The sequence below is a fragment of the Somniosus microcephalus genome, unplaced genomic scaffold, assembly GCF_052327205.1.
Source record: "Somniosus microcephalus isolate GS21.2 unplaced genomic scaffold, FLI_Smic_1.0 unresolved_chr4, whole genome shotgun sequence".
Taxonomy (NCBI): domain Eukaryota; kingdom Metazoa; phylum Chordata; class Chondrichthyes; order Squaliformes; family Somniosidae; genus Somniosus; species Somniosus microcephalus.
This window is the reverse complement of record NW_028225182.1, coordinates 27,633,422-27,705,510: the sequence shown is the minus strand read 5'-3', so window position 1 is coordinate 27,705,510 and position 72,089 is coordinate 27,633,422. Positions and strand designations below refer to the sequence as shown.

Here is a 72,089-nt window from a genome sequence, read left to right as displayed (position 1 = left end):
CGGGGTCGGTGGAGGGTCGGGTCAGGCCGGGGTCGGTGGAGTGTCAGGTGGGGTCAGTGGAGGGCCAGGTGGGGTCGGTGGAGGGTCGGGTGGGGCTGGGGTCCGTGGAGTGTCGGGTGGGGCCAGGGTCGGTGGAGTGTCGGGTGGGGTCAGTGGAGTGTCAGGTGGGGTCGGTGGAGTGTCGGTTGGGGTCGGTGGAGGGTCGAGTGGGGCCGGGGTTGGTGGAGGGTCGGGTGGGGTCGGGGTAGGTGGAGGGTCGGGTGAGGTCACTGGAGGGTCGGGTGGGGCCGGGGTCGGTGGAGGGTCGGGTGGGGTCGGGGTCAGTGGAGGGTCAGGTGGGGTCAGGGTCGGATCAGTGGGGCCGGGGTCAGTGGAGGGTCAGTTGGGGTCGGGGTCAGTGGAGGGTTGGGTGGGGTCGGTGGAGGGTCGGGTGGGGCCGGGGTCGGTGTAGGGCCAGGTGGGGTCGGATCGGGACGGGCCGGGGTCGGTGGAGGGTCGAGTGGGGCCGGGGTCGGGGGATGGTCGGTTGGGGCCGGGGGCGGTGGAGGGTCGGGTGGGGCCAGGGTCGGTGGATTGTCGGGTGGGGCCAGGGTCGGGGGATAGTCGGTTGGGGCCAGGGGCGGTGGAGTGTCAGGTGGGTCGGGGTAGGTGGAGGGTTGGGTGGGACCGGGGTCGGTGGAGGGTCGGGTGGGGTCAGGGTAGGTGGAGTGTCAGGTGAGGTCGGTGGAGTGTCGGGTGGGGCCGGGGTCGGTGGAGGGTCGGGTGGGGTCGGTGGAGGGTCGGGTGGGGTCAGGGTAGGTGGAGGGTCGGGTGGGACCGGGGTCGGTGGAGGGTCGGGTGCGGTCGGGGTAGGTGGAAGGTTGGGTGAGGTCGGTGGAGGGTCGGGTGGGGCCGGGGTAGGTGGAAGGTCGGGTGGGGTCAGGGTAGGTGGAGGGTCGGGTGGGGCCGGGGTCGGTGGAGTGTCGGGTGAGGTTGGTGGAGGGTCGGGTGTGGTCGGGGTCACTGGATGGTCGGGTGGGGTCAGTGGAGGATCGGGTGGGGTCGGGGTCGGTGGAGGGTCGGGTGGGGCCGGGGTCGGTGGAGGGTCAGGTGGGCCCAGCGTTGGTGGAGGGTGGGGTCGGTGGAGTGTCGGGTCAGTCCGAGGTCGGTGGAGGGTCGTGTGGGTTCGGGGGAGGGTCGGTTGGGGCCGGGGGCGGTGGAGGGTCGGGTGGGGCCGGGGTCGGTGGAGTGTCGGGTGGGGTCAGTGGAGGGTCAGGTGGGGTCAGGGTAGGTGGAGGGTTGGGTGGTGCCGGGGTCAGTGGACGGTCAGGCGGGGCCGGGATATGTAGTGGGTCGGGTGGGGTTGTGGTTGGTGGAAGGTTGGGTGGTGTCAGTGGAGGGTCAGGTGGGGATGGGGTCAGTGGTGGGTCAGGTGGGGCCAGGTTCAGAGGAGGGTCAGGTGGGGCCGGGGTCGGTGAAGGGTCGGGTGGGGTCGGTGGAGGGTCGGGTGGGCCGGGGTCGGTGGAGGGTCGGGTGGGGTCGGGGTCGGTGGAGGGTCGGGTGGGCCGGGGCCGGTGGAGGGTCGGGTGGGTTTGGTGGATGGTCAGGTGGGGTCGGGTCGTGTCGGGTCGGGGTCAGTGGAGGTCCGGGTTGGGTCGGGATCGGCGGGGCTGTCGGGTGGGGCCGGGGTCGGGGGAAGGTCAGGTGGTGCCGGTGGAGGGTTGGGTGGGGTCGGTGGATGGTCGGGTAAAGTCACCCATGATAACTGCTGTGCCCTTATTGCACGCATCTCTAATTTCCCATTTAATTCCATCCCCAACCTCCGCATTACTGCTTGGCGAACTGTATACCACTCCCACTAACATTACACGAGGTCAGCCTGCTGGATGGAACCTCAGGTGCCCTGAGCTTGATCTCCAGTCCCGACTGCCCCCTTACATCAGTATCCCCTCACTTTTATACCCTGCAGTGATCCATCTCTGGCACCTGACTCTTCTTTGTCTTCTCTGCTGGGTTTTGGCAGGAAGCGAGGAAAAGACAGCTGGAAGTTCGCTAATCTGTGATTTACAAGGACACATTCCCTGGTTCCCAACAGTTACTTTTCTTCAGTAATGTTCTCATTATCCCTAAACTACCATGTCTGCTGTTAATTATGTTATTTCTTATAGTTTCACAATTATATGTATGAACAGCACACACTATAATTTAATCTATTCTACTACTCACTCTGCTTTGAGCTTATATTGTGGCTAATAACAGACAAACTCTGTTCTTTCCCCTGATCTGATTACAGATTCCAACCAGTCGATTCAGTGAATGGAATGTCTTATCAGTGTTGCCATAGCGACCTGTCTGCAGTGAAACACCTGTTTGAGTTTCTAACTCAGACTAAACTTCTCTTTCCCATAATGCATATTACAGACGACATTTGATGTCAATGAATTTTAGCCTTGTTATGTTAATATCTCTAAAACCTACAAGAAAGAAAGACTTGCATTTATATAGCACCTTTCACCACCTCAGGACGTCGCAATGTGCTTCACAGCCAATGAAGTACTTTGGAAGTTTAGTCACTGACAGTGCTGTATTGTAGGAAACAAGCGGCTCAGATACACAAACCTTTAAAAGTGGAAGGACAAGTTAAGGCTCGCGGTATTAAAGGGAGTGGGGCAGCGTGGATAGGAAGTTTTGTAAAGGACAGAGAGTAGTGGTTAATGGATGTTCAGACTGGAGGGATGTAAACAGTGGTGTCCCCCAGGGTCAGTGTTGGGACCACTGCTCTTCTCAATATAGACAAATGATCTGGGCTTGGGTTTATGGAGCACAAGATCAAAATATCTAGCTGAGACTACAATAGGGAGTGTGGGAAACTGTGAAGAGTGATTTCAATGTGATATACATGGGTTAGTGGATTGAACAGGTAGAGGTCAGATGAAATTTAGTGTAGAGAAATGTAAAGTGATACATTTTTGGAGGAAAAATGAGGGGAAATGAACATTTTAAGTTGAAACATACAAGATTTTGAGGGGTATTGACAGGGTAGATGCTGAGAGGTTGTTTCCCCTGGCTGGAGTGTGTAGAACTAATGGGCATAATCTCAGGATAAGGGGCCGGCCATTTAAGACTGAGATGAGGAGGAATTTCTTCACTCAGAGGGTTGTGAATCTTTGGAATTCTCTGCCCCAGAGGGCTGCGAATGCTGAATCTTTGAGTATATTCAAGGCTGAGATATTTGGAGTCTGGGGGAATCAAGGGATATGGGGATCAGGTGGGAAAGTGGAGTTGAGGTCGATGATCAGTCATGATCTTATTGAATGGTGGAGCAGGCTCGAGGGGCCGTGTGACACACTCCTGCTCCTAATTCTTATGTTCTTATGTAAAACTTTAAAAGGAGTAGAGGAGCAGAATGATTTAAGAGCTCAGGTACAGTGGTGTTCCACAGGGATCGGTGCTGGGATCACTGTTGTTCATAAATGATTTGGACTCGGGAATCAGAAGAACAATTTCAAAGTTTGTCGATAACACCAAAAAAGGTAGGCCTAGAAATTCACTGGCCTTAGCGCCGCTTTTGAGGCGCTAGAGGGCCTAGCGGCGAAGTTATGGCCAGTTTTGAAATTGACAGGGGCCCTAAATCGGCGTTAGGCCGGTAGCGCTGCGCCGGCACCGATGACGTCATCGGTGTGCGCAGCGTCCCGGTTGCCATGGTAACCCGCCCGAACTCGGAAATTGAGTTGCGGCCGCCTCGCCCGTGGCAGCCGCAAGCAACGTTCTGGCAGAGGTGCCTTACAGAACGTTGCGCCGGCGCATTAAAGGCCCCGCGGCGGCCGGCCGCTTTCCCGCCGCCCGCCTGGCCGCAACTCCCTCCCCGGACTTCCCCCCCCCCCCGGAACAGAAGCAAGCCCGGCACTTGTCCGAGGTGCCGGGCTCATTTTTAAAAAGATTATCGCGGGCCGCGGCCGGGTGCAGGCAGCTCCTCCTTAAGGGAAGGAGGAGGCCTGCACTTCCCGAACCTGCCGCACCGCAGCGGGCGCCGCAGCGCCGGAATAGCGCCGAAATTCAGCGCATAGCGCCAGTTTTCAGGCGCTAACAGCTTTCAGCAGCGCCGGCAGCCGTTTGGGCGCAGAAGTAGTGAATTTTTGGCCCGCCCAGCGCGACTTAGCTCCGGCACTAACTTCCGGCACTAAAGCCGTCGCTGCGCCAAAACCCAATTTCTAGGCCACAGAGTTAAAACTGAGGAAGACAAAATGCAAGAAGCCATTAATAAATTTCAGCATGGGGGTGTAATTGGCAAATGAATTTTACTATAGATCAGTGTGAGGTGGTGTTAATGAATTTTACTATGGATCAGTGTGAGGTGGTGTTAATGAATGTCACTATAGATCAGTGTGAGGTGGTGTGTGTGGTAAACCACTGTTATACCTGCCTGTGTGGGTGTTTGTATTCCACTGTGTACATGTCTGTACATGCCTCGGCTGACTCCTCCCATGAGTCCAGGTATAAAGGTTACTGCTCCACAGTCCCTCTGTATTCTGGACTGGTCGACCACTCGAGGCACACCTTCATTCTCTTGTTAATAAAAGCCTGTTAGTTACTCGCTTAACCTCAGTCTTTTGAGTAATTGATAACGCATCAATTTTATTAACAAGATTTTTTATAATGGAGAAGATCCTCACACCAGCATGCCTGGTCTTAGACCATCGGGAGGCGGACGCATCCACCAAGTTTGCTCACTGGCTTAGGTGCTTTGAAAGATTCCTGATCGCCTCCGCTGCAACGGTCAAATCGGATGAGGACAAACTGGATGTCCTGACCTCCAAAGTGAACCACCGAGCGTACTCGGTCATCCAGGACGCGACCTTGTACACGGCTGCTATCAAGCTCCTCAAGGACCAGTACACGCGCCCAGTGAACGAGGTGTACGCCAGGCACCTCCTAGGGAGTCGTAAACAACAACCTGGGGAATCGACCGAGGAATACCTTCAGGCACTGTCTGTGCTTGGCCGGGCCTATGGTTGTAAGGATGTAAAGGCCGCCGTGTACACAGAGGAACTTATCCGGGATGCTTTTGTAGCGGGCCACAGGTCCAATTACACCCGAAAGCGACTGTTGGAGCAGAGTGACCTCGACCTCAACAAGGCCTCTGAACTCGCACTATCATTGGATGCAGCCTACCGGGGCATGGATGCCTACTCCTCTGCACCATGGACGCCGTGGGGAACGACAGCCTGGGACACGGTAGGACCGTCTCATAGCGCTGTGCCACCCCAGCCACATCCCAGCAACGGCCCAACTACCGCAGCAGTGTCCCAAGGCCAGAAATGCTACTTCTGTGGCCAGGCCAAACACCCCAGAGCGCGCTGCCCGGCGAAAAATGCGATCTGCTTGGGCTGCGGGAAGAAGGGACACTACGCCAGCATCTGCAGGGCCAAAGCCACCCCGAACCCCAGCAGCACCGCGTGTGAGCCGTGCGGGCCGCCATCTTGGGCCTCCCCAGCCATGTGCGAACCACCGGAACAGCAGCCATTTTGGACGCCTCCAGCCACATGGGGATCATGGACGCCGCCATCTTGGACGCCAGCCGGGATGCAGCAGGCCCCCAACACCGCCTCATCTGATACCCGCAGCGACACACCAACCCCTACGCTGGCCTCCATTACGCTGGACCAAGCGAGACCACACCAACTGGCCCGGTCCACAATGGACATTAAGGTAAATGGTCATGAAACAACCTGCCTTTTTGACTCTGGGAGCATGGAGAGCTTCATCCACCCCGACACGGTGCGGCGTTGCTCTCTCCCAGTCCTGCCCGCGCAGCAGCGGATTTCTATGGCCTCCAAGTCCCAGTCGGCGGACATTGGCGGCTAGTGCATGGTGACACTCTTAGTAGACAGGACTGTGTATGATAATTTTAAACTTCTGGTCCTGCCCCACCTCTGCGCTGCCATTCTACTGGGGTTAGATTTTCAGTGCCACCTTAAAAGTGTTACGATGGCGTACGGTGGACCCCTCCCCCCACTCACAGTCCGCAGCCAGCAGCTTCCAAATTGCCCACCGCGCACCAGGTGCAACCTCTCCACACTCAGTGTCACCCCCCCCCCACTGTTTGCTAACCTCACCCCCAACTGTAAGCCCATCGCCACAAAGAGCAGGCGATACAGTGCCGGGGACAGGGTTTTCATTAAAACCGAAGTGGAGCGGCTCCTGAAGGAGGGGATTATTGAGGGCAGCACCAGCCCCTGGCGAGCCCAGGTTGTGGTCGTTAAGACCGGTGAGAAGCAGCGCCTGGTCATCGACTACAGCCAGACAATAAATCGCTACACCCTGCTGGATGCTTACCCACTCCCCCGCATAGCTGATATGGTCAACCAGATCGCGCAGTACCGCGTCTTCTCGACCATTGACCTGAAATCAGCATACCACCAGCTCCCTATCCACCCTGAGGACCGCCATTATACTACCTTTGAGGCAAACAGCCGCCTCTATCACTTCCTTAGGGTTCCCTTTGGCGTCACCAACGGGGTCTCCGTCTTCCAAAGGGAGATGGACCGGATGATCGACCAAAATGCATTGCAGGCCACTTTCCCATATCTGGACAATGTGACCATCTGCGGCCATGACTTGCAGGGCCATGACGCAAACCTCGAAAAATTCCTCTGCACCGCCCAACTCCTGAACCTGACGTATAACAAGGAGAAGTGCATATTCCGCACAACCCGCCTCGCCATCCTTGGCTGTGTTGTGGAACACGGAGTCATCAGTCCCGACCCTGACCGGATGAGTCCCCTTATGGAACTCCCACTGCCCCACTGCCTCAAGGCCCTGAAGAGGTGCCTAGGGTTTTTCTCCTATTACGCCCAGTGGGTCCCCTAGTCTGCGGACAAGGCCCGTCCGCTGATCAAGTCCACCTCTTTTCCCTTGATGGCAGAGGCCCGCTTAGCCTTCCACCGTATCAAGGAGGACATTGCCAAAGCCACCATGCATGCAGTGGACGAATCCATTCCCTTCCAGGTGGAAAGCGATGCGTCCGACTTTGCCCTGGCCGCTACCCTTAATCAGGTGGGGAGACCCGTGGCCTTCTTTTCACGAACCCTCCAGGGCCCGGAGACCAGACACTCTGCTGTTGAGAAGGAGGCCCAGGCTATTGTGGAGGCTGTGCGTCATTGGAGGCACGACCTGGCCAGAAAATGATTTACCCTGCTCACTGACCAGCGTTCAGTTGCTTTTATGTTTAACAACAAGCAGAGGGGCAAAATCAAAAACGACAAGATCTTGAGGTGGAGAATCGAACTTTCCACCTACAATTACGAGGTCTTGTACCGGCCCGGGAAGCTCAATGAACCCCTGGATGCTTTATCGCGTGGCACCTGTGCCAGTGCGCAGATCGATAGACTGCGGGCCCTCATGACCTCTGCCACCCGGGGGTCACCAGGTTCTTCCACTTCATCAAGGCCCGCAACCAGCCTTACTCCATTGAGGAGGTCAGGACCATGACCAGGAACTGTCAAGTCTGCGCTGAGTGCAAACCGCAGTTTTATAGACCAGACAGGGCTTACCTGATAAAAGCCACTCACCCCTTCGAGCGTCTGAGCGTTGATTTTAAAGGGCCTCTCCCCTCCTCCGACCGCAATGTGTACTTCCTCAACATTATTGATGAGTACTCCCGTTTCCCATTCGCCATCCCCTGCCCGGACATGACCAGTGCCATGGTCATTAAATGTCTGAACGACCTCTTCACCCCGTCCGGTTTCCCCAGCTATATCCATAGCGACCGGGGCTCATCGTTTATGGGCGACGAACTCCGCCAGTACCTGCTCGCTAGGGGTATTGCCACAAGCAGGACCACCAGTTACATCCCCCGGGGGAACGGACAGGTGGAAAGAGAGAATGCGACAGTTTGGAAGGCCGCCCTGCTAGCCTTAAAATCTAGGGGCCTTCCGACCTCCCGCTGGCAGGATGTGCTCCCCGATGCGCTCCACTCTATTCGGTCACTGCTCTGCACTGCCACTAACGCCACCCCTCATGAGAAAATGTTTGTCTTCCCAAGGAAGTCCACATCGGGGACATTGCTACCGCCATGGCTGACGTCCCCAGGGCCGATCCGACTGAGAAGACACGTGAGGACCCATAAAACAGACCACCTGGTCGAGCGGGTCGACCTCCTCCACGCCAACCCCCAGTATGCTTACATTGCGTACCCGGACGGGCGGGAGGACACAGTCTCCATACGAGACCTCGCACCCTTGGGGGCCCCAGTGACCGACTACCCACTACCACCCCTCCCCACGATCCAATATGCAACCCCAGCAGACGGCACGCCTGGGCCCCGTGACCTGCTCAACACCCACGAGGACTACACACCAGTGCCCCAGCATACGCGGGACTCGACGCCGGAAGCTTCACTACCCCTGCCATCGCCACGTCGATCACAGCGGCAGACAAGACCTCCGGAGAGACTCCAATACACAAACTTTTAATACACTCCACCCTGCCGGACTCATTTTTAAACAAGGGGTGAATGTGGTAAACCACTGTTATACCTGCCTGTGTGGGTGTTTGTATTCCACTGTGTACATGCCTGTACATGCCTCGGCTGACTCCTCCCACGAGTCCAGGTATAAAGGTGACTGCTCCACAGTCCCTCTGTATTCTGGACTGGTCGACCACTTGAGGCACACCTTCATTCTCTTGTTAATAAAAGCCTGTTAGTTACTTGCTTAACCTCAGTCTTTTGAGTAATTGATAGCGCATCAGTGTGCTAATGAATTTCACTGTAGATCAGTGTGAGGTGGTGTGTCAATGAATTTCACTATAGATCAGTGTGAGGTGGTGTGTTTTGGTGGGAAGAATAAGGAGGCCACTCACGTCTTGGACAAGGGGGTGAAATTGGGTTGCTTTGTGCCTCCTGTGATATTCAGCGGGAGGTTAGCGATGGCGGTAGCCGGTAGCGCCCCGCGGCACTGCACCGCCGGCAATGACATCATCGCAATGCGCAGCACCCCAGCTGCAAACTTGGGTATGCGACCCCTGGCCTATCACCGGACAATATGTCCGACAGGGTCAGGGGTTGTTCCTGCAGCCGTGGCGACGCCACTTAAAGGGCAGGTGCTGGGAGGCAACTTTTTATTTTGGCCGACTGCCAGCACCTGCCCCCTTCCCCTTCCTTCTTCAGGGTGCTGGCCGTGATTGCTCAGCCCGGCGCTCCTCTTGACCCGACACCCCACTCCCCGGTGGTCCAGCAGGGCCCTGGTGTGTGCAGTGCTAGGCCCCTCCCCTTTAATCAGGGAGGGAGGTCTGCTATGACGCGGTGCTATGCGCCGACGGGCATGGCGCTGTTACACGAAGCACCGTGAAATTCACTGGTAGCGCCTCAAGAGGGAGGGGAGCGCTTCCAGTAGCACCCCGCCTCCTGCTTGGGGTGCTAACTTTTTCAGGGGGCTAAAATTAGCCCCGGTGACATTTGCGACCCAAAGGGGGCACCACCGAATTTCCCCCTAAGAATCTAAATGGGCTGGAGGAGCAGAGGGATCCAGGGATACAGATACACAAATCACTAAAAGTAGCTGTAGTGTATGTGCCTTTAAGAGCCCCAGGTGTGCTGTAATGCCGGTAATTGCCACTCGGGCTATATAAGCCTGTATATTGTGTATATCCGTTAGAACCCCCCCCCAGACTTTGCTTAGTAAACGTCTATGAACCAACTCCTGTCTTCAGTGTCTTTATCAACACACGGACACTACAGTGGTGACAAAGTGGAAACGGACTTACCTGCAATTCAGCAGCACCTCAAGGACATCGATTCCTCGGGCGTCCAGAAGACTCAAGAAAGTGAGAGAAGCTGTGGTTTCACCAGCTGGCCAAGCTGGTGGCAGGTACTGCGCTAATCCTTCCTGGGCATCAGGCTGGGGCTCCAGCGGCTGGCTCTACAGCTGAGACAGGCAGCAAAATCGGAGGCAAGCAATAACGGACTGGGAGGGAGCACTCGGGAGACGGCCGGCGCGGCAAGCAGATCAGCGTTCAGACCTGGAAAGAAAGTCCGGCGTGAACGAGTCTCCAACAGTAAAAAAAAATTTTAAACGCGGTAAACAGCATTGTCATCGGCAGCAGCGGCGGGAAAGCATGGGAAGCGCCATATCTTTGCTGCAGAAAAGAAAGAAAAGCGCTGGAAGCGCCATATCTTTTCTGAAATGCCTAAGTCTGGCAATATTGATGCTTTTGATAGCGAAATAGAGGATTGGACCACATACGTGGAAAGAGTAGAGGTATATTGCACTGCAAATGGAATAGAAGATGAAAAAAAAGCTTCAGTACTTCTGAACCTAATGGGCGCAAAGGCATACGGGCTGTTATGAAATTTAATCACTCCAGCCAAACCAAAGGACCAGAATTTTAAAGATATTGTTGATACCCTGCAGGAGCACTTAAACCCTACACCACTGCTGATAGCGGAATGATTCAAGTTCTTCAAGAGAAATCAACACAAGAGTGAAAGTAACGCTGATTACCTAACCGAATTAAGAAATCTATCAAAGTACTGCCAATTCAGGGCAGGACTATCAGATTATCTTCGACATAAATTCGTTTGCGGTCTCTTAAGTGAAGGAACACAAAAAAAGCTGCTTTCTGAAAAAGATTTAACATTGGACAAAGCTTTCAGTATGGCTGTATCATATGAAGCAGCAGCAAGAGGAGCTGCAGAGATACAACAAAAGACACAGGACTTCGGGACCCATGAAATGACACAGGGTTTCGAAAGATTTTATCGCTGCGGCAGATCCACCCATAACCAGAGGGACTGCTGGTTCAAGGACAAAGCATGCAGGCAATGCGGAAAAATTGGACACATTGCACGGGTATGCCGATCTGGACAAAATAAATCCACAGACATAAAAAAAAAATCAATAAAGAAAAGTACAGGAAGGTACAAATGATGACGGACAGTAGCTCCGAAGACCAGAAGAGCGATAGCGACTTCGAAAACAAGAGACTAAGCTGTCTCAAATTACATAATGTACTTGCCAAAGAGGATTACCAAACCATTTGGGTTACCCTCACGATAGCAGGGTCCCCAGTTAAAATGGAGCTAGATACAGGATCAGCTCTAACCGCAATAAATCGACGGGATTATGAGAGGCTATTTTCGCATATACCTCTAAAAGACACATCCATTATCTTAAAAACATATACGGGGCAGAAAGTATACCCCAAAGGAAAAATAAGGGTGCCTGTTGTATACAACGGCAAAGAAATACAAAAGTTGTATTTATACATTCTATAAGATGGTGGTCCACTGTTGTTGGGACGTGAATGGATCAGAAAGATACATTTAGACTGGCACTCCATTCAGACACTGACGGTGACCAGTAAGGAAAAAAACAATGATGACATCATACCTGAATGATTAAAAGACATCTTGGCCAACGCCAAAGAAGTGTTTCAAGAGAAACTAGGAACCTTGAAAGGCATCTCCGCCTCAATAAAAGTGGAAGATGCAGCAATTCCCAAATTCTTTAAGGCAAGACCGGTGCCATACGCAATACGTCCAGCAGTCGAGGCAGAGCTGGAGAATTTGGAAAAAGCAGGCGTATTATCCAAAATAGATTGGAGCGAGTGGGCAACACCCATCGTTCCAGTCATGAAAAAAGCATTGAATAATGATAAATCTGAAGAACAGAGAAAAATTCGCATCTGTGGAGACTTCAAGGTGACTGTAAACCCGGTCCTTCACACAGTACAGTATCCTCTTCCGAGGACAGAAGATATTTTCGCCTCACTATCCGGAGGGAAACATTTCACCAAAATTGACTTGGCACAGGCATATCTACAGATGGATGTTGAGGAGGCCTCTAAAAAGTATCTCACGACAAACACACACAAAGGCCTGTACCAGTACAATCGACTGGTTTTTGGAGTAGCATCAGCTCCAGCTATCTGGCAAAGAGCTATGGAGCAAGTCCTGCAAGGGATTCCGGGGACTCAATGCTACCTAGACGACATCCTTGTAACAGGAGAAAACGACAATGAGCACCTTGCCAATTTGGAGCAGGTGCTCACTAGGCTGAAAGAACGGGGCCTACGAGCAAATCGCCCCAAGTGCGAATTTTTCCAAAATCAGATATCATATTGTGGCCACATAATTAATAATGAAGGGTTGCATAAGTCACCTGAAAAAATTGAAGTGGTCATAAAAGCCCCAGCACCTGAAAATGTTTCACAATTAAGGTCGTTCCTGGGATTAATAAATTACTATCATAAATTTTTACCGAACTTATCAACTCTTCCACACCCTCTTAATGAACTTCTACAAACAGGAGTGATTTGGAAATGGAACGAAGACTATAAACGTGCCTTCCATAAATGCAAAGACTTAATCACATCCAAAGAAGTTTTGGCTCATTACAACCCATCACTGCCAATCAGATTGGCGTGCGATGCATCCCCTTACAGCATAGGAGCAGTATTATCCCATAAATTCCCTGATGGCTCAGAACGGCCGATAGCTTTTGCGTCACGCTCATTAAACTCAGCTGAGCGTAACTATGCCCAAATCGACAGGGAAGCACTCAGCCTGGTATGGGGAGTGAAGAAATTCACCATTACCTACACGGACAAAAATTTACCTTGTTGACTGACCATCAACCCCTCATCTCCATATTCAACCCTAAAAAGGGTGTTCCCATTATGACAGCACAAAGGCTACAGAGGTGGTCCCTTTTTCTAGGGGCACACCAATACAACATAGAATACAAAGGATCAAAACAGCATGGGAATTCTGATGCTTTATCGCACCTACCATTGCCAACGGTAGAATAGGCACCTACAGTAGACCCAGTAGAGATGTTCCACTCTACCATAGTGGAATGTCTACCAGTAACAAATTCTGCCATTGAAAGGGAGACGAGAAATGACCCGACTCTCTCACGGGTCTACGATTTAACAGTGAAGGGATGGCCAGCACATGGCGAACCACTGTTGCCAGCATTCTCGCAAAGAAGAGAACAGCTGTCAGTGTGCCGAGGAACCTTGATGTGTGGATCCAGAGTGGTAATTCCACCCAAACTCCAGGATAAAGTGCTAAAGAAGCTTCACGAGGGACATCTGGGTGGAGTGAAAATGAAGAACCTAGCTAGGGCATTTCTATGGTGGCCAGGTATCGATGGAGACATCGAAGAAATGACCAAGAGCTGCCTAGGATGCCAGAAGGTCCAAAACGCTCCAGCACAAGCCCCTCTACATCCATGGGAGTGGCCCTCATCTCCCTGGCAAAGGGTGCACATCGACTTTGCTGGTCCATTTATGGACTCAATGTTCTTAATCGCGGTTGATGCACACTCCGAGTGGCTGGAGGTAATAAAGATGTCCTCCACCACCACGGAAAAAACCATCACAGTATTAAGGACCATATTTGCCAGGAATGGGCTGCCAGAACAAATATGTTCTGATAATGGACCGCAATTTGTGTCCGAAGAATTCAGGAAGTTCTTAAAAAACAATGGGGTTAAGCACTACACGTCCGCCCCATACCATCCCGCCACCAATGGATTGGCTGAAAGGTTTGTCCAGACCTTCAAGAAGGCCATAAAGGCCATGGGTAATGAAGACATAAAACTTCAGCACAAGGTGGATAACTTCTTATTCGCATACAGGAATGCAACAGATATGGTTACCAACCAAACTCCCGCCATGATGTTCTTCAATAGAAACCTAAGATGCCGGCTGGATTTGGTCAAGCCCAACATCAGAAGGGACGTGGAGAACCGGCAGTTTCAAGGCATGAATGAAAGGCCAACTAGAACCTTCCAGATAGGTCAACAAGTTTTGGCCCGGGACTACCGTACCGAGAAATGGCAGCCTGGAACTATCTGCACACGACTAGGACCACTGATGTATACCGTGGACATCAGAGAAAGCATAAGGCACGATGCTGGCCAAATCATAAAGTCATCCGAAAAGGGACAACGTACACCACAACTCTATACATCTAACGATGAAGTAGAGATACCCATATCTACCTCCGATCCGGTGATACTGGAACCCGATGAACCCGACACTGGCATTCAAGCCGAATCAGCCTTGCCAGAAGAATCTATGACACCACCAGAAACTACTACACCCCCGAGGCGTTATCCGGACCGAGTCAGGAAGCCTCCTGAGAGACTGACTTATAATTAATTAAGTACGGCAATGCGTATATTATTTTGCTTATAACATGTAATTAATAATTACTTAAAATATGGTGTACTGGTTAGCTAAAAGGGGAGGAATTGTTGTGTATGTGCCTTTAAGAGCCCCAGGTGAGCTGTAATGCCGGTAATTGCCACTCGGGCTATATAAGCCTGTATATTGTGTATATCCGTTAGAACCCCCCCCCCCCAGACTTTGCTTAGTAAACATCTATGAACCAACTCCTGTCTTCAGTGTCTTTATCAACACACGGACACTACAGTAGCAACACAGGTTAATAAGGCCATTAAAAAAAAAGAGCACTGGGGTACATTCCTAAAGGAGCCATCTGTTCCGTGCCTAGGAGCTCTGAACCATGGCAGAGAGCGGCTAGGACACGTTTCTTACACGCCTCGAGATTAACCCGCACGGCAACTTTGCTGTCAGTGAAGAGAGACAAGAAAGACCAAAGTTCCGTTTGCCCCTCTCAGTGTGGCCCTGAAGGACTGTGTCCAGGAAGTTCTGTTCCCGCCGTACGATCCTCCCCCAGATTGTCCTTTCTGAACTCCAGCCAGGTGATGCTAAACACTCAGGTGGGAAAGAAGAAAATCTACAACAATGTGTTTAAAACAAAGTTGATTTATTTGACATATATCCAGAATATTAAACTCCAGCCCAGTTCCCGGAGTTATTAATATCAGCAGAAACAATCCCCACCTGTCAGGTTCAGTCCTGGATGTGATTAACAGCAGCAACAACAGCAGAATCCAACCCCTGCAGTCACTTGTGAACTCGCTGGTGTTTCAGCAGGTGGGATGAGTGGATGAATCCCTTCCCACACACGGAGCAGGTGAAGGGCCTCTCCCCAGTGTGAACCCCCTGGTGTGTCAGCAGGTTGGATGAACGAGTGAATCCCTTCCCACACATGGAGCAGGTGAACGGCCTCTCCCCAGTGTGAGTGCGCTGGTGTGCAGTGATCTCAGATGACTGCCTGAACCCAATCCCGCAGTGAGAGCACCTGAACGGTCTCTCGTCAGTGTGAACACGTTGATGGCGTATCAGTTCCCAGGAAGTTATATAGCACTTCCCACAGTCCGAGCATTTAAAAGGTCTCTCGTCAGAGTGAACTCGCTGGTGATTCAGCAGGCTGGATGATTGAGTGAATCCCTTCCCACACACGGAGCAGGTGAATGGCCTCTCCCCAGTGTGAGTGCGCTGGTGTACAGTGAGCTCAGATGATCGCCTGAACCCAGTCCCGCAGTGAGAGCACCTGAACGGTCTCTCGTCAGTGTGAACACGTTAATGGCATATCAGTTCCCAGGAAGTTATATAGCACTTCCCACAGTCCGAGCATTTAAAAGGTCTCTCGTCAGAGTGAACTCGCTGGTGTGTCAGCAGGTGGGATAACTGAGTGAATCCCTTCCCGCACTCAGAGCAGGTGAACGGTCTCTCCCCAGTGTGAACTCGCTGGTGTCTCAGCAGGTTAGATGGATCAGTGAATCCCTTCCCACACTCAGAGCAGGTGAACGGACTCTCCCCGGTGTGAATGCACTTGTGTTGCGATAGGCCAGAGGATTGGGTGAAGCCTTGTCCACACACAGAACACGTGTACGGTTTCTCCCTTCTGTGAACGGTGCTTTTTGCTTCCATATTCAAAGGCTGATGATATTCAGTTCCTGATGAATCGAGTGACTGTCAGATCTTGACGTGATGTGTGGTTTGAGTTTCCCATCTGCAAATCCTCCCCTTCTAATACCCTGTAAAATGAATTTAAAACAGGGAGCGTGAGAGAGAACCCACTAAAGAGGCAGGTTGTGAAATTGAGCTCAATGAATCTGGTCATTTGTGGGGCTGGCACTAGAAAAAAGTGACCATGAAAGCTGCCGGATTGTCATAAAATCCCACTGGTTCACTAATGTTCCTCAGTGAAGGGAATCTGCCACCTGGTCTGGGCCTCTGGTCTCTATAGGAGGAGAGAGAGAGGTGGGAGTGGGAGAAGGAGATGGACTTTATACATCTGCAACTCACACAGAATCACACAGAAACCCCACAGTGCAGATAGAGGCCATTTCGGCCCATCGAGCCTGCACCGACACATATCCCACCCAATCCCCGTAACCCCTACACCAACACATATCCCACCCTATCCCTGTAACCCCACGTATTTAATCCCCCTAACACTAAGGGTCAATTTATCATAGCCAATCAACCTAACCCACACATCTTTGGACCAGACCAGAACTCGACCAGAACTTTGACAGAACCTCCAAAACCTGCAACCTCCAGCACCTAGAAGGACAAAGGCAGAAGGTGCATGGGAGCACCATCACCTCCAAGTTCTCCCAGTCACACACCATCCTGACTTGGACATATATCGCCGTTGCTACATCATCACTGGGTGAAAATCCTGGAACTCTTTACACAACAGCATTGTGGGAGTACCTTCACCACACGGACTGCAGCGGTTCAATAAGGCGGCCCACCATCACCTTCTCAACGGGCAACTGGGGATTGGCAACATATTCTGGTCTTGCGAGCGACGCCCACATCCCAAGAATGAATTAAAACAAATCTGTAGATGTAAACTGGATTAAAAGCCTCTACAGAAATACTTGTTCCTAAAACAATACTCTTTTACATTGTAGGGACCGTGTCTAACAACCTAATCTCCCCCAGAATCCACCTCCCTTGACAGTCCCACATTGGAAATTGTTGGGTCCTCCTGGGCTCAGAAGTACTGGGGGTTAAACCCAGCAGCTTCTCCTCCATCTCCACTCCAGCTCAAACAGAAACAACAAAAAGACCTACACAGGCGGCCAGGGACCGACTTCTGCATTCAGCGCCCGCCCTGATACAAGCCGGCTCTGGATTGGCGGCTCTGCTGTGTCGATCCAGTTGTGGTTTCTCCTGTCTGGGGGAGGCGCTGCACCCTGGGTTTCCTGGTGCCGGGACCCTGGCTGCACGTCCGCCGGGCCCGGCCGCTCTGATTCTGATTGAGTTTTTTGATGAAGTAACAGAGAGGGTTGATGAGGGCAATGCGGTTAACGTGGTGTACATGGATTTCCAAAAGGCGTTCGACAAAGTGCCACATAATAGGCTTGCCAGCAAAGTTGAAGCCCATGGAATAAAAGGGACAGTGGCAGCATGGATACGAAATTGGCTAAGTGACAGAAAACAGAGAGCAGTGGTGAACGGTTGTGTTTTGGACTGGAGGAAGGTACACAGTGGTGTTCCCCAGGGGTCAGTACTAGGACTACTGCTTTTCTTGATATATATATATATATTAATGACTTGGACTTGTGTGTACAGGGCACAGTTTCAAAATATGCAGATGACAAAAAACTTGGAAGTATAGTGAACAGTGAGGAGGATAGTGATAGACTTCAAGAGGACATAGACAGGCTGGTGGAATGGGCGGACACGTGGGAGATGAAATTTAACGCAGAAAAGTGCGAACTGATACATTTTGGTAGGAAGAACGAGGAGAGGCAGTATAAACTAAAGGGTACAATTCTAAAATGTGTGCATGAACAGAGAGACCTGGGGGTATGTGTACACAAATCGTTGAAGCTGGCAGGGCAGGTTGAGAAAGCGGTTAAAAAAGCATACGGGATCCTGGGCTTTATAAATAGAGTCCAAAAGCAAGGAGGTTATGATGAACCTTTATAAAATACTGGTTCGGCCACAACTGGAGTATTGTGTCCAATTCTGGGCACCGCACTTTATGAAGGATGTGAAGACCTCAGAGAGAGGGTGCAGAAAAGATTTACAAGAATAGTTCCAGGGATAAGGGATGAGGGACTTCAGTTATGTGGATAGACTGGAGAAACTGGGGTGGTTCTCCTCAGAGCAGAGAAGGTTGAGAGGAGATTTGATACAGGTGTTCAAAATCACGAGGGGTCTGGACAGAGTAGATAGAGAGAAACTGTTCCCATTGGCGGAAGGGTCGAGAACCAGAGGACACAGATTTAAGGTGATTGGCAGAGGAACGAAAGGCGACATGAGGAAAAACTTTTTTATGCAGCAAGTGGTGAGGATCTGGAATGCACTGCCTGAAAGGGTGGTGGAGGCAGATTCAATCACCGCTTTCAAAAGGGAATTGGATAAGTATCTGAAGTAAAGAAATGTGCAGGGTTACGGGGAAAGGGCGGGGAGTGGGACTCGCTGAAGTGGTCTTGCAGAGAGCCGGCACGGGCTTGACGGGCCGAATGGCCTCCTTCTGTGCTGTAACCATTCTCTGATTCTATAAAATATTAGAAAGTTTGTTCCACAGAAGCACAAGGTTTATCTGCTTTTATTGATGAATTTAAAAAGTCTCTATTAAAACCTGAGCCAGTGTGTTGTGAGACAAAGAGCCTTGTGTCCAATGCGGGGAATAAAGGCCCACAGCCTCCCCGGGCCCCGGGCCCTGAACAAGGGACTGGAGAAACTCGCTGCCCTGCAGATCAGACAATCAGCCGGCGCTAGTCCCGCCCCTCGGGCTCCCCAATTGGTTGGAGGGCCCGCCAACGGCTCGCTCCTCCAGCCCCGCCCACTGCGTGCCGCTAGCCCCGCCCCTCGGGCTCCCCGATTGCTTGGAGGACCCGCCGCCGGCTCGCTCCTCCAGCCCCGCCCACTGGGTGCCGCTAGTCCCGCCCCTCGGGCTCCCCGATTGGTTGGAGGACTCGCCGCCGGCTCGCTCCTCCAGCCCCGCCCACTGGGTGCCGCTAGTCCCGCCCCTCGGGCTCCCGGATTGTTTGGAGGACCCGCCGCCGGCTCGCTCCTCCAGCACCGCCCCGCTCGCTCCCTATTGGTCGGAAGCTCCCGTCAATCAGACCGTGTGCCCGGATCACGTGCCCCTGATGCGATGACGTCACTGAGGGCCCAGTCACGTGTCTCTGAGGCAGTCTGACACGCTCCGCGAGGCTGAATCCGCTCCGTTCGCTTCCCGGGTCCCGAAATCTCCCAGGTTTGTGTTTGCCGTCATTTATTTCCCCGTCTCTCTCCGCTCGTCCGTCCAGCTGAAAAAACTCGCTTTCCGCCGATAATTCCGACTCGTCAACCGTTAACGACCGTCACCCAGAATGTCGCCCCTGAGTATGCCCACTAGCAGCTGGTCCTGGGACTCTGCCCCTGAGCATGCGCACTAGCAGCTGGTCCTGGGACTCTGCCCCTGAGCATGCGCACTAGCAGCTGGGCCTGGGACTCCGCCCCTGAGCATGCGCACTAGCAGCTGGTCCTGGGACTCTGCCCCTGAGCATGCGCACTAGCAGCTGGTCCTGGGACTCTGCCCCTGAGCATGTGCACTAGCAGCTGGTCCTGGGACTCTGCTACCCGTGAGCATGCCCACTAGCAGCTGGTCCTGGGACTCTGCCCCTGAGCATGCCCACTAGCAGCTGGTCCTGGGACTCTGCTACCCGTGAGCATGCCCACTAGCAGCTGGTCCTGGGACTTTGGGTCCCTGAACATGCGCACTAGCAGCTGGTCCTGGGACTCTGGGCCCCTGAGCATGCCCACTAGCAGCTGGTCCTGGGACTCTGCCCCTGAGCATGCGCACTAGCAGCTGGTCCTGGGACTCTGGGCCCCTGAGCATGCCCACCAGCAGCTGGTCCTGGGACTCTGCCCCTGAGCATGCCCACCAGCAGCTGGTTCTGGGACTCTGCCCCTGAGCATGCCCACTAGCAGCTGGTCCTGGGACTAGGCCCCTGAGCATGCGCACTCGCAGCTGGTCCTGGGACTCCGCTGCCCCTGAGCATGCCCGCTAGCAGCTGGTCCTGGGACACTGCCCCTGAGCATGCCCACTAGCAGCTGGTCCTGGGACTCTGCCCCTGAGCATGCCCACTAGCAGCTGGTCCTAGGACTCCGCTGCCCCTGAGCATGCCCACTAGCAGCTGGTCCTGGGACTCTGCTACCCCTGAGCATGCCCGTTCTAAACCCCAACAAGCATGCGGACGTTGAGGTGCCCAGAGAGGAATCTGTCATTTGCCTTTGATCAATAACCCTCATGGTCTTGAGGACCTCCATCAGGCTGGCCCTCATCCTTCACTGCTTCAGTGGAAAGAAAAGCCCCAAACTTCTCCAATCTCTGTTACTAACTGCTCTTTGGAACAGAGGAGACTGAGGGAGACTTGATTGAGGTGTATAAAATTATGAGGGGCCTGGATAGAGTGGGTAGGAAGGACCTATTTTCCTTAGCAGCGAGGTCAATAACCAGGGGCCATAGATTTAAAGTAATTGGTAGAAGGATTACAGGGGAGTTGAGGAGAACTTTTTTCACTCAGAGCGTGGTCGGGGTATGGAACTTTCTGCCTGAAAGGGTGGTAGAGGCAGAAACCCTCATCTCAGTTAAAAAGTACTTGGATATGCACATGAAGTGCTGTCACCTGCAGGGCTACGGACCAAGAGCTGGAAAGTGAGATTAGGCTGGAGAGCTGTTTTTTGGCCGGCTCAGGCACGATGGGCCGAATGGCCTCCTTCTGTGCCCTAAATTTCTGTGATTCTATGATAACCCCTCCATTGCTCGACAGTCTGGGTCAAAATGGAGTGAAAAAGAAAAACAAAGAACTTAAAGAAAGAAAAGAAAGACTTGCATTTATATAGCGCCTTTCACTTCCATCGCACGTCCCAAAGCGCTTTACAGCCAATGAAGTGGAGTCACTGTTGTAATGTAGGAAAAGCGGCAGCCAATTTGCGCCCAGCAACATCCCACAAACAGCAATTCCAAAATTCTATAGATTATGGAACAGTTCCTGCAGATTGGAGGGTGGCAAATGTAACCCCGCTATTAGCCTAACATCAGTAGTAGGGAAAGTGCTAGACTCGATTATAAAGGATGTGATAACACGACACTTAGAAAATATCAACGGGATTAGACAGCGTCAACATGGATTGATGAAAGGGAAATCGAGTTTGACAAACCGACTGGAGTTTTTTGAGGATGTAACTGGTAGAATAGATAAGGGAGAACCAGTGGATGTGGTGTATTTGGATTTTCAGAAGGCCTTTGATTAAAGTCCCACATCAGAGGTTAGTGTGCAAAATTAAAGCTCATGGGATTGGGGGTAATATACTGGCATGGATTAAAAATTGGTTAACAGACAGGAAACAGAGAATAGGAATAAATGTTTTTTTTTCTGGGTGGCAGGTGGTGACGAGTGGGGTACCGCAGGGATCAGTGCTTGGGCCCCAGCTATTCACAATATATATCAATGATTTGGATGAGAGAACCAAATGTAATATTTCCAAGTTTGCTGACGACACGAAACTAGGTGGGATTGTGAGTTGTGAGGAGGATGCAAAGAGGCTGCAAGGCGATTTAGACAAGTTGAGTGAGCGGGCAAATACATGGCAGATGCAGTATAACGTGGATAAATGTAAAGTTATCCACTTCGGTAGAAAAAACAGAAAGGCAGAGTATTATTTAAATGGTGATAGATTGGGAAATGTTGATGTACAAAGGGACCTGGGTGTCCTTGTGCACCAGTCACTGAAAGCACACATGCAGGTGCAGCAAGCAGTTAGGAAGGCAAATGGTATGCTGGCCATCATTGCAAGAGGATTTGAGTACAGGAGCAAGGATGTCTTACTGCAGTTATACAGGGCTTTGGTGAGACCACACCTGGAGTACTGGGTGCAGTTTTGGTCTCCTTACCTAAGAAAGGATATGCTTGCCATAGAGGGAGTGCAGCGAAGGTTCACCAGACTGATTCCTGGGATGGCAGGGCTGTCGTATGAGGAGAGATTGGGTCGACTAGGCCTGTATTCACTAGAGTTTAGAAGAATGAGAGGGGATCTCATTGAAACGTATAAAATTCTGACAGGGTTAGTCTGGGTGCAGGGAGGATGTTTTCCCTGGCTGGGGGTTTGGAACGAGGGGTCACAGTCTCAGGATATGGGGTCGGCTATTTAGGACTGAGATGAGGAGAAATTTCTTCACTCAGAGGGTGGTGAACCTGTGGAATTCTCTACCACAGAAGGCTGTGGAGGCCAAGTCACTGAATATATTTAAAAAGGTAGATAGATAGATTTCTAGACACAAAAGGCATCAAGGGGTATGGGGAGAGAGCGGGAATATGGTATTGAGATAGAGGATCAGCCATGATCATATTGAATGGTGGAGCAGGCTCGAAGGGCCAAATGGCCTACTCCTGCTCCTATTTTTCTATGTTTCTATGCAACGTAATAATGACTAGATAATCTGTTTTTTTTTAGTAATGTTGATATTGGCCAGGACACCGGGGATAATTCCCCTAATCTTCTTCGAAATAGTGCCCTGGGATCATTTATGTCCACCCGAGAGAGCAGACGAGGCCTCGGTTTAACGTCTGATCTGAAAGACGGCACCTCCGACAGTGCCGCACTCCCTCAGCACTGCACTGGAGTGTCAGCCTGGATTTTTGGGCTCAAGTCTCTGGAGTGGGACTTGAACCCACAACCTCTGACTCAGAGGCGAGGGTGCATTTACTCGCCGCCCTTCACGACCCCAGGATGCCCATAACACTTCAGGGCCAATTCATTGATTTTGAATTGCTGTCGCTGTTGTAATGTAGGGAAAGGTGCCAGCCAATTTATACTCGGGGACCCTCCGTTATTCCTTCCCCTGGCTTCCCTCAGAATCCTCGGATGGAAACCATCATGTCCCTGGGATTTGTTCCCCCTCCATTTGAGGAACGTCTTCAGTCCTGTATCTTGTAGCTTTTAAAAGCTCTTTAGAATAATTTGTCCGTGACTACACTGTTGTGGAGTATTTTAAACCAACACTCGACACAAGGTTTTAGATCGATAGTCAAGTTGTCTTTATTGCAATGGTGGGGAAACAGTCTGCTCTGTCTTAGCCAGACCTTTCCAAATTGGTACAGCAAACACTACATTTTTATACATTACAATACACATGTCAAAATTCATTCCTGCCACCCGATTGGACCTTGGCCCGCATGCACCTTCACTGATTGGTTGCCTATGCTGCGTTACATTAAAGCACCACCTTTATTATCGGCCGTTATCCCACAAGCTGTTGTTGCACCCATGACCTTTGTTTATGCCAGATGGGTCTCATCAACATTGTACTTCTGACTCATTGTCCTCCTTTCCTGCCTCTCTCGGCCTCTTTCATTGGTTTACTTCCCTGCCAGAACAGAACTTACATCCTCTTAGGTCTCTTATGGTTTCCACATCCGACTATGTTATCAACTTAGAAAAAGCTTACTACTGCAAAAGGCCCATTAGATTATTGTCTTTATTACACCATTCAGTGAAACTGCCAGCGATGTCAGTTTAACCCTTTCCCCACTGCAATCCCCCCTTTTGGTACTTGGCCCTTGCCCAAGTTAAACCACATGTAGAAGCATCGCTGTGCCTCCTGCCCCATGCGGTGATCAGGCGCTGGTTCGGGAGGCCCTGCATACCCATCATGTTTAGAGCAATCTTGTGTTTTCCGACTCGCTTTAGCTCTTTGTTTGGTCCGTTTCTTTTTACAAGCGGTGCATGCTGCTATTTCCCATCCTATAGCCATGACTAACTGTACTATCACTAATATATGAGAAATGATGCAGATCCATGGGTGTATGTTGACATTCACTCCCCAATCCCACAGCTTCTCATACCACGGGACGTCCTGTAGCTCTACCTCAATGTCCCTTTTGTCGAAATCTCGACTCTCAGTGGGACTCTGAAACGAGCAGCTCCGGTAGATGTTCTTTTTTAATAAATTTTTACTTGTCGCAAGGAGAGCGTCCCGCTCAGTCAAAGGCTAGCAGAGACTCTCCAGAATTACAGATTAACAGCACATTTATACAGTAAAGTAAACAGGTTATGGTTTCTTCATGTGTCTTTCAAGTCAGACAAAGGGACAAAGAATTCTTCAATCCTTAACTAAGTTTCTACATATTTCTAAAGTCTGGCGTAGCGAAAGACTATTGATAATACAATGGGTAATTATTTATTCTAGACTATTTAATTAAGACGATCAGTATTGAATGGAATGTAGATACTTCATACAGTATGTTTCTTCTGTTATCTGGTAGTCAAGCCTCTGGCCAGGTGGCTTGCGTAAGGTTCCCTTTACTGATGTAAATGGTCTTTGTTTGCAACGCAGATAAGCAACAGTTTACAGTGTTTAGTCAAGGTTAATATGTTTAAGGAAGGAATAGAGGACATTACTGCAGAGGCTTCTGGGAGGACCGGGACTCCATTTTGTTTGTCAAAAAGGGGCACATGTAACTATATTCAGCTTTAAAAGGTACATTTCCACACTTTCTAACTCCCCAAGATCCCTTTGCAGCACTATGTACTGTTTCACCATCTTACTTAAATCCTCTTTCATTTCTTGCAGGTGGGGTATTGGGGCCCTGACTGGATCTTCATAATTAACCAACTCGTCCTTTAGACTATCTGGCACATTTAGTTTTATCTCCTCCCTTGAATGTACATACACCAATCTGGTGTGTCCAATTGTCACAGGGACCTTTGGCGTAAAGCAAAAGTTAGGCTTTGTGATTGCACATACAAGGTTACTATATTGGTACTCAGTCTCTGTGGTGGCTATACAATACTCCCCTTCGCCTCTATATCTCGAGCGGGTGTGATGGTGATCAACATGTGATAATTCCAACACACATCCCTCTGTCTTATTATAGCCGCACTCATCCTTACGGCCTTCTCCTACCGGATGTGGGCATATCGTAAGCGTGCCTTTCCCGTGGCATCCGTTTCGGGAGACTCCTCTCATAGTACCATTCTTCCTGATGGCATAGGTATCAATTGGATAGTATTGGAGACATGTCTCACCCCTCACTATGCCTATGTTTGTTACCTGGTACTGTGGGTATGGAGTCGTGTCTAGTCCCACCACTGGGATCAGGAGTACCATGCCTATCATTGCTGTCACTTCTGCTTTACATTTTTGTATCACTGGATATACTCTGGTCATCCCTTTGAGGGTACAAGCACTCCGGGGGCCTGGATTATGGCTCAGGCCATAGAGCTGTGTGCTGTTAATCCAGTCTGGTACCTCGCCTTGCTGTATCTGTGACAGATTATGTTTAACTGTCCGGTGATCCATTGGCCATAGGCATGACACAAGCCTCTCCCTACCCCGTCTTTTGCCTGTTCCTCATCTCTATGGTTTAGTTTGTTGATAATGCTAGCATGGTCCTCTATAACCTTGATTCGCTCGAGTAATTTCCTTATCGTATGTCCTCCCAACTCTGATCCTTGTCGAACCAAACCAGTTTCCTTCTCTAAAATCTGTTGTATTATCCTTTGTAGTCGTTCCACATGGCTCTGGACTCCTTATATATCTAGGGCATTAATGAATGATGTCCCCGTGTTTATTCCCGTGAGTATATCGGTTCCTAAGCTCCTCTTAATCCTTTGGTGGAATGCAGCATGTCCCCTGAAACTGGAGGCCCCTGTCGGATCATCAGCTTGGTTAATGACATTCTCCATCATATATGCTTACAATTCTCTAGTTTTAGTAAACCTTTCACAATATCCTGGCCATTGTAACATGGTTAAGTTCATTAGTACCGGTACAATTTTGTGTCTCCCGTTACCATACAATTGTTCTCCCTCGGTAAATAATACTAGTCCATTCATGGGTCTAGGTTTCATATCTGGACATTGTAGCATCCTCGGTTCGCTTGTCTCTTCTTTCTGTGTATTGGGAGCCGTGGATGAGACTCCGAATGTGATTGTTCCATTAAAACATGGTGCTTCTTCATCATGTACTTGTCTTGTAACGTGGGATGTCCCTTTGCTTATTTCGTGTCCCAGCAGTAATCCCACCTTCATGATGAAGTTTCCCTGTAAATTAAGCAGAAGCCTGGTCGTCACCAGAGGTTAGTTTATCTCCGGTGTTTATTCCATTGTTCCTGTGGGATTTAAGATCAGATGGGTTATTGCTTTATTGTTTTAATTGGGTCTAATGTTTCCATCTACCCTTTCCCCTCATATCTATACATGCGCACGTATCGCTGGTCATGATAACCTCAAATGGTCCGGTCCATCTGGGTGAGAATCCCGATCTCTCTGGCAATATTTTAACAAATACCTGCTCGCCCACCTTGGGTAGGGGCTCCGAGGCCCCCTGCTTTTGTGTATTTTTATCTCTGATGTCTTGTTGTTCTTGAACTTCTTGTTTGAGCTCCTTCAATTGATTATCCAATGTTTGTACGTATTTCTTAATTTCATCTTTTAAGGGTCCTAGTCCCTCGCGACCAGATGCTACTCCTTCCGGCAGACACATTGCTCGTCCAGTCATGAGTTCATATGGTGTCAGTCCGGTCACCCCGTGATCCTTTTTCCATATTCCATCTCTACCTCTGGCTGCGCCTCTCTTTGTCCACTGCTCCTGCTCCTCCATTTCAGTCTCCTCTTGGATTCTTTTAATGTTCACTTCCTCTGCTGTTATTCTACCTGCTGCTCTTGCTGCCTGATCAGCTGGCATATTTCCTTTTGTTGCTCGCTCACTATCTTGCGGTGTGCCTTTATTTTAATCACTGCTACCTCTTCTGCTCCTTTTACCACTTCTACGAGGTCTCTCACTACCTCCTCATGCTGTATTTGTCCTCCTCCGGAGGTTACATATCCTCTCCTATTCCACGCTATCATATAAACATGCACTACCCCAAACGCATACCCACGATCGGTGTATATATTTACTCGTTTTCCCTTTGCCAATTTCAATGCTTCTGTGAGAGCCACTGGTTCTGCTACTTGAGCTGAGGTTCCCCCTTCAAGCCCTCCCTTTGCGACTGTTTCTCCGTTCTCGGATACTACTGCCCAACCGTGTGTGGCTCCCCATTTATATATCGGCGCGATCCGTCTACATAAAAGGTGTTTTGGGGATTTTCAAGGAGCGATTCTGATACGGTTCCTCTGACCTCTTCTTCGATTACTAACTGACACTCGTGTGCCTCACCCTCTGTTAGCATTCCCTCTGCGGGGTTGACTCTATGTTCCCTTATGATCAGGACTAATCTGTCTTTGGGTATCAATACTGCTTCCCAAGCTGCCCTCCTTCTGTCTGATACAGCCTTCATTTTGCCTGTGTTTAGCAGGTCCACACTGTGTTGTGTGTGTAATATCAGCTGTCCTGACATAGTGACGGGCTCGCATATCCGCACCACCCATGCGGCACAGTCGAGGGCCGCCACGCATCTCGCCATTCCTTTAGCCACGGGGGTTTATTGGGTGGAGTAATAGGCAATTGGCCTCATATCTCCCCCATACTCTTGGGTGACTACAGCATTATAGAAGTTCCCGTCTATACTATAATATATATGGAACGGTTTGACTATATTTGGCAATCCTAGTGCAGGTGCGGATGTCAGGGCTGCTTTTAATTTTACATAAGCCTTGTCATGCTCCGATTCCCATTCTATCTTATCAGTGGCGGGTCTCCCCCTTTAACTAACCGTTAAATCGGCTCTGCTTTTCCTGCAAAGTCTGATATAAAATTCCTGCAGTAGTTAAACAGTCCCAACACTTTCCTTACTCCCCGGACGGTCACTGGCCTTGGCATGTCTTTTATGGCTGCCTTTTGTTCCTGCGGGAGTGCCTTATACCCCTGGCTAATTTCGTGCCCTAGATACTTGACTTTGGACAGTCCAACCTTTGCCTTTTTTTGGGGGGTTCAGTTTAAAGCCAGCTTTCTTAAGTGTCTGGAGGGTGGCTAGTAATGCTCCCATGTATCCTTTGGCATCCTCTGATGCAATCATTATGTCATCAACATATTGGAGTAGGGCTCTCTGGTACTTTGATAGGTCTAACCCGTCTAAGGCTTGACTCAGTACACGGTGGAATATATTTGGACTGTTGTGGAACCCCTGCGGGACCCTGGTCCATGTATACTGTCTATCCCCACACAGGTTCGAATCCCGTTTGTGACGCCAATTGTTGTGGAGTATTTTAAACCAACACTCGACACAAGGTTTTAGATCGATAGTCAAGTTGTCTTTATTGCCCCGGTCGGGAGACAGTCTGCTCTGTCTTAGCCAGGCCTTTCCAAATTGCCACAGCAAACACTACATTTTTATACATTACAATACACATGGCCATCTCATGCACAATTCATTCCTGCCACCCGATTGGACCGTGGCCCGCATGCATCTTCACTGATTGGTTGCCTATGCCGCGTTACATTAAAGTACCGCCTTAATATCGGAAAAGTATATGTCAAGCTGTTGTTGCACCTCTGACCTCTGTTGGTTCCATGTCTGGCTATGTTATCTCCACTGCCAATTCAGCAACTTAGAGAAAGCTTATTACTGCAAAGTATGGTCTTTATTACACCATTCAGTGAAACTGCCAGCGATGTCCGTTTAACTCTTTCCCCACTGCAACACTCCTCCTCCTTGATTGCAATGTCTACATCGTCCCTCTCTTTTGTGAAAACAGACGCAAAGTATTCATTAAGAACCATATTCATGTCTTCCGCTTCCACGCACAGGTTACCTTTATAGTCCCTAATAGGCTCCACTTGTTTTCCTTGCCAATATTTTTTCATGCCCTCTCTTTGCTTTTCTTCTTTCAAATATTGCCATAGGATCTTTGATGTCCACCTGAGAGAGCAGACGGGGCCTTGGTTTAACGTCTACTCCAATAATCGGCACCTCCAACAGTGCCGCACTCCCTCAGCACTGCACTGGAGTGTCAGCCTAGATTTTTGTGCTGAAGTCTCTGGAGTGGGACTTGAACCCACAACTTTCTGACTCCGAGGCAAGAGTGCTACCAACTGAGCCACTGGCTGACACTAAAGAACAAGCAGGTCTGACGGGTCGGAGCGATCATAATATGATCGAATTCTTCATTAAGATGGAGAATGAAGTAGTTGACTCAGAGACTAGGGTCCTGAATTTAAATAAAGGAAACTACGATGGTATGAGGCGCGAGTTGGGTAGGATTGATTGGGGAATGTCACTCAAAGGGTTGACGGTGGATAGGCAATGGCAAACATTCAAAGATTGCATGGATGAACTATCGAATTTGTTCATCCCTGTTTGGCATAAAAATAAAACAAAGAAGGTGACTCAACTGTGGCTAACGAGGGAAATTAGGGATAGCCCTGACAACATTCCGGCAATAGCACTGAAGACTTGTGCTCCAGAACTAGCTGCGCCCCTAGCCAAGCTGTTCCAGTACAGCTACAACACTGGCATCTACCCGGCAATGTGGAAAATTGCCCAACTATGTCCTGTCTACAAAAAGCAGGACAAATCCGACCCGGCCAATTACCGTCCCATCAGTCTACTGTCAATCATCAGCAAAGTGATGGAAGGTGTCGTCGACAGTGCTATCAAGCAGCACTTACTCAGCAATAACCTGCTAACTGACGCCTAGTTTGGGTTCTGCCAGGGCCATTCAGCTCCTGACCTCATTACAGCCTTGGTCTAAACATGGACAAAAGAGCTGAACTCGTGAGGTGAGAGTGACTGCCCTTGACATCAAGGCAGCATTTGATCGAGTGTGGCATCAAGGAGCCCTAGCAAAACTGAAGTCAATGGGAATCAAGGGGAAAACTCTCCATTGGTTGGAATCATACCTAGCACAAAGGAAGTTGGCTGTGGTTGTTGGAGGTCATTCATCTCAATCACATGACATCACTGCAGGAGTTCCCCAGGGCAGTGTCCTAGGCCCAACCATCTTCAGCTGTTTCATCAATGACCTTCCCTCCATCATAAGGTCAGAAGTGGGGATGTTCGCTGATGATTGCACACTGTTCAGCACCATTCGAGACTCATCAGATACTGACGCAGTCCGTGTCCATATGCAGCAAGACCTGGACAACATTCAGACTTGGGCTGACAAGTGGCAAATAACATTCGCACCACACAACTGCCAGGCAATGACCATCTCCAACAAGCGAGACTCTAACCATTTCCCCTTGACATTCAATGGCATTACCATCGCTGAATCCCCCACTATCAACATCCTGGGGATTACCATTGATCAGAAACTGAACTGGACCAGCCATATAAATACTGTGGCTGCAAGAGCAGGCCAGAGGCTGGGAATTCTGCGGTGAGTGTCTCACCTCCTGACTCCCCAAAGCCTTTCCACCATCTACAACGCACAAGTCAGGAGTGTGATGGAATACTCTGCACTTGCCTGGATGAGTGCAGCTCCAACAACACTCAAGAAGCTCGACACCATTCAGGATAAAGCAGCCCGCTTGATTGGCACTCCATCCACCACTGGCGCACTGTGGCTGCAGTGTGTACCATCTACAAGATGCACTGCAGCAACTCACCAAAGCTCCTTCAACAGCACCTTCCAAACCCGCGACCTCTACCACTTAGAAGGACAAGGGCAGCAGACGCATGGGAACATCACCACCTACAAGTTCCCCTCCAAGCCACACACCATCCTGACTTGGACCTGTATCGCCGTTCCTTCTCTGTCACTGGTCCAAAATCCTGGAACTCCCTTCCTAACCGCATTGTGGGTGTACCTACACCATATGGACCGCAGCGGTTCAAGAAGGCGGCTCACCACCATCTTCTCAAGGGCAATTAGGGATGGGCACTAAATGCAGGCCTAGCCAGCGACGCCTACATCCCATCAATGAATTTTTAAAAAGCATAAGATCCAAGGAGAGGACATATAAATTGGCCAGAAAAAGCAGTAAACCTGAGGATTGGGAGCAGTTTAAGATTCAGCAAAGGAGGACAAAGGGATTAATTAAGAGGGGGAAAATAGAGTATGAGAGTAAGCTTTCAGGGAACATAAAAACTGACTGTAAAAGCTTCTATAGCTATGTGAAGAGAAAAAGATTGGTGAAGTCAAGCATAGGTCCCTTGCAGTCAGAATCAGGGGAATTTATAATGGGGAACAAAGAAATGGCAGACCAATTAAATACATACTTTGGTTCTGTCTTCACAAAGGAGGACACAAATAACTTCCCAGAGAGGTCGGGGAACATAGGGTCTAATGAGAGGGAGGAACTGAATGAAATCAGTATTTGTAGGGAAATGGTGTTAGGGAAATTGATGGGATTGAAGGCCGATAAATCCCCAGGGCCTGATAATCTACATACAGGGTACTTAAGGAAGTGGCCCTAGAAATAGTAGATGCATTGCTGGTCATCTTCCAAAATTCAATAGACTCTGGAACAGTACCCATGGATTGGAGGGTAGCTAATGTTACCCCACTATTCAAAAAAGGTGGTAGATAGGAAATGGGGAATTATAGACCAGTAAGCCTGACATCGGTAGTGGGGAAAATGCTAGAGTCCATTACAAAAGATGTAATAGCAAAGCACTTGGAAAACAGTGACAGGATCGGACAAAGTCAACATGGATTTACAAAAGGTAAAACGTGCTTGACTACTGGAATTTTTTGAGGATGTAACTGGTAAAATAGATAAGGGAGAACCAGTGGATGTGGTGTATTTGGATTTTCAGAAGGCTTTCGATAAGGTCCCGCATAAGAGATTAGCATGTAAAGTTAAGGCACATGGGATTGGGTGCAAGGTATTGTCTTGGATAGAGAACTGGTTGGCAGACAGAAAGCAAAGAGTTGGAATAAACGGGTCTTTTTCCAAGTGGCAGGCAGTGACTCATGGGGTACCGCAGGGATCGGTCCTAGGACCCCAGCTATTAACAATATAAATGATCTAGATGAGGGAACTAAATGTAATATCTGCAGGTTTGCAGACGACACGAAGCTGGGTGGGCGTGTGTGCTGTGAGGAGGATGCCGAGAAACTCCAGTATGATTTGGACAGAAGCATGGCAGATGCAATATACTGTGGATAAATGCGACGTTATCCACTTTGGTGTCAAAAACAGGAAGGTAGATTATTATCTGAATGGCAATAGATTGGGAGAAGGGGAAGTGCAACGAGACCTGGGTGTCCTTGTGCACCAGTTGCTGAAGGTAAGCATGCAGGTGCAGCAGGTGGTTAAGGCGGCAAATGGTATGTTGGCCTTCGTAGTGAGAGGGTTCGAGTACAGGAACAAGGATATCTTGCTGCAGTTGTACAGGGCCTTGGTAAGACCACATCTTGAGCAGTGTGTGCAGTTTTGGTCGCCTTATCTGAGGAAGGATGTTCTTGCCATGGAGGGAGTGCAGCGAAGATTCACCAACCTGATACTTGGGATGGCAGGAATGACGTATGAGGAGAGATTGGGTCGATTGGGCTTATACTTGCTGGAGTTTAGAAGAATGAGAGGGGATCTCATTGAAACTTATAAAATTCTAACAGGACTAGACAGACTAGATGCAGGAAGGATGTTCCCGATGGTGGGGGAGTCCAGAACCAGGGGTCACAGTCTAAGGATAAGGGGTAAGCCATTTACGACTGAGATGAGGAGGAATTTCTTCACCCAGAGAGTGCTGAACCTGTGGAATTCTCTACCACAGAAGGCAGTAGAGGCCAATTCATTAAATATATTCAAGAAGTTAGATATATTTCTTAAGGCTAAAGGGATCAAGGGATATGGAGAGAAAGCAGGGACAGGGTAGTGAATTTGGATGATCAGCCATGATCACATTGAATGGCGGAGAAGGCTCGAGGGGCCGAATGGCCTACTCCTGCTCCTATCTTCTATGTTTCTATGTTTATGACGAAGGGTGATCGACCTGAAACATTAACTCTGTTTCTGTCTCCACAGATGCTGCCTGACCTGCTGAGTATTTCCAGCAGTTTCTGTTTTTATTAAAGAAATGAGGGAGTGTTTGCTGACAGGAAGAATGTTGGGTCGTCCTGCGCATGCGCACCTTCCTGGCGGCTGAGGTGAAACACCAACTCGCCCCCACCTGAGCCACGCACGCGTACCAGATGTTGTGGCTTCGCATGCGCACCCGATGTTCCAACCGCGGGGTTTTGTGCGCTGAGCATGCGCGTTGCAGACCGATCAGGACGGGCGATTGTAGAGCAGAAGGGAGAGCGCGGGGGCCATGAGCACATGCGCGGGACTCAGCATCAACAGAGGGCTTTCTGGAGCGTCGGGGCTTGTGGGTATTACAGCCGCCATTATTGCTGATCCTTTCAACCAACCTGTGCAGCAGCCGGGGCCTGAAAATCAGCTTCACTGCCCCTAGGTTCGGAAAGGGGAAAATTAAACAACAGTTTGCCTCTGATCCTTTTCTGATCTCAATTTACAGGGTTATAGAAGTGGAGCAGTTACAGGCGGGAAGCTCATAACCAAACATCACGTCAAGCTCTGACAGAGTCACTTGATTCATCAGGACCTGAATATCATCGGCCTTTGCACATGGATGGAGAAAGCAGCGATCGCAGCGATGACGAACCGCACATGTGTTCGGTGTGTGGATGCGGATTCAGCCGATCGCCTGACCTGGTGACACACGTGCACCGTCAGACCGGGGAGAAACCGGGTAAAGGTGGGGACAGCGGGAAGGGACTCAGTTCCCCATCTGCATTGGAAATTCAACGGCGCAGGGACAGTCCGTTCACCTGCTCCGTGTGTGGAAAGGGATTTGTTTGTTCATCCCACCTGCAACCACACCAGCGAGTTCACACTGATGAGAGACCATTTCAATGTTCTGACTGTGAGAAGAGCTTTAAAAGCCCCGGGGAGCTGAAGAGACACCAGCGAGTTCACACTGATGAGAGACCATTTCAGTGTCCTAACTGTGGGAAGAGCTTTAAAAGCCCCCAGGAACTGAAGGGACACCAGCGAGTTCACACTGATGAGAGACCATTTCAGTGTCCTAACTGTGGGAAGAGCTTTAAAAACCCCCAGGAACTGAAGGGACACCAGCGAGTTCACACTGATGAGAGACCATTTCAGTGTCCTAACTGTGGGAAGAGCTTTAAAAGCCCCGGGGAGCTGAAGCGACACCAGCGAGTTCACACTGATGAGAGACCATTTCAATGTTCTGACTGTGGGAAGAGCTTTAAAAGCTCCAGGGTGCTGAAGGGACACCAGCAAGTTCACACTGATGAGAGACCATTTCAATGTTCTGACTGTGGGAAGAGCTTTAAAAGCCCCGGGGAGCTGAAGCGACACCAGCGAGTTCACACTGATGCGAGACCATTTGAATGTTCTGACTGTGGGAAGTGCTTTAAAAGCTCCGGGGAGCTGAAGGGACACCAGCAAGTTCACACTGATGAGAGACCATTTCAATGTTCTGACTGTGGGAAGAGCTTTAAAAGCTCCAGGGAGCTGCAGGGACACCAGCGAATTCACACTGATGAGAGACCATTTGAATGTTCTGACTGTGGGAAGAGCTTTAAAAGCTCCGGGGAGCTGAAGGGACACCAGCGACTTCACACTGGGGAGAGCCCGTTCACCTGCTCCGTGTGTGGGAAGGGATTCGCTCAGCCCTCCAACCTGCTGGTACATCAGCGAGTTCACACTGATGAGAGACCATTTCAGTGTCCTAACTGTGGGAAGAGCTTTAAAAGCCCTGGGGAACTGAAGGGACACCAGCGAGTTCACACTGATGAGAGACCATTTCAGTGTCCTAACTGTGAGAAGAGCTTTAAAAGCCCCCAGGAACTGAAGGGACACCAGCGAGTTCACACTGATGAGCGACCATTTCAGTGTCCTAACTGTGGGAAGAGCTTTAAAAGCCCCCAGGGACTGAAGGGACACCAGCGAGTTCACACTGATGAGAGACCATTTCGGTGTCCTAACTGTGGGAAGAGCTTTAAAAGCCACCAGGAACTGAAGGGACACCAGCGAGTTCACACTGATGAGAGACCCTTTGAATGTTCTGACTGTGGGAAGAGCTTTAAAAGCTCTAAGATCCTTAAGAGACACCAGCGTCTTCACACTGATCATTGAATCTTAACAGCGCAGAAGGAGGTGATTCGGCCCATCGTGTCTGTGCCGGCTCTTTGAAAGAGCTGTCCAATTTAGTCCCAAACCCCAGCTTTATCCCCATATCTCTGCAAACTAGTCCTCTTCAAGTACATGTCCAATTACCGTTTGAAAGTTCCTGTGGAACCTGATTCCAGCATCCTTTCAGATGGTGCATTCCAGTTCTTAACAACACTCTGTGTGAAAACAATTCTCCTCATTTCCCCTCTAGTTCTTTTAACAACTATTTTAAATCTGTGACCTTTGGTTACCGACCCACTTGCCAGAGTGAACAGTTTCTCCCTACTTGCTCGATCAAAACCCCTCTGTTGTGGCAAAATTAAATAATTAAGTCTGCACACTAGTCTGTAAATGGTAAAGAGCCAAGCAGTTTATTTAAAACACAAAACAATTCAACAGTACAATACAAACAGTCCGCAGAGGTAACTAAAGGCTGATCAGGGAGTACAGCTAGAGCTCCTTCAGCTCGTTCCTGGCTGTCTCCTCGATTGACTTCAATTTCTATTATTTAAGTACAAAAGCCGTGGATACCTCGTGCACAGCTCATGACATTGTTCTAATTGGCTTAAAGCCCACATGCACAATTCGTTACATTGTTTTAATTGGCTTGAAGCACGCATGCACAATTGCTGATTGTCACATGATCTTTACGACCTTATCTGTTGTTCCCCAAGTGGTTTTACTTCCCTAGTTCGTGGCTGGTGCTTCTGTCTCCGCTGTCATCCTGTGTGCAAGCTGCACTGTTAACCCCTTAAGTCCTGAAGGGCACCTATGTTACCCTTCACTAAAAATCCACTTCAAACCCCCCTTTGGTCCTTGGCTACCCCAGCCCATGAGACCACACTAAACTAAGTTATGCCAATTTGTCCCGCCCCCTGTTTGGTGATCAGCCGATGGGTTAGGGAGGAATAGGTGCGTGATGTCAGCGGTTAAATTCCACGACTCATCAGATGCTTCCTTTCCTCAAGTACCTTTACTATCTGCTGGGCGTGGCGTCTTCTGCAGGATGAGCAAAACATGAAAGCATAACCAAGAACTAAGACTAATTGTGCTGCCACCAATATGTGTGATATGATACGTATCCACGGGTGGATATTAACATTTAGTCCCCAATTCCACGCCTTCATATACCACGGAATGTAGCGAAGGTCTGTCTCAATGTCCTTGCCCAGCTGGCGCAGCTCCTTCTTGAGAACGTGGTATTTCTTATTCTTGGGCAGCTGGGGTATTGGTGCAGCCAATTCACTCTCATACTGGTACAAATCGTATTTCAAATCATCTGTTACAGTCAGGATAGTGGTTTGCCGCGCATATATGTATGTCATTCGCGCTTGTCCGATCGTGACCGGTAGCCTCGGGGTCAAACAGAAATTAGGATTAGTCATCACAGAATCACAGAAACCCCACAGTGCAGATAGAGGCCATTTCAGCCCATCGAGCCTGCACCGACACATATCCCACCCAATCCCCGTAACCCCATGTATTTAATCCCCCTAACACTAAGGGTCAATTTATCATAGCCAATCAACCTAACTCCCACATCTGTGGGAGGAAACCGGAGCACCCGGAGAAAACCCACGCAAACACGGGGAGAATGTGCAAACTCCACACAGACAGTCGCCCGAGGACAGATTCGAACCCGGGTCCCTGGCGCTGTGAGGCAAGAGTGCTAACCACTATGCCACCGTGCTGCATGTTACATTCCAGACCATCGTAGCCATATGTTCACTGATTTGTGACTACGCAGTATTCCCCCTTTCCGTGGTAGGCTGAGTGTGTGCGTTCGCACTCTGATGGGCTTATTTCAAGGGCACAACCGATTGTTTGGTTGAATCCGCACCCATCCTCACTTCCCCAGCCTACTGGATCTGGACATATAGTTAGGCTTCCAACCCTGTGGCGCCCTGTTTATGAGACCCCTCTCATGGTTCCGTTCCGTTTGATCCCATAGGGTAGTATCGCATGTAGTCCTCGCCCCGGATGAGTCCCAAGTTCTCTACCTCAACCTGAAGATATGGTCCCAATTCTCCCCTTGCCATCGCCGGAATCATTAGGACCATTCTCACCAGCGCCGAATGTGAGTCTGTGCACGCACCTGTCACGGGAAAGACCCGAGTCATTCCCTTCAAGGTGCACGCGTCTAGCGACCCTGGGTGTTGTGCTAGGTGGAACAGGTGGGTACTGTTTATCCAATCTGGGACTTCGCCTCGGTGTATTTGGTCGAGGTTCAACCATCCATCCCCCGTAAGCATGGCAGAGATCCCTTTGGACCTCCGTTCTTTCAGAATCAAATTCTCGATCGATTAGGCGATTAATGGTGGCAGCATGGCCCTCCAGGACTATAATCCCTTTGGCTAAGCTCCCTGCTGCCCCATCACCTTCCCGCACAGCTCCTTTGTGTCTGCCTGCCCCTGCAGCAGCTTTCTGACCGTGTCTCTAAGAATGTCCGCCCGTACAGATTATCCATTTCCCCATGTCTGTCTTCTCCTCCTGACCCCGTTGGCCATGTATCGGGGAGAGGATGTCATCCCGGTATTCAGATGTTTGGACTCGGTAGTGTCCTTCCACGGCCATGCTGGGTTTGAACTTTACTCGCCCCCTGTTGAGATGCGTCGCTTCTGTTTTTTTTTTCATGGGGGTTGCTCTGCAAAGAATTAGGATCACAAGTCTTCCGCATAGTTCCTTCATTCTGTTAATTCGATATAGGCCCCCGAATGGGGTGTGTTAGATTCGTTTCAGTTGGGACCAGTGTTTCCATCGTCCCACACCATTCATATCCACACATGCACACGTATCACCACTGATCATGGTCGGGGCCCCAGTCCACAAGCTCCTGGGATGGTTTCCCCCCTTTGATCAGATCTTGTATAGGCTGGGCCATTTCTGCATATTCTGGGATAAAGTTCTGGCAATAATTAAATAGCCCTAGTACCTGCTTGACCCCCTCCCCTCTCTGGCGCGGTCCCTTCCTGCCTACTTTCCTCTTGGTCCTAGTGCCCCTCCCATTTGTCTTCGGGCATTTGTCTCTTCTCTTGTGTTATTATGTATCCTAGGTAGATTACTTCGTCCTTCCCTACCTGTACCTTTCTAGGGTTTACCTTTAGTCCCGTATTCTGTAGGGCTCCCAGTACCATAGTCAATTAAATATTGTAGAGGGACCTGTCACTACTGGATGTTCTTGCGGAGCAGAGTTATCTTATTCAATTCGGACTACACTAATTTACACCAACCAGAATTTCACCGTGGCCACAATGAAAGTCTGGTTTTAGTAGATTAATTAACCTCATAACTCCAATTTAATCCAGGTCAATTTCTTTTAAACTAACTTGGAAAACAAAGCAACAAGCCACATTAACAAAGAAACAATTTTCTTCCAAGCACATTGGCAACTGTAACTTCAAGGCTGAAGCTTATCTTTTGTAAAACAGTGAACAGATAAAACAAAACAAAATAGAACATTCTTGCAGAAAACAGTAAATTACGTCGTATTTCTTATTGTCCTTTCTTCAGATATCTTTCCAAAATACTGTAAAAACATTGAATATAACTGGAGAAAAATTAGTTTTTCACATTTAAACAAATCAAATCAAACTGCTTTGGAAGATTTCACCATAGCAACCGTGACTCCAAGGTTAAATCTTAGACTGAAACTTAATCTTTTGTTAAACAAACTTTAAGAACATAAGAAATAGGAGCAGGAGTAGGCCAATCGGCCCCTCGAGCCTGCTCCGCCATTCAATAAGATCATGGCTGATCTGATCCTAACCTCAAATCTACTTCCACTGTCCATCCCACCCGAACCCATGTGATCTCCCGGGAGAGGCGAAAAACCAGATAAAAAAACCAATGGCCAATTTGGGAGAAAAAATCTGGGAAATTCCACTCCGACCCATCTAGGCGATCGAAGCTCGTCCAGGAGATCACTCTGTCCCTGTATTTCCTGCAGTACTTAGCTTCTATAAAAGGTGATCTCCACCCCAGCCAGGAACAGGCCCAATTTACTCTTGAAGGACTCCTAGCTGGCAGCCTGTTCCCGAGGTCTCCATTAATCCCTGTGAATAGAACCATCTCCTGAAATCTAACACAGAATTAGAACACAAGAAGGAGGAGCAGGACCAGGCTACACGGCCCCTGGGCCCGCTCCGCTACCCACAGGGCCATGACCGTTCCGAACCTAGACTCATGTCCGATTTCCTGCCCACTCCCCATAACCACTAATTGCCTTTACTTCCAGGAAACTGTCTATTTCTGTTTTAAATTTATTTAATGATGTAGCTTCCACAGCTCTCTGGGGCAGCAAATTCCACAGACCTACCACCCTCTGAGTGAAGAAGTTTCTCCTCATCTCAGTTTTGAAAGAGCAGCCCCTTATTCTAAGATTATGCCCCCTAGTTCTAGTTTCACCCATCATTGGGAACATCCTCACCGCATCCACCCGATCAAGCCCCTTCGCAATCTTATATGTTTCAATAAGATCGCCTCTCATTCTTCTGAACTCCAATGAGTAGAGTCCCAATCTACTCAACCTCTCCTCTTATGTCCCCCCTCCTCATCCCCGGGATTAACCGAGTGAACCTTCTTTGTACTGCCTCGAGAGCAAGTATGTCTTTTCTTAAGTATGGACACCAAAACTGTAGGCAGTATTTCTGTTGGTCTTCAGTTTTTACACACCAGCTTAACTTAAATTAGTTCAAAGTTTTTTTAATCAATTCTGGGGGCACAATCTTATTCAAACATTCTTAAAACTTCCAAAATCCAAGACGACAAAGGGTTAAATGCTTTTTTTAACACAGAGAAGTGAGTGGAGTTAAAACAAACATGACAGAATCTTTCTTTTAAAGACAGACTTTCAGACAAAAGAAATACTGTAATTCTTAAACATTCATAGTCAGGGAAAGTTTCACACTTTAACACACACTCTCATACAAACTGAAATTCCAGCATATTTTTAAGGTTCCTTTCACTCAGCAAATCTTGTGTTTTATTTGTCTGGGCACAGATGATAACTTCCATGTTGGTAAAGCTTTAAGTTTCTCTTTTTTCTTTTTAAATCGGTGAATCAGCAGCTTTTCCTGGCTTTCCAAATCCCTTTTTCCCTCCTTTGCTGAGTTTTCAGATTGGTTCGCCTGCAAATTCGATCTTTTTCCTTCTTTATCTCTCCCTTCTGTTTCAATTCCTTACATTGTTTCTGGTAACAAGCTAAGATTACCATTCCCCCTTTTCCCTCTTTATCTTTGGTTTGTCCCCTCCACCAAGCCCTGTGGATCGATTAACGCTCCCAATTGTTCGAGAATGTCGATTCCTAATATTGTACCCTCCTTATTGGGACAAACATAAAATTGTGCAGGGGTTAGAATCCCTGCCACCTCCAATAATATTACTTCACTTAAATGCGTTCTTGTGGCAGATCCCCCAACCCCGGTGATCAAAACTGCCCATTGATTTACTGCCTGTGCTCCTTGTGTCACCGTCAAAGGTGCAACGGCGAGGCCTTCTCCCTCCTCACTATCAGCATCATCATCTTCCTCTGTTTTATTATACGGAGGAGGTGGTGGAGCGGTAGGTGTACATGATCGGGGACCAAAGAGTCCCCTTTCACTCTGACTCGCCTGAATTTCTCTCAGTTGTTTTTTATTTCTGCTCTGGCTGCTTTTAATTCCTCTATTTTTGGTTTGTTTAAGGGGGTACATTGTAAAAGCTGTCGTACTATTATTACACCGGCCTTTTGGGTACGTTTAGTTTTCTCTTTTTGCCACCAAATCTTTTGAATGACGGGGTCCTGACTTGGATCCCATCTGTCTCTTAACATTTTGTTGATTAAGCCCTTCCGGTCCTCTGCATAGAATCTAGTAAGGGTTCCTTCCACACCCCAGTCTAATTCTTTCCCCGACGCCATTTTGTGGTCTGACCTTCCCCGGCTTTACATACAACTTCTACTTGAGTTTATGTCCATTCGGCCTCTCCACGCGACTTAAATCCTATCCCAAAATGTATTTACACAAAATACGTAGTAAAAGACTCGATGTCAACACTCGTGCATTTACCTTTCACTCTGACTGACTGGCTTTTATCACAATGACAATGTCTCTTCCAATACTTTGTCTAATGTTTACGCGTAATATATCAAGATTATACTCACTACATGTCCAAACGCGTCCGTCATTTTACCGCTTTATAGACTCGTCACGATTTGGATACTCATTCCGCAGACAGATGGGTGACCACCTGGATCACATAATTTTTCCGGGTGGTGTCTCAAATCTACTCACCCCCTTGTGTCCTCGTGGCCGTTGTCCGTCTACATTCTGACATATCCTGCCGACTACGCCAAATGTTGTGGCGAAATTAAATAATTAAGTCCGCACACTAGTCTGGAAATGGTAAGGAGCCAAGCAGTTTATTTAAAACACAAAACTATTCAACAGTACAATACAAACAGTCCGCGGAGGTAACTAAAGGCTAATCAGGGAGTAGAGCTAGAGCTCCTTTAGCTGGTTCCTGGCTGTCTCCTCGATTGACTTCAATTTCTATTATTTAAGTGTACAAAAGCCATGGATACCTCGTGCACAGCTCATGACATTGTTCTCAGTCATAGAGTTTTACAGCACAGAAAGAGGCCCTTCGGCCCATCGTGTCTGCGCCGCCCATCCCTCCCTGTCCAGTCTAATCCCATTTTCCAGCATTTGGTCCATAGCCTTGTATGCAATGGCATTTCAAGTGCTCATCCAAATGCTTCTTGAATGTTGTGAGGGTTCCTGCCTCTACCACCCTTTCAGGCAGTGAGTTCCAGCTTCCAACCACCCTCTGGGTGAAAAAGTTCCTCTTCAAATCCCCCCTAAATCTCCTGCCCCTTACCCTGAATCTGTGCCCCCTTGTTATTGACCCCCCTACTAAGGGGAAAAGTTCCTCTTTATCTACCCTATCTATGCCCCTCATCATTTTGTACACCTCAATCAGGTCCCCCCTCAGCCTCCTTTGCTCCAAGGAAAACAACCCCAGCCTGTTGAGTCTTTCTTCATAGCTGAGGCGCTACATCCCAGGTAACATCCTGGTGAATCTTCTCTGCACCCTCTCCAAAGCAATCACATCCTTCCTAAAGTGAGGCGACCAGAACTGCACACAGTACTCCAGCTGTGGCCTCACCAGCGTTTTGTACAGCTCCATCATAACCTCCCTGCTCTTATATTCTATGCCTCTGCTAATGAAGGCAAGTATCCCATAAGCCTTTTTAACCACCTTATCTACCTGTTCCGCTGCCTTCAGGGATCTATGTACATGTACACCAAGGTCCCTCTGACCCTCTGTACTTCCTAGGGTCCTACCACTCATTGTGTATTCCCTTGCCTTATTTGTCCGTCCAAAATGCATCACCTCGCACTTTTCCGGGTTAAATTCCATTTGCCACTTTTCCGCCCATCTGACCAACCCGTTAATATCGTCCTGTAGCCTGAGGCTTTCCTCCTCGCAATTTACCACCCCACCAATTTTCGTGTCATCCGCGAACTTACAGATCATACCCTTTACATTCTCATTCAAATCATTAATGTAGATCACAAACAGCAAGGGACCCAGCACCGATCCCTGAGGTACCCCACTGGACACAGGCTTCCAGTCACAAAAGCAACCTTCGACCATCACCCTCTGCCTCCTGCCACTCAGCCAGTTTAGGATCCAACGCGCCAAGGCCCCCTGGATCCCATGGGCTCTTACCTTCTTGACCAGTCTCCTATGCGGGACTTTGTCAAAAGCTTTACTGAAGTCCATGTAAACCACATCCACAGCATTTCCCTCATCCACACACCTAGTCACCCCCTCGAAAAATTCAACCAGATTGGTCAGACATGATTTACCCTTGACAAAGCCATGCTGACTATCCCCGATTAATCCTTGCCTCTCCAAGTGGAGACTAATTTTGTCCCTCAGAATTTTTTCCAATAATTTCCCTACCACAGATGTTAGGCTCACTGGCCTGTAATTCCCTGGTTTATCCCTGCTACCCTTCTTGAATAATGGTACTACGTTAGCTGTTCTCCAGTCCTCTGGTACATCCCCTGTGGCCAGAGAGGTTCTGAAAATTTGTGTCAGAGCCCCTGCAATCTCCTCCTTTGCCTCACACAACAGCCTGGGATACATCTTGTCCGGGCCTGGGGATTTATCCACTTTTTGGCCTGCTAAAACCGCTAGTACCTCCTCCCTCTCGATGCTAATATGTTCAAGTATGTCACAGTCCCTTTGCCCGACTTCTATGTCTACATCGTCTTTCTCCATCGTGAACACTGAGGCAAAAAATTCATTTAAAACCCCACCTACTTCATCTGGCTCTACACACAGCTTGCCACTTTGGTCCCTAATGGGCCCTACCCTTTCCCTGGTTATCCTCTTGCCCTTAATATACTTATAAAATATCTTAGGATTTTCCTTTATTTTGCTCACCAGTGTTATTTCATGGCCCCTCCTCGCCCTCCTAATTTCCTTTTTAAGTATGCCCCTGCACCTCTTATACTCCTCTAGGGCTTCCACCGTCTTTTGTCTTTTGTAACTGCCAAAAGCCCCCCTTTTTTTCCTAATTCATTTTTGTATATCCTTTGTCATCCAAGGTTCCCTTTGCTTGTTGGTCCCACCCTTGACCTTTACAGGAACATGTTGGTGTTGTACTCTCTCTATTTCCCTTCTGAAAGCCTCCCACTGTTTTGATGTGGATTTTCCTATAAGTAGCTGCTCCCAGTCCACTTTTGCCAGATCCTGTCTTATCTTATTAAAATCGGCCTTCCCCCAATTTAGAACCCTGATTTCCGGGCTGTCTTTGTCTTTTTCCATGACCACCTTAAATCTCACCGAATTGTGGTCACTATCGCCAAAATGCTCTCCTGCAGACACTTCCACCACCTGCCCGGCTACATTCCCTAGAATTAGGTCCAGTACCGCCCCCTCTCTTGTAGGACTTTCTACATGTTGGCTCAAAAAGCTTTCCTGGATGCACTTTAAGAATTCTGCTCCCTCCAAGCCTTTCACACTCTGACTATCCCAATTTATATTGGGGAAGTTGAAATCCCCCACTATTACTACCCTATTATTTTCACACTTTTCTGATATCTGCCTGCATATCTGTTCCTCTATCTCCCCCTGACTGTTTGGGGGCCTATAGTACACTCCCATCAAGGTGCTTGACCCCTTTTTGTTTTTAAGTTCTACCCATATGGCCTCATTAGAGGAACCCGCTAATATATCATCCCTCCTTACAGCAGTAATAGACTCCTTAATTAATATTGCAACACCCCCTCCCCTTTTACACCCCCCTCTGTCTCGCCTGAAGATTCTATACCCCGGAATATTTAGCTGCCAGTCCTGACCCTCCCTCAACCATGTCTCCGTGATAGCAACAATATCGTACTCCCATGTGTTCAACAACAACTTCAGTTCATCCACCTTATTTGCAAGACTCCTTGCATTAAAATAAATGCCTTCCCGCCCTGCCATATTCCCTTTTGCCTTCACATCTTTGCTCTGCCTTCCCTGCTGACTTGCTTTTTCCTCCTTATTTGGCTGTACATCACCCCCTACTATAGCTCCCCTCTGTATCCCATCCCCCTGCCGAATTAGTTTAAACCCCCCCCAGCAGTGCTAGCAAACCTCCCCGCAAGGATATTGGTTCCCCTCTGGTTCAGGTGTAAACCGTCCGACTTGTACAAGTCCCACCTGTCCCAGAAGCAGACCCAGTGATCCAGGAAACTAAAGCCCTCCCTCCTGCACCATCCTTTTAGCCACGCATTCATCTGTTCTATCCTCCTATTCCTATACTCACTAGCACGTGGCACCGGGAGTAATCCAGAGATTACAACCTTCGAGGTCCTGCTCCTTAATCTTGCCCTGAGCTCCCTAAATTCTTGCTGCAGGACCTCATCCCTCTTTTTACCTATGTTCTAATTGGCTTAAAGCCCACATGCACAATTCGTTACATTGTTTTAATTGGCTTGAAGCCCGCATGCACAATTGCTGATTGTCACATGATCTTTATGATCTTATATGTTCCCCACGTGGTTTTACTTCCCTAGTTCGTGGCTGGTGCATCTGTCTCTGCTGTCATCCTGTGTGCAAGCTGCACTGTTAACCCCTTAAGTCCTGAAGGGCACCTATGTTACCCTTCACTAAAAATCCACTTCACCCTCATCATTTTGAACACCTCTATTAGGTCTCCTCTTAACCTTCTCTGCTCTAAGGGGAACAATCCCACCTTCTCCAATTTCTCCACATAACTGAAGTCCCTCATCCCTGGTACCATCCTGGTCAACCTCCTCTGCACCCTCTCCAAGGCCTTGACATCCTTCCTAAAGTGTGGTGCCCAGAACTGTACACAAGACTCCAGCTGAGGCCAAAACCCTGCAGCTGTACAAAACCCTGGTTAGACCACACCTGGAGCACTGTGAGCAGTTCTGGGCACCACATCTTAGGAAGGATATATTGGCCTTGGAGGGAGTGCAGCGTAGGTTTACCAGAATGATACCCGGACTTCAAGGGTTAAGTTACGAGGAGGGATTACACAAATTAGGGTTTTATTCCCTGGAATTTAGAAGGTTTTAGATCTGATCGATGTTTTCAGGATATTAAGGGGAACAGATAGGGTAGATAGAGAGAAACTATTTCTGCTGGTTGGGGATTCTAGGACTGGGGGCAGAGTCTAAAAATTAGAGCCAGACCCCTCAGGAGTGAAATTAGGAAACACTTCTACACACAAAGGGTGGTAGAGGTTTGGAACTCTCTTCCGCAAATGGCAATTGATGTTGGATCAATTGTTAATTTTAAATCTGAGATTGATAGGTTTTTGTTAACCAAAGGTATTGAGGGATATGGGCCAAAGGCGGGTGTATGGAGTTAGGTCGCAGATCAGCCATGATCTCGTTGAATGGCGGAACAGGCTCGAGGGGCTGAATGGCCTCCTCCTGTCCTATGTTCCTAACTAGTGATTTGTAAAGGTTTAGTGTAACTTCCTTGTTTTTGTATTCAATGGCACTATTTACAAAGCCAAGTATCCCATACGCTTTCTGAACCGCCTCACCAACTTGCCGTGGCACTTTCAAAGATTTGTGAATATGGACCCCCAGGTCCCTCTGCTCTTGCACCCCCTCAAAAGAGTCCCATTTAGATTATACGGCCTCTCCCTGTTGTTTCTCCCAAAGTGCATCACTTCACACTTATCCTCATTTAATTTCATCTGCCTTATGTCTGCTCATTTCACAGTCTGTCTCTGTCCTTCTGAAGTCTGCTACTACTACACTCACAAAACTTGGCAACATAGTAAATAGTATCATCCGTAAACTTTGAAATTGTACACCTATACCCAAGTCCAGGTCATTTATATATAACAAGAAAAGCAATGGTCCTAATCCGGACCCCTGGGGGAGCCCACTGCATACTTCCCTCCAGTCAGAAAAACATCCCTCAGCACTGCTCACTGCCTCCTCTCCCTTAGCCAATTATATACCCAAATTACCATCAGCCCTTTAATTCCCTCTGCTTCTATTTTCCGAGTAAGTCCCTTATGTGGTACTTTATCAAATGCCTTTTAAAAGTCCATATATACAACATCTGCTGCACTACCTTCATCAACCCTCTGTTACTTCATCAAAGAACTCAATCAGGTTAGTCAAACAAGATTTACCTTTAACAAATCCATACTGGCTGCCCCTTATTAATCCATGCTTCTCCAAGTGAGAATTAATTTTGTCCTTGACAATGGTCTCTAGTCGTTCACCCACACTGACATTCGACTGATTGGCCTGTAGTTGCCAGGTTTATCCCTCTCCCCTTTTTTAAACAGGGGTGTAACATTTGCAATCCTCCAGTCCTCTGTCACCACTCCCATATATCTGAGGGAGATTGAAAGATTGTGGTCGGAGCTACTACTAACTCCACCCTAGCTTCCCTCAGCAATCGAGGATGCATCCCATCTGGACCAGGTGATTTGTTAACTTTGAGTGATGACAATCTATTTAGCACCTCCTTTCTATTTTTATCCTATCCAATTTATCTACTCCCCCCTCCTCTACTGTGACATTAACTTCATCCTCTTCTTTTGTGAAGACAGATGCTAAGTACTCATTCAGTACCTCAGCCATGCCCTCTGCCTCTGTATGATGAGCTCCTATTTGGTCCCTAATCGGCCCTACCATTCCTTTAACTATCCTTTTACTTTTCATATGTTTATAGAAGATTTTTGGGTTATCTTTTATGTTACCCGCTAATCTTTTCTCATATTCTCTCTTTGCCCTTAAATCCTGTTTCAATTTCCCCCGCACTCTGTATTCTCCTGGTTTTTGACTGCATTCTGTACCTGACATTTGTTGTAAACCTCCTTTTTCTGTTTTACTCTAACCTCGATGTCCTTTGTCATCGGGAGCTCTAGCTTTGGATGCCCCATCTTCCCTCCTTATGGGAATATGCTTGGTTTGTACCTGAACTATCTCAGCCTTGAAGACCTGCCATTGGTCATTCACTGTTTTCCTGGACAATCTTTGTTTCCAGTCCACCTGTGCTCGATCCCTTCTCAAATCACTGAAATTGGCTCTCTTCCAGCTGGGTATTTTCACCATTGATTTTTCTTTGTCCCTTTCCACAACTACTTTAAACCTAATGATATTGTGATCACTGTTAACCAGATCCCTCCTGTCCCAGAACCGATGAGAGACCCTTTAAATGTTCTGACTGTGCAAAGAGGTTTCAGAGTTCATCCAACCTGCTGAGTCACCAGCGAGTTCAGACAGATCCTCAAAGACAGGAAGATGTTTTAGAAAGGCTGGTGGCACTAAAAGTTCGCAGCCATCTCAGAGTAGTGTCCCTTTAATTACAGTCTTGCAGAACAAGAAAAATCGCTGTCCCTTTAACTACCACAAATCCCTGTGTGGAGGAGAGGGGGAGATACAGTCTGTCACAGTAACTGTCGCAGAACAGAATAAGCGACCCTGTACCATAAGGGCTTGACCCTCCCCCACTCCCTGCTTTTCCTCAAGTGTCTCATCCTTAACATTCTCATCCTTGTTTTCAAATCCCTCCCTGGCCTCACTCCTCCCTATCTCTGTAATCTCTTCCAGCCCCTACAACCTTCCGAGATATTTGCGCTCCTCTAATTCCGGCCTCTTGAGCATCCCCGATTTTAATCGCTCCACCATTGGCGGCCGTGCCTTCAGTTGCCTGGGCCCTGAGCTCTGGAATTCCTTCCCTAAACCTCTCCATCTCTCTACCTCTCTCTCTCCTTTAAGATGATCCTTAAAACCTACTTCTTTGACCAAGCTTTTGGTCATCTGCACGAATATCGCTTTATGTGGCTCGGTGTCAAATTTTGTATTATAGCGCTCCTGTGAAGAGCCTTGGGATGTTTCACTATATTAAAGGCGCTTTATAAATACAAGTGGTTGTTGTTTCCTGAAACTAATAACAAATTCCCCAGAGGGAAAAAAACTTGTACTTTTACTCCCAAATATTAACAAGTTTGTTCTACAGAAGCACGAGATTTATCTGCTTTTATTGATTAATTTAAAAAGTCTCTATTAAAACCTGAGCCAGTGTGTTGTGAGATAAAGAGCCTTGTGTCCAATGCGGGGAATAAAGGCCCACAGCCTCCCCTGGCCCCGTACAAGGGGGGGCACAGTGGCATAGTGGTTAGCACTGTTGCCTCACAGCACCAGGGACCTGGGTTCAAATCTGGCCTCGGGTGACTGTCTGTGTGGAGTTTGCACATTCTCCCCGTGTCTGCGTGGGTTTCCTCCGGGTGCTCCGGTTTCCTCCCACAGTCCAAAGATGTGCAGGTTAGGTTGATTTGGCTATGATAAATTGACCCTTAGTGTTAGGGGAATAAGTACGTGGGGTTACGGGGATAGGGTGGGATATGTGTCGGTGCAGGCTCGATGGGCCGAAATGGCCTCTATCTGCATTGTAGATTCTGTGATTCTGTGATTCTGTGAAGGGACTGGAGAAACTCACTGCCCTGCGGCTCAGACAATCAGCCGGTGCTAGTCCCGCCCCTCGGGCTCCGCGATTGGTTGTAGGACCCACTGCCCGCTCGCTCCTCCAGCCCCGCCCTGCTCGCTCCCTATTGGTCAGAAGCTCCCGTTAATCAGGCCCGGGTCACGTGTCCCTCACCGACGTTACAAAGAAAGCCCCGCGCAGTCGCCGGGCGGAGCTGCAGGTCGGTGGGAGCGGGGTCGGTAGATTAATAAACTGCGGGTAGGCAGCGCCGCAGGGTTTATAAAGTTGGAGAACGGCCTAAGGCCCGAATGAGATCCCGCAGCCCGGTCTGTGTTCCACCGGACGGCAGCAGTGAGGCTTTTTCTCGGTGAAAGGCCCGGGTTACGTGCCGCCATCATGGTGTAGGAAAGACAGACCGGTTCCCCCTGCAGCACAGCGTATGCGCGGCCATCTTCTCTCCTCCTGAGGTGGTCCCTGGGCCCGAGGATGACGCGCTTCCGCAAACAATGGGTTGTCAGGTGACTGATGAGCGTGGCACCAGGAAACCCGGACAGGAGAAACCACAACTGGATCGACACAACAGAGCCGCCAATCCAGAGCTGGCTTGTATCAGGGCGGGTGCTGGATGCGGAAGTCGGTCCCTGGCCGACTGTGCAGGTCTTTTTGTTGCTTCAGTTTGAGCTGGAGTGGAGGTGGAGGAGAAGCTGCTGTGTTTAACCCCCAGTAATCCTGAGCCCAGGAGGACCCAACAATTTGATGGCGAGGACATCATTTCCGGCGGTGCAGTGCCGCAGGGCGCTACCGGCTACCGCTGCCGCAAACCTCCCGCTCAATATCGCGGGAGGCACAAAGCAACCCAATTTCACCCCCTTGTCCAAGTAGTGAGCGGCCTCCTTATTCTTCCCACCAAAACATACCACCTCACACTGACCTACAGTGAAATTCATTAACACACCACCTCACACTGATCTATAGTGAAATTCATTAACACACCACCTCACACTGACCTATAGTGAAATTCATTAACACACCACCTCACACTGATCTATAGTGAAAATCATTAACATACCACCTCACACTGATCTATAGTGAAATTCATTAACACACCACCTCACACTGATCTACAGTGAAATTCATTAACACACCACCTCACACTGACCTATAGTGAAATTCATTAACACACCACCTCACACTGATCTATAGTGAAATTCATTAACACACCACCTCACACTGACCTATAGTGAAATTCATTAACACACCACCTCACACTGATCTATAGTGAAATTCATTAACATACCACCTCACACTGATCTATAGTGAAATTCATTAACACACCACCTCACACTGACCTATAGTGAAATTCATTAACACACCACCTCACACTGATCTACTGTGTAATTCATTAACACACCACCTCACACTGATCTATAGTGAAATTCATTACCACACGACCTCACACTGATCTATAGTGAAATTCATTAACACACCACCTCACACTGATCTACTGTGTAATTCATTAACACACCACCTCACACTGATCTATAGTGAAATTCATTACCACACTACCTCACACTGATCTATAGTGAAATTCATTAACACACCACCTCACACTGATCTATAGTGAAATTCATTTGCCAATTACACGCCCATTCTGAAATTTATTAATGCCTTCTTCCATTTTGTGTTCCTCAGTATTAACTCTACCTCCCAATTTGGTGTCATCGACAAACTTTAAAATTGTTCTTATGATTCCTGAGTCCAAATCATTTATGAACAACAGTGATTCCAGCACCGATCCCTGTGGAACACCACTTCCCACCTTTTGCCAGTCTGAGTAGCTGCTCCCAACCCCTACTCTCTGTTTCCTGTTTTGTAACCAGTTTGCTATCCATAAACAGTATGTTAAATCGGCAAGATGACCAAGGTCAGGCCGTGTGGAGTGAAGGGCCAGGCAGCAGAATGGATGGAAAGCTGGCTACAAAACAGAAATCAGAGGGTTGGAGTTAAGGGAAGATTTTTGCGATCTTTTCATCCATTCTGCTGCCTGGCCCTTGACTCCACACGGCCTGACCGTGGTCATCTTGTAGACCGTCCATACTGCAGACACAGTGGCCTAGAAATTCAGTAGGACTAGCGCCCCATTTGGGGCGCTGGAGGGCCTAGCGCCGGAGTTATGGCCAGTTTAAAAATTCCCTGGGGCCCTGGAATCGGCGGTAGACCGGTAGCGCTGCGCCGGAACCGATGACATCATCGGTGTGCGCAGCATCCCGGTTGCCATGCCGACGGGCCCCAGCGCCGAAATTCAGTTGCGGCCGCCTCGCCCATGGCAGCCGCAACTAAGACTCTGGCAACAGAGTCTTACACGACTTTGCGCCGGCGCATAAAGGTGGAGCGGCGGCCGGCCGCTTTCCCGCCGGCCGCCTGCCCGCACCTCCCTCCCCGGACTCCCCCAACCCCCCCGTGGAACAGATGCTTCTCGGCTGCGAGCTCGGCACTTCCCCGAGGTGCCGGGCTCATTTTTGTGGCGATTTTACCGGCCAGCGGGCGGGTGCAGGCAGCTCCTCCTTAACTGAAGGAGGAGGCCTGCACTTCCCGAGCCTGCCGCACCGCATCGGGCGCTGCAGCGCCGGAATAGCGCTGCAATGCGGCGCATAGCTCCAGTTTTCAGGCGCAAACACCCTTCAGTAGCGCCGGCAGCCGTTTGGGCGCGGCGCAGGGGGACTTAGCGCCGGCGCTAACTTTCCGGCGCTAAAGCCCTGGCGCGGCGCCAACTGAATTTCTAGGCCAGTGCACCAGTGGTGGAGGGGGTGGATATTAAGTCCTGTGGCAGGGGCGCTGATGAAGTGGATTTCTCTGTCTGTGAGTTTTGATGCATTGCTAGTGGCGTTTTTCACCTCTTTCCTCTTTTATTGCCAGTTTATTGAAGCCTCTCAGGTAGGTTACACAAAAAAATGAGGTCTGTTAAGTTTCTGTCAGAATAACAGGCCTGAACTTGAGTTAGAAAACATTTTGTAATTAAACTAGACTGGGCGGGGCCTGAGGTGTGAGTTAGTAATGGAAAAGTGGCGGCCAGCGTACTTCACACCAGGGCTGAGGACCCGGGGACTCAGGTTTCTGAATAATTTAATGATTAATTTCGTTTATTGGCCAATCTCAATCAGACTGGCGGGTCATCTTGCTGTCTGGCGGAGGCGAGGTTCCCCAGTGGAGGGCTCTCTATGCGGGGTCCTTTCCTGCACCATTGCAAGTCCAGATGTGATGTGATGTTTGTGGCCTAGAGGAATCCACGGGCTGTGTATATATTCAGTGTGAGAGGTTACAGCCCGTGTATAGTTACCTGAAGGGGCTGCTCCTCAACTCTTGGTAACACTTTAGCCCCACGCTCCTAATCTTTGGCCGCCCGGTGCGGAGGGGGGGTGGGTAAGTCGGAGGATCTTCTCCTGGACTTGTTCTTGGGCCTGGCGAAAACAGCAATTTGTAGGCCCAGGATGGGCGGGGCCCATGGGGGGATCACTCTGGCTGCCTGCCTCTCTACCATGGTCTTGTCCCTGCCCAGGGGGCCCTGGAGAGGGAGCAGGCGGTGTCTTGACCGGTATGCTTGATGCCTTCCGTGACCGGTGGGCACCTCAGCTTAAAGAGGATTTGATTAAGAAGTTTGCAGATGATACTAAAATCGGCTGTGTGGTTGATACTGAAGAAGGAAGTTGTAGACTGCAGGAAGATATCAATAAATTGGTCAGGTGGGCAGAACAGTGGCAAATGGAATTCAATCCAGAGTAGTGTGAGGAAATGCATTTGGGGAGGGCTAACAAGGAAATGGAATACACATTAAATGGTAGGAGACTGAGTAGTGTAGAGGAACAAAGGGACCTTGGAGTTCATGTCCACAGATCCCTGAAGGTAGCAGGCCAGGTAGATAAGGTGGTTAAGAAGGCATACGGACTGCTTGCCTTTATTAGCCGTGGTATAGAATACAAGAGCAGGGGGGTTATGCTTCAACTGTATAAAACACTAGTTAGGCCTCAGCTAGAGTACTGTGTGCAGTTCTGGTCACCACATTACAGGAAAGATGTGATTGCACTAGAGAGGGTACAGAGGTGATTTACAAGGATGTTGCTGGGAGTAGAGAATCTAGTTATGAGGAAAGACTGGATAGGCTGGGTCTGTTTTCCTTGGAACAGAGGACGCTGAGGGGAGACTGTATTGAGGTATATAAAATTATGAGGGGACTAGATAAAGTGAATAGAAAGGACCTATTTCCCTCCCACTGGTTCACTAATGTCCATCAGTGAAGGGAATCTGCCACCTGGTCTGGGCCTCTAGCCTCTATGGGAGGAGAGAGAGAGAGGTGGGAGTGGGAGGGGGCGAAGGAGATGGACTTTATACATCAGCAACTCGACCAGAACTTTGACAGAACCTCCAAAACCCGCAACCTCCAGCACCTAGAAGGACAAGGGCAGAAGGTGCATGGGAGCACCATCACCTCCAAGTTCTCCCAGTCACACACCATCCTGACTTGGACATATAATCTGTTGCTACATCATCACTAGGTGAAAATCCTGGAACTCCTTACACAACAGTATTGTGGGAGTACCTTCACCACACAGACTGCAGCAGTTCAAGAAGGCGACTCACCACCACCTTCTCAACAGGAAGATGGGGATTGGCAACATATTCTGGTCTTGCGAGCGATGCCCACATCCCAAGAATGAATTAAAACAAATCTGTAGATGTGAACTGGATTAAAAGCCTGTACAGAAATACTTGTTCCTAAAACAGTACTCTTTTACATTGTAGGGACAGTGTCTGTTTAACAACCTAATCTCCCCTAGAATCCACCTCCCTTGACTGTCACACATTGGAAATTGTTGGGTCCTCCTGGACTCAGAAGTACTGGGGGTTAAACCCAGCAGCTTCTCCCCCATCTCCAGTCCAGCTCAAACTGAAGCAACAAAAAGACCTACACAGGTGGCCAGGGACATACCTTCCGTCAGCCTGCAATAAAGCTCTTCCCCACAGCCGCTGACTAATGGCGGCCGCAGTATTATGTCCGTGTATAATTGAGACACGGACTGCAGGAGTTGATTATAACAAGTCTTTACTGAATGGAGAGAACCTGGAAACTGAAACTACAGAAGCCTGCTAGTGCCTTTTATACAGGGGTGGTCACTGCCGGTACTGCAGTCTGAGACCAGTCATTCCCTTAAAGGTACATACACAACAATTCCTCCCCTTTTAGATAAACAGTACATTACCTTCATTTAACAACTAAATAATAACTAATTACAATTACAATTACGGTTGCTAGATACATTGGTTGAAGTTAAGCAATTATAAGTTCAGTCTTTGAGGAGGCTTCCTGATTCTGTCTGGATAACGCCTCTTTGGGGTATCAGGTTCTTCTGGCAAGGTTGAGTCGGGATCAATGTCATTGTTTGGTTCGTCTGCTTCCAATATCACCGATTCTGCGACAGATGCCATTGGTACTTCGGTTTCATCGCCAGGTGTATCAGATCGTGGTGTGGAGTTGACGTTTTCCAGTGACTCTAGAATCTGGTCAGCATGGCGTCTTACAATGCTCTCCCCAACGTCCACGGTATACATCAGAGGTCCTTGCCATGTACAAATCGTTCCTGGCTGCCATTTCTCAGTGCGGTAGTCCCGGGCCAAAACTGGTTGACCTATCTTAAAACTCCTGGTCGGCCTTTCATTCATATTCTGAAACTGCCTGTTCTCCACATCTCTTCGGACGTTTGGCTTAACCAAATCCAAGCGGCATCGTAGTCTTCGATTGAAGAACACCATGGCTGGAGTTTGGTTGGTAACCGCATGTGTCGCATTCCGGTAGGCAAACAAGAAGTTGTCCACCTTGTGTTGTAGGGGTATATCTTCATTACACATTGCCTTGATAGCCTTCTTGAATGTTTGAACAAACCTCTCGGCCAACCCATTAGTGGCTGGATGATATGGGGCGGATGTGTAATGCTTAACACCATTGTTCTTTAAGAACCTCCGGAACTCTTCAGACACAAACTGTGGTCCATTGTCAGAGCAAATCTGTTCAGGCAGCCCATTCCTGGCAAATATGGTTCGTAAGACTGTGATAGTTTTTTCTGTGGTGGTTGAGGACATTTTTATTACCTCTGGCCACTTTGAATGTGCATCCACTGCAATTAAAAACATCGAGTCCATAAAGGGACCAGCAAAATCAATGTGCACCCTTTGCCATGGAGATGAGGGCCACTCCCATGGATGTAGAGGGGCTTGTGGTGGGGCGTTTTGGACCTTCTGGCATCCTGTACAGCTCTTGGTCATCTCTTCGATTTCTCTATCGATTCCCGGCCACCACACAAACGCTCTGGCTAAGTTCTTCATTTTTACCCCTCCCAGATGACCCTCATGAAGCTCATTGAGCACTCTATCCTTCAATTTGGGTGGAATTACTACTCTGGATCCACACATCAAGGTTCCTCTGCACACTGACAGCTGTTCTCTTCTTGGTGAGAATGCTGGCAGCAGTGGTTCGCCATGTGCTGGCCATCCCTTCACCGTTAAATCATAGACCCAGGAGTGTGTCGGGTCATTTCGTGTTTCCTTTTCTATGTTTGCATTCGTCACCGGGAGACATTCGACTATAGTCGAGTGGAATAACTCCACTGGATCCACTGCTAGTTCTTCTTCCACCATCGGCAACGGTAGGCACGACAATCCATCTGCATTCCCATGCTGTTTAGTTCCTTTGTACTCGATGTCATATTGGTGTGCCCCTAGGAAAAGGGATCACCTCTGTAGCCATTGTACCGTCATTATCGGTACGCCCTTCTGAGGGTTGAAAATGGAGAGGAGAGGTTGATGATCAGTTAGCAGAGTAAATTTCTGACCGTGCAGGTAGTGATTGAACTTCTTCACCCCCCACACCAGGCTGAGGGCCTCTCTGTCAATCTGGGCATAGTTACGCTCGGCTGAAGTTAACGAGCATGACGCAAAAGCTATCGGCCTCTCTGAACCATCAAGGAATTTATGTGACAGTGCCGCCCCAATGCCATAGGGAGACGCATCACACGCCAGTCTTATCGGTAGTGATGGGTTGTAGTGAGCCAATACTTCTCTTGAAGTGATTAGGTCCTTACTCTTCTGAAAGGCCCACTTACATTCATCGCTCCATTTCCATGCTACTCCCGTTCGTAGTAGGGCGTTCAGTGGGTGCAGAATTGTGGACAAATTCGGCAAAAACTTATGGTAGTAATTCACCTATCCGAGGAATGACCTCAGTTACGACACATTTTCAGGCACTGGAGCCTTAACTACCGCTTCAATTTTGTCAGGGGACTTATGCAACCCCTCTTCATCAATCACGTGGCCACAATACGATATCTGTTTCTTAAAAAAACTCGCACTTGGGGCGATTGGCTCGTAGCCCATGTTCACGTAGTCTAGTGAGCACCTGCTCTAGGTTGGCAAGGTGTTCACTGTCATCTTCACCTGTCACTAGGATGTCGTCCAAGTAACACTGAGTCCCCGGAATCTCTTGCAGGACTTGTTCCATCGCTCTTTGCCATATCGCCGGAGCTGGTGCTACTCCGAGTGCCAGTCGATTATACTGGTAAAGACATTTGTGAGTGTTTATCGTGAGATAATTCCTAGAGGATTCTTCAACCTCCATCTGCAAATATGCTTGTGCTAGGTCAATTTTTGTAAAACGCTTCCCTCCAGATAGTGAGGCGAAGATATCTTCTATTCTTGGAAGAGGATATTGTACTGTGTGAAGGACTGGGTTCACCGTCACCTTCCTTGGCTCCTCAGACTTATTGTTTAACGTTTTCTTCATGACAGGGATGATGGGTGTCGCCCACTCGCTCCAGTCTACCTTAGATAACACGCCTGCATTCTCCAGATTCTCCAGCTCTGCCTCGACGGCTGGGCGAATTGCATATGGTACCGGTCTTGCTTTGAAATACTTGGGAATTGCATTCTCCTCTATTTTTATCGAGGCGGTTACGCCTTTAAGAGTGCCCAGTTCTTGTTGAAATACCTCTTTGGCGTCAGCTAAGATTGTTGACAATCGTCCAGGAGTGACGTCGTCATCCTTTTTACCAGCCACCGTCAGTGCCTGAATGGAGTGCCAGTCTAAACTTATCTTTCTGATCCATTCACGTCCCAATAACGGTGGTTCACCATCTTGCAGAATGTAGAGATACAATTTCCATATTTTCTTGCCGTTGTATTCGACAGGCACCCTTATTTTTCCTCTGGGGTATACTTTTTGCCCCGTATATGTCCTCAAGACAATGGATGTCTCTCTCAAGGGTATGTGTGAGAATAGCCGCTCGTAGTCTCGTCGATTCATGACGGTTAGAGCTGATCCTGTATCCAATTCCATTTTGACTTGGGACCCTGCTATCGTGAGGGTGACCCAAATGGTTCGGTGATCCTCTTTTGCGATTACGTTGTGAAGTTTGAGACAGCTTAGTCTCTTGTTCCCGGATTCACTATCGCTCATCTGGTCTTCGGAACTACTGTCCGTCATCTTTTGTACTTTTCTGTACGGTTCCTTAGTAGCCTTTTTGTTGTCGTTGGTCTTCTTCCCAGACCTGCAAACTCGTGCAATGTGTCCCATCTTTCCACATTGCCTGCATATTTTGTCCTTGGACCAGCAGTCCTTCTCATCATGGTTTGTTCTGCCGCAGCGATAACATTTTGCAAATCCCTGTGTCATTTCGTGGGTGCCGTATTCCTGTGGCTTTTGTTGTATTTCCGCAGCTCCCCTTGCTGCTGCTTCATACGATACTGCCACTTTGAAAGCCTTATCTAGCATCAGCTCCTTCTCTGAGAGTAACCTCTTCTGGGTTCCTTCACTCAGGAGTCCACAGACAAATTTGTCCTGTAAGGTATCTGCCAGTCCTGCTCAGTACTGGCAGTGCTTTGATAGCTTGCGTAGTTCCGTAAGGTAATCAGCATTGCTCTCATTTTTATGCTGATTTCTCCTGTGGAATTTAAATCTTTCTGCTATCAGCAGCGGTGTAGGATTTAGGTGTTCCTGTAGGATAGCAACAATTTCGTTAAAACTCTTCGCCTTCGGTTTGGCTGGAGTAATCAGGTCCCGCAATAGGCCGTACGTTCTTGCGCCCATTAAATTTAGCAATACCGATGCCTTTTTCTCATCGGCTATTTCGTTTGCCTCACAATATACCTCGACTCTTTCCACATACGTGGTCCAGTCTTCTATTGTATTATCGAAGGCAGTGATATCGCCAGTCTTTGGCATCTTGAAAATCTAGGATGGCGCCTCCCGCGCTTTGCCTTCTTCCCCGATTTAACAAAATGGCGCCTCCCGTGCTTTTGTCTTCTCCGCTTTTGCTAGCGCTGTTGCTGGTGTTTTATGCCTTGATGGCGACACCCTATGGTCTTCGCGCACTCCCCCCCCGCGCTGCTGCTAACGCCGCTCTCCGTGGTTTCCGTGGCAAACTGCAGCTCCTCGCGGCTTTTTGCGCGTTTAATTTAATTTTTTTTATTTCCCCGTCATCGGAACAACCCTGCGTGACTCTTGCCTCCCTCTTCTCGGGTCTGTACGCTGCCCGGCTTCATAGCACCGGCCGCGCCCAGTGTGCTCCACCCTCTCTCTCTCTCCTCTTCCCGACAACGCTGCTCGGCCCCGTTGCAAAGCCACCCGCTCGAACACTAGACTGCCGCAGCCAGGAAGGGTCAGTGTACTACCTGCCACCAGCCCGATTAGTTGAAGCACCATCGACAGGATAACGAAGCCCCGCTCTCGACAGCCTCTCCTGCAAATCTTCAACTCCGCTGACTCAGAGGCGGATGCCCACGGTCGACGCCCGTTTCTGCTGTTTCTTTCTTCCTTCTGGCCTCAAACTCTGATAACTTCGCTTCAGGGATGGATCCCCATGAGGTGGTGCAGATTGTAGATAAGTTCGTATCTGCTCGTCGACAGTATTATGTCTGTGTATAATTGAGACACGGACTGCAGGAGTTGATTATAACATGTCTTTACTGAATGGAGACAACCTGGAAACTGAAACTACAGAAGCCTGCTAGGGCCTTTTATACAGGGGTGGTCACTGCCGGTACTGCAGTCTGAGACCAGTCATTCCCTTAAAGGTACATACACAACACGCAGCACCCACAATTCACCGCACCCCAGAAACCACTCTATCCAATGCGCTGATTTCCCTGCTGAGAGTGCGCATGCTCCCCGGGGCCGTGGGCCATTCTGGGAGCCTGGCTCCTGTCCTTTTCCTGAGTCGGACTCAGTGGAACCGGCTGAAGAAACCGGGAAGCGGCGGCTCGGATGGGGGAGGCGCTGCACCCTGGGTTTCCTGGTGCCGGGGCCCTGGCCGCACGTCCACCGGGCCGGCCGCTCTGATTCTGATTGAGTTTTTTGATGAGGTAACAGAGAGGGTTGATGAGGGCAATGTGGTTGACATGGTGCACATGGATTTCCAAAAGGCGTTCGACAAAGTGCCACATAATAGGCTTGCCAGCAAAGTTGAAGGCCATGGAATAAAAGGGACAGTGGCAGCATGGATATGAAATTGGCTAAGTGACAGAAAACAGAGAATAGTGGTGAAAGGTTGTTTTTCAGACTGGAGGAAGGTACACAGTGGTGTTCCCCAGGGGTCGGTACTAGGACCACTGCTTTTCTTGATATATATATTAATGACTTGGACTTGTGTGTACAGGGTACAGTTTCAAAATTTGCAGAGGACACAAAACTTGGAAGTATAGTGAACAGTGAGGAGGATAGTGATAGACTTCAAGAGGACATAGACAGGCTGGTGGAATGGGCGGACACGTGGGAGATGAAGTTTAACGCAGAAAAGTGCGAACTGATACATTTGGTAGGAAGAACCAAGTGAGGCAATATAAACTAAAGGGTACAATTCTAAAGGGGGTGCATGAACAGAGAGACCTGGGGGTATGTGTGCACAAATCGTTGAAGGTGGCAGGGCAGGTTGAGAAAGCGGTTAAAAAAGCATACGGGATCCTGGGCTTTAGAGGCATAGAGTCCAAAAGCAAGGAGGTTATGATGAACCTTTATAAAACACTGGTTCGGCCACAACTGGAGTATTGTGTCCAATTCTGGGCACCGCACTTTATGAAGGATGTGAAGACCTCAGAGAGGGTGCAGAAAAGATTTACAAGAATAGTTCCAGGGATAAGGGATGAGGGACTTCAGTTATGTGGATAGACTGGAGAAACTGGGGTGGTTCTCCTCAGAGCAGAGAAGGTTGAGAGGAGATTTGATAGAGGTGTTAAAATCATGAGGGGTCAGGACAGATTAGATAGAGAGAAGCTGTTCCCATTGACAGAAGGGTCAAGAACCAGAGGGCACAGATTTAAGGTGATTGGCAGAAGAACCAAAGGCGACATGAGGAAAAACTTTATGCAGCGAGTGGTTAGGATCTGGAATGCACTGCCTGAAAGGGTGGTGGAGGCAGATTCAATCACGGCTTTTAAAAGGGAATTGGATAAGTACCTGAAGTAAAGAAATGTGCAGGGTTACGGGGAAAGGGCGGGGAGTGGGACTCGCTGAAGTGGTCTTGCAGAGAGCCGGCACGGGCTCAACGGGCTGAATGGCCTCCTTCTGTGCTGTAACCATTCTCTGATTCTATAAAATATTAGAAAGTTTGTTCCACAGAAGCACGAGGTTTATCTGCTTTTATTGATGAATTTAAAAAGTCTCTATTAAAACCTGAGCCAGTGTGTTGTGAGCCAAAGAGCCTTGTGTCCAATGCGGGGAATAAAGGCCCACAGCCTCCCCGGGCCCCGGGCCCTGAACAAGGGACTGGAGAAACTCGCTGCCCTGCGGATCAGACAATCAGCCGGCGCTAGTCCCGCCCCTCGGGCTCCCCGATTGGTTGGAGGACCCGCCGCCGGCTCGCTCCTCCAGCCCCGCCCACTGGGTGCCGCTAGTCCCGCCCCTCGGGCTCCCCGATTGGTTGGAGGACCCGCCGCCGGCTCGCTCCTCCAGCCCCGCCCACTGGGTGCCGCTAGTCCCGCCCCTCAGGCTCCCCGATTGGTTGGAGGACCCGCCGCCGGCTCGCTCCTCCAGCCCCGCCCCGCTCGCTTCCTATTGGTGGGAAGCTGCCGTCAATCAGGCCGCGGGCCTGGGTGACGTGTCCCCGAGGAGATCACGTGCACCGTCCAAGTGCCGCCGCTCGGTCCGGGGCCTCGTGGACTCTGACGTTTTTCTATTTCTCTCGATTCTCTCCCGATCCACCCCGCGCCATTCCCCACCCAATTGGAGTGGAGAAAACTCACTTCACGTCACCGATCGCGACTCTGGAACCGACACCAAGGCCTTTCCCCGGAATGGCCCCGTGCCGACTCCGTCCGGCAGGATCCGAGTGCGCAGGTGCAGCTCTGAGTGGGGGTGGGGGGTTGGTCTCCTCTGGGCATGCGCGGTCATTACCCTTGGTGACCGGGAGGGGTCGCTGTGCCGGACACAGCCCAAACCGACGTCCCGTGTGCGCATGCGCGGACTCTCGGCTGTCAATCAACCAGCCGCCAGAAGAGGTCGCTGGTGAGACCAGTGAAGAAAGAAAGACTTGCATTTATACAGCGCCTTTCACCACCACCGGACGCCCCAAAGTACTTTACAGCCAATGAAGTACTTTTGCAGTGTAGTCACTTTGTAATGTAGGAAATGCGGCAGTCAGTTAGCGCACAGCAAGCTCCCACAAACAGCACTGTGATAATGACCAGATAATCTATCATTTTTTATGTTGATTGAGGGATAAACATTGGCTCGGACACTGGGGATAATTCCCCTGCTCTTTCCCACATTACAACAGTGACTACTTCATTGTAGTACTTCATTGGCTTTAAAGCACTTTAGGATATCTGGTGGCACTATATAAATGCAAGTCTTTCTTTCCTGAAATAATGCCATGGGATCTTTTACATCCACCTGAGAGAGCAAACAGGGCCTCAATTTAACACCTCATCTGAAAGACGGCATCTCCGACAGTGCCGCACTCCCTCAGCACTGCACTGGAGTGTCAGCCTGGATTTTTGTGCTCAAGTCTCTGGAGTGGGACAATGAACCCACAACTTTCTGACTCCGAGGCGAGAGTGCTGCCCACTGAGCCACTGGCTGACACTAAAGAGCAAGCAGTTCTTAACTCTGTTTCTCTCTTCACAGATGCTGCCTGACCTGCTGAGTATTTCCAGCATTTTCTGTTTTTATTAAAGAAACGAGGGAGTGATTGCTGACAGGAAGAATGTTGGGTCGTCCTGCGCATGCGCACCTCCCTGGCGGCAGAGGCAAAACACCGACTCGCCCCCACCTGAGCCGCTCACGCGTACCAGATGTTGCGGCTCCGCATGCACGCCCAATGTTCCAACCGCAGGGTTTTGTGTGCTGAGCATGCGTGTTGCAGACCGATCGGGATGGGCGATTGTAGAGCAGGAGGGAGAGCGCGGGGCCATGAGCACATGCGCGGGACTCAGAGTCAACAGAGCACTTTCTGCAGAGCCGGGGCCTTGTGGGTATTACAGCCGCCATTACTGCTGATCCTTTCAACCAACCTGAGCAGCAGCTGGGGCCTGAAAATCAGCTTCACTGCCCCTAGGTTCGGAAAGGGGAAAATTAAACAACAGTTTGCCTCTGATCCTTTTCTGATCTCAATTTACAGGGTTATAGAAGTGGAGCAGTTACAGGCGGGAAGCTCAGACCAAACATCACGTCAATATCTGACAGAGTCTCTGGATTCATCAGGACCTGAATATCATCGGCCTTTGCACATGGAAGGAGAGAGCAGGGATCGCAACGCAGACAAACCGCACACGTGTTCAGTGTGTGGACGCGGATTCAGCCGATCGCCTGACCTGGTGAGACACGTGCACCGTCACACCAGGGAGAAACCGGGTAAAGGTGGGGATGGCGGGAAGGGCTTCAGTTCCCCATCTGCATTGGAAGTTCAATGGCGCAGTCACACCAGGGACAGTCTGTTCACCTGCTCCGTGTGTGGAAAGGGATTTGTTTGTTCATCCCACCTGCAAACACACCAGGGAGTTCACACTGAGGAGAGACCATTTCAATGTTCTGACTGTGGGAAGAGCTTTAAAAGCCCCGGGAAACTAAAGCAACACCAACTTGTCCACACTGACGAGAGACCCTTTAAATGTTCTGACTGTGGGAAGAGCTTTAAAAGCTCCCAGGAGCTGAAGGGACACTGGCTTCTACACACTAGGGAGAGGCCGTTCACCTGCTCCATGTGTGGGAAGGGCTTCACTAATTCATCCCACCTGCTGGTCCATCAGCGAGTTCACACTGGGGAGACGCCGTTCAACTGCTCCGTGTGTGGGAAGGGATTCACTGATTCATCCCAACTGCTGGTACATCAGCGAGTTCACAGTGACGAGAGACCCTTTAAATGTTCTGACTGTGGGATGAGCTTTTAAAGCTCCGGGGGTTTGAAGAGACACCAACACCTACACACTGGGGAGAGGCCATTCACCTGCTCCGTGTGTGGGAAGGGATTCATTCAGTCATTCCACCTGATGGTACATCAGCGAGTTCACACTGGGGAGAGACAGTTCACCTGCTCTGTGTGTGGGAAGGGATTCACTCAGTCATCCAACCTGCTGACACACCAGCGAGTTCACACTGACGAGAGGCCCTTTAAATATTCTGACTGTGGGAAGAGCTTTAAAAGCTCTGGGGATCTGAAGGGACACCAGCGAGTTCACACTGGGGAGAGACTCTTTCAATGTTCTGAGTGTGGGAAGAGTTTTAAAAGCTCCAGGGAGCTCAAGCTACACCAACACCTACACACTGGGGAGAGGCTGTTCAGCTGTTCTGTGTGTGGGAAGGGATTCGCTCATTCACCCAACCTGCTGGCACATCAGGGAGTTCACACTGGGGAGAGACCGTTCACCTGCTCTGTGTGTGGGAAGGGATTCACTCAGTCATCCAACCTGCTGACATATCAGCGAGTTCACACTGACGAGAGGCCCTTTAAATGTTCTGACTGTGGGAAGAGCTTTAAAAGCTCCGGGGAGTTGAAGAGACACCAGCGACTTCACACTGATCATACAATCGAACAGCACAGAAGGTGGTGATTCGGCCCATCGTGTCTTTGAAAGAGCTGTCCAATTTAGTCCCACACCCCAGCTTTATCCCCAGAACTCTGCAAACTAGTCCTCGGACTCATCCAATTACTGTTTGAAAGTTCCTGTGGAACCTGATTCCAGCATCCTTTCAGATGGTGTGTTCCAGCTCTTAACAACCCTCTGTATGAAAACAATTCTCCTCATTTCCCCTCTAGTTCTTTTAGCAACTATTTTAAATCTATGACCTTTGGTTACAGACCCACTTGCCAAAGTGAACAGTTTCTCCCTACTCTCTCGATCAAATCCCCTCATCATTTTGAACACCTCTATTAGGTCTCCTCTTAATCTTCTCTGCTCCAAGGGGAACAATCCCAGCTTCTCCAATCTCTCCACATAACTGAAGTCCCTCATCCCTGGTACCATCTTGGTCAACCTCCTCTGCACCCTCTCCAAGGCCTTGACATCCTTCCTAAAGTGTGGTGCCCAGAACTGTACACATGCACAAAACACTGGTTAGACCACACCTGGAGCACTGTGAGCAGTTCTGGGCATCACACCTTAGGAAGGATATATTGGCCTTGGAGGGAGTGCAGCGTAGGTTTACCAGAATGATACCTGGACTTCAAGGGTTAAGTTACGAGGAGGGATTACACAAATTAGGGTTGTATTCCCTGGAACTTAGAAAGTTAAGGGGTGATCTGATTGAAGTTTTCAGGATATTAAGGGGAACAGATAGGGTAGATAGAGAGAAACTATTTCCACTGGTTGGGGATTCTAGGACTGGGGGCAGAGTCTAAAAATTAGAGCCAGACCTTTCAGGAGTGAAATTAGGAAACACTTCTACACACAAAGGGTGGTAGAAGTTTGGAACTCTCTTCCGCAAACAGCAATTGATGCTCGATCAATTGTTAATTTTAAATCTGAGATTGATAGGTTTTTGTTAACCAAAGGTATTAAGGGATATGGGCCAAAGGCGGGTGTATGGAGTTAGGTCACAGATCAGCCATGATCTCATTGAATGGCGGAACAGCCTCAAGGGGCTGAATGGCCTCCTCCTGTCCTATGTTCCTAACCAGTGATTTGTAAAGGTTTAGTGTAACTTCCTTGTTTTTGTATTCAATGGCCCTATTTACAAAGCCAAGTATCCCATACGCTTTCTGAACCGCCTCACCAACTTGCCGTGGCACTTTCAAAGACTTGTGAATATGGACCCCCAGGTCCCTCTGCTCTTGCACCCCCTCAAAATAGTCCCATTTAGATTATACGGCCTCTCCCTGTTGTTTCTCCCAAAGTGCATCACTTCACACTTATCCTCATTTAATTTCATCTGCCTTGTGTCTGCTCATTTCACAGTCTGTCTCTGTCCTTCTGAAGTCTGCTACTACTACACTCACAAAACTTGGCAACATAGTAAATAGTATCATCCGTAAACTTTGAAATTGTTCACCTATACCCAAGTCCAGGTCAGTTATATATAACAAGAAAAGCAATGGTCCTAATCCCGACCCCTGGGGGAGCCCACTGCATACTTCCCTCCAGTCAGAAAAACATCCCTCAGCACTGCTCACTGCCTCCTCTCCCTTAGCCAATTATATACCCAAATTACCATCAGCCCCTTTAATTCCCTCTGCTTCTATTTTCAGAGTAAGTCTCTTATGTGGTATTTTATCAAATGCCTTTTGAAAGTCCATATATACAACATCTGCTGCACTACCTTCATCAACCCTCTGTTACTTCATCAGAGAACTCAATCAGGTTAATCAGACACGATTTACCTTTAACAAATCCATACAGGCTGCCCCTTATTAATCCATGCTTCTCCAAGTGAGAATTAATTTTGTCCTTTACAATGGTCTCTAGTCGTTCACCCACCACTGTAGGGGTCGCAAAATCCCCTCAGCCCCCTCAGATTGGGAAATATTAATCCACATCGTGGACGAAGACTTGTGTGATTTAAATTGTCTCTGGGTTGGACAATGTTTTAAAACATACCCAGAACCGCAAAAGGCTGCATTAAAAAGCTCGTAAGCTGAAAAGCACTTGGACACTGGAATCAAAGAACTTTGTGAAAATCGCACACTTTAAGATTGTACATTTTATTAAAAGATGTACTCTTGAGTTTTGGACTGTTTAAATTGCCCAGGGCATAAAAATGGCTGAACAGACCTCATGGAAACAGAATTTTAAAAGGCAGAAGAACAGGACAGACAGGCTGTTAGCATATGAAAAGCTCAGCGCTGCCCTGCAGTAAGTTTGAATGGAGCCCGAGCTGTCAGTCACCCTGTGGTATTGGGTGGGTCCGGTAACCTACAAGCTGCTTGTTTACACTGGGGAGTAGCCCGTTTGAATCAGCCAATCATCGGACGGCAAGCACAATGGGTTGTTTACACACATCCATTCACTGAAATTGACTCTACTACGTGATGTCTCCATGTATGAATGGAGGAAGTTAAAAGCCCTTCTCTTGTGTATTCGGACTTTTCGGCGCGAAATTGCGCACGGACCTTTTCGGCGCGAAAACAGCAGGGACTCCCAGGGTATAAAGATTAAGCCCAGGAAGTCCTCTGCCCCCTTTTTTGTCTCTTTTACTCTTTGGGCTGCAGGTGAGCAAGGTTTTGACCCACTAGCAAGACAATCTAGTGAGAAGTAAAGGGGTGGTAATTTAAGGGAAATGTTGCTAAGATTGTAAGGTTAACATTGTAGCCATTTAACCCTCATTTTTGCCGTCTGCCTTCCCCTGTTAAGCAATTTTACCATGATTACTTTGATCGTGTGGTGTAGTTTCTTTAGTTTTAATAAAATTTGACTTTCTTGCATCCAGACCATTTGTCCATTTTTAATATATCATTAATTATAAGTTCCTCAAGTCAGAACTGGAGGGGGGGGGGTTTAGCGATTCAAAACCGCTGATTGGAATTGGTCACAGTGCAGTGGCAAAGGCTGCCTGACCAGGTAAATTACCGTAAACCAGGTAAAGGATGACCACCTACACCACTGACATTAGACTGATTGGCCTGTAGTTACCAGGTTTATCTCTCTTCCCTTTTTTTAAACAGGGTGTAACATTTGCAATCCTCCAGTCCTCTGGCACCACTCCCATATATCTGAGGGAGATTGAAAGATTGTGGTCGGAGCTTCTGCTATCTCCACCCTAGGTTCCCTCTGCAATCTTGGATGCATCCCATCTGGACCGGGTGATTTGTTAACTTTGAGTGATGACAACCTATTTAGCAGCTCCTTTCTATCCATTTTTATCCAATTTCTCTACTCCCCCCTCCTCTACTACAACATTAACTTCATCCTCTTCTTTTGTGAAGACAGATGCTAAGTACTCATTCAGTACCTCAGCCACGCCCTCTGCCTCCGTATGATGAGCTCCTATTTGGTCCCTAATCGGCCCCACCATTCCTTTAACTATCCTTTTACTTTTCATATGTTTATAAAAGATTTTTGGGTTCCCTTTTACATTACCCACTAATCTTTTCTTGTATTCTCTCCCTTGTGTCAGCTGGGGCTCAGTGGGAGCACTCTCTAGGTGGGAGGGGCTAGGAGTGAGCCAGGTGTGACTGGTTGCCTAATTGCAGCTGGTTGTTGGAGGAAGTTTTGTAAAAAGTTGGTGGAGAGTTTTGGGGAGTTGTTTTCAGGTTTTAAGGCCTTTTTGGCCCACAAAAAACAGCCAGATGGCTGCTGAGGGGTCCGGGCCCCTCAGAGGACAATATTCCCGAGAGGAATTTTATTAGGGGAGAAACTGTGGTGGGATTTGGGCCGGGACCTCAGGAGGTTTTGGTAAAGAAAATCTCAATAGGCTTAAGGCCAAGAACAAAGTCTCCATCACTACCATTATGGAGTTACAGTATGCAGATGATAACGCCATCACAGCTCTTTCCGAGCATGATCTACAAAACACCTTGAATGCTTTTTCCAGAGCCTACAAACTTCTGGGCCTCACCATGAATATAAAGAAAACCCAAGTGCTCCACCAGCCATCGCCTAATCAGCTTGCAACTCCTCCCTCCATAAAGATTGCTAATAACACCCTTGAAAGTGTCAACACTTTTCCAAATCTTGGTAGCCATTTATCCTCCAAAGCGGACATTGATTCTGAAATCCATCATCGCCTGAGTTGTGCAAGTGCAGCCTTTTCTGAACTGAGGAGGAGAGTCTTTGAAAATCATGACCTCCAAGTCCAAACTAAAATCCTTGTATACAAAGCCATCATCCTTCCCACCCTTTTATTTGGAGCTGAAACCTGGACTACGTAAAGTAGACATCTCAAAGCCTTAGAGCAATACCACTAACGCTCTCTACACAAAATCTTGCGGGTCAGCTGGGAGGACAAGCGTACCAACTGGAGTATACTTGGAGGCCAATATCTACAGCATCACGACGCTCATCATGCAGCATCAACTCCGATGGATTGGACATGTCATTCACATGTCAGACTCACGTCTCCCAAAACAGGTTCTGTACTCCCAGTTGAAGGAAGGGCGGAGGTCTCCTGGTGGTCCAAAAAAGCATTACAAAGATAACATCAAAGTAATCCTTAAAAAGTTCCATATCGATATTAATAACTGGGAGGAAATCGCACTGGACAGAGACAATTGGAGAAAATGCATCCACAACGGTGCCGCACTACATGAAAATAACCTCCAGTGTGCTGCTGAGGATAAACGCCAGCACCGTAAGGAGAGACAATAACTTAAAACGACCCATACTCCAGTCACTACCAATAGTCTTACATAGATATATTTCTACGGGCAAAAGGGGTTAAGGGTTACGGAGAGAAGGCGGGGACGGGATACTGAATTAAAGGATCAGCCATGATCTCATTAAATGGCGGAGCAGGCACGAAGGGCCGAATGGCCTACTCCTGCTCCTATCTTCTATGTATCTATGTATCTATGTATACCCACACTGTGGTAGAGTCTGTGGATCTCGGAGTGGCCTCCACAGCCACCTGAAGACCCACAAGTAGATGACTGATGAAGGACATACCATACTCGAATTCGAGTGGTCGCCGATGATGAGTGGTGGTTTAAACCCAGGCACAGCCAGGTCACTAGGACACAGGGGGAGTGTGTAGTGGTGGTTTAAACCCAGGCACAGCCAGGTCACTAGGACACAGGTGACGCCGTAAGAGCTTCAGTAGTCGGGATGTGACTCTTGTGGCTGTCCAGAGGATCCCTGGATATAAAGCCATCAGGTAGAACATCCGGGTGTGGCTGTTGGGGAGGGAAAGGATTCCTGAGCAGGGCCAACAGGAGGGATTGATGTGGGAAGCACAGGGTTAATGGGAATGTTGTTGTAACATGCTGGAGCTATGTTGGAAGCCATGTATTAGGCTGCCAGCATAAGTACAAGGCATGATGGGAAGCTTGGCCATCCTGACAGAAGCAATGGGCTGGATTTTGTTACTGGGGCAGGCTGGGGTCGTGTAATCCGCATTTCGTGTTAGCCACCCGATTCTAAATCGATATGGGAAAATGATGCCATTTTAACTTAATTGGCCAATTGAGCTCCAACGTGTGGGAACCCACGGCCAAGGAGATTACCAATTCGAAAGTCGCCTCTGATGTCATCATTGCTGCTGCATTTAAGGTCTGCAACAAGCCTTGCTTCTTCTGCAGACTGCCAAGCTCTTGCCCTTGCATGTTAGAGACACCTGCAGACTGCCAAGCTTTCGCTCTTGCATGTTAGAGACACCTGCAGGAAGAATGGCCAGCCAAAGACCTAGGTCTGCACCCTGCTTTGATGTTGCCCTGCAGGCTTTAGTAGAGGGAGCAAGAGCAAATAAAGAGGTGCTCTTCCCTTCTTCAGGGAGGAAGAAGCCTCCCCAACAGACCAAGGCTGTGTGGATCCAGGTGGCAGAGGAGGTCAACACTCATTAACCCACAGAAGCTGGGTTCAGTTCAGGAAGAGATTTCATGACCTTCTGCGCACTGGAAAAGTGAGTATGAATTTCCCATCACCCTCAATCTGATCCCCATTGCCTCTCCTCACCAGCACTCAGCTTTAGCAATCTCTTCCTCCACATCCCACTGGACACTGACATCCATGCACCCTTACCCATTCCCCCTCTCTGTATGGTCACATTCACCTAACTATTCGACTATGCAGCCCTCACACTCCCTATCACTGTGATGCAATTACAACTTACAACACACAGGGAGGGCCCTTGGTCTTGCCACCTCACTCCATCTTTGTCTCCTAAGCATCTATACTATGGATTCTCTACACTCATTCCTTCATTCTCACTCAAACTCCACACGTCTCCCTCATTGCAGGAAAAGAGAGCTCACAATAAGAGGGCTAGAGCAAGGACAGGAGGAGGGCCACCCTCAGTAGCCCAGCTCACCCCCATGTCGTGGGAGTGGAGGAAGATTCCCGGGGGGGGGGGGGGGAGACATGGACAGACAGGCACAATACAGCAAGCTGGTGACAGAATAGTTTTCCATCTCTGTCAATGACATTGCATGAGTCGCCGATAATGATTCTGAAGCTCGAACAGATGGATGTATGATCATCTGTAATATGTATGTAACCTTGGCCTCATCTGACTCTTTCCTTTACTCCCCCACAGGACCATTGCAAGCATCCATCCCCACTAGCCAGGAGGAAGAGCATGAGCCTCAAGACTCCTCAGACGAAGCTGCAACCTCTGAGGGCGCAGCATCAGCAGAATTCACCACACCCAGCACCAGCGCAGACACTCACACCTCGGAGGGAACATGGCAAGATAGAGTAGTGTTGTCACCTGGTGTATCACAGCTCACAAGTAAGCATCAGCAGATTGTGGAGACAGGGACAGCAGTGGAGAGTCCGAGTCAGAGGGCGCAGGACTCTGCCAGCTCGGCTCAGCTGCATGTCGACCCTCTGCCTCTGTGTCCATCCATAAGATCAGCAGGGCTGGAACTCCAGGAACAGAAGCAGGAGTCTCTGGCAGGTTTTGTTTCCAGGGTCGCTGCAAGTGTGGAGCGAATGGAGGAGTCCATTGCGAACATGAGCAGAGCCTTTGTGGAGTCATTGGCACATGAACGCATCACCGTGGAACAAATGGCAACCTCCATGGACGTGATAAGTCGCCAGAGTGCAGAAAACATGGTGAGTGTTCTGAATAGAATGACATCTCTGGAGGAGCGATGGTCATCTATTGAACAGAGAAACCAGACCTTCATCGAAGTCCTTCTGAGTAGGACTGCCAGTGCAGATACGTGTCCCCATGGCCCCCCTGATGTGCAGCAAGGTGCTCACCAGCCACTTGCAGGCGCTGCGGGGGACCGGACCGGACGTGCACAGCAAACCACGACGATTCTGGAGACCCTGGCTGCTGAGTACTGCAGGGCTCCACCTGATCTATCCAGGCATCTGAAGCGCATCTTCAGCAAACCGATGGTTTGCTCGATTATGGCTCTGGTGGACATGTGACTGGAGTTGTAGCGCTCCTCTATTACGTTGGATGGGCTCTTCAACAGCGTCATTAGCCATGTCCACAGGGGATAGCCCTTGTCTCCAAGTAGCCATCCGTTCAGTCCACCAGACCAACTTAATAGCGGAGGCACACTAGACTGGCGCAGTGTGAAGGAGTCATGGCAACTGCCAGGGTACTTGGCAGAAACATGCAAAATTTCCTTCTTGTGGTCACACCCCAGCTGAACGTTAAGGGAGTGGAAGCCCTTGCGGTTGACAAAAATACCTGGATTGCGATGGGGTGCCTTAAGGGCCACGTGTGCAGTCAACGACGCTCTGCACCCTTGGAAAGCCTGCCAGATGAACGAATCCAACCCCACGTGCCGTGACACTTGCTTGACCCTTGGTGAAATGGATGTGATTGTGTGCGATGGCAAAGAGGGCATCGGTTGGTGTTGGGGCTCATCATGGCCCGATTTCAGAGGACCAAGGTGACAGTATAAATGGCACCCATGTTTATGGAATAGGTGGCAGTTCAAGTAGAGATCAGAGGAGCAAGCTGTCAATGCTGTGATTGGTTCTACCAATGAGGTGAGACTAGATGGCGACTTTGCTGGAAACTCTTGCCACCTGTAAAAAGCTAAGTCTGTGCTGGGAATGCAGTCACAACAGCTTCTGCCCGAGGAAAGTGATCAGCTGCGAGGTGGGAGCTTTTATAGTACATTTCAAGCCATCATCG

General features: G+C 49.1%; 1 protein-coding gene across 1 annotated transcript; it reads left to right on the top strand.

Annotated features, from left to right (window-relative positions):
• Positions 1–19,010: 19,010 nt before the first annotated feature.
• LOC147090061 (uncharacterized) lies at positions 19,011–42,480 on the top strand. Its single transcript, XM_085977227.1, has 2 exons — positions 19,011–19,087; positions 33,225–42,480. Exon 2 carries the CDS (start codon positions 33,335–33,337, stop codon positions 34,871–34,873), a length of 1,539 nt encoding a protein of 512 aa, XP_085833353.1. The 5' UTR covers positions 19,011–19,087; positions 33,225–33,334; the 3' UTR covers positions 34,874–42,480.
• The last annotated feature ends 29,609 nt before the right edge of the window (positions 42,481–72,089 follow it).

Excerpts from the sequence above, each read along its gene's own strand:
- LOC147090061 (XM_085977227.1), top strand. The coding sequence starts at position 33,335 with ATGGATGGAGAAAGCAGCGATCGCAGCGATGACGAACCGCACATGTGT.